General features: G+C 31.1%; 5 protein-coding genes and 2 long non-coding RNA genes across 13 annotated transcripts; 5 read left to right on the plus strand and 2 right to left on the minus strand.

Annotated features, from left to right (window-relative positions):
• Positions 1-4,025: 4,025 nt before the first annotated feature.
• LOC122723431 lies at positions 4,026-6,842 on the minus strand. The gene is made up of 2 exons (XR_006350373.1): positions 6,575-6,842; positions 4,026-4,334 (listed from the first exon to the last, which is right to left on the minus strand). It is a non-coding gene; the product is annotated as an uncharacterized LOC122723431 (long non-coding RNA).
• Positions 6,843-8,009: 1,167 nt separating this feature from the next.
• LOC110612843 (zinc-regulated protein 8) lies at positions 8,010-9,389 on the plus strand. The gene is made up of 3 exons (XM_021753663.2): positions 8,010-8,698; positions 8,795-8,850; positions 8,977-9,389. The coding sequence occupies exons 1-3, from the start codon at positions 8,206-8,208 to the stop codon at positions 9,187-9,189; spliced, it is 762 nt and encodes a 253-aa protein (XP_021609355.2). The 5' UTR covers positions 8,010-8,205; the 3' UTR covers positions 9,190-9,389.
• A 5,009-nt stretch (positions 9,390-14,398) lies between these two features.
• Positions 14,399-26,200, plus strand: LOC110613702 (uncharacterized protein At2g33490). 5 transcript variants are annotated; one of them, XM_021754941.2, is made up of 11 exons: positions 14,399-14,771; positions 15,463-15,535; positions 16,132-16,203; positions 20,193-20,254; positions 20,356-20,424; positions 21,730-21,758; positions 21,829-22,036; positions 22,137-22,373; positions 23,446-23,499; positions 24,018-25,047; positions 25,749-26,200. In XM_021754941.2, exons 1-11 carry the CDS (start codon positions 14,658-14,660, stop codon positions 25,757-25,759), a joined length of 1,959 nt encoding a protein of 652 aa, XP_021610633.1. In that variant the 5' UTR covers positions 14,399-14,657; the 3' UTR covers positions 25,760-26,200. The 5 variants fall into 5 exon arrangements, with proteins under 5 accessions (XP_021610633.1, XP_043811875.1, XP_021610634.1 ...); XM_043955940.1 differs by lacking the exon at positions 16,132-16,203; XM_021754942.2 differs by lacking the exons at positions 14,399-14,771; positions 15,463-15,535 and adding an exon at positions 16,514-16,619 and having other exon boundaries at positions 16,135-16,203.
• Positions 26,201-26,841: 641 nt separating this feature from the next.
• On the plus strand, positions 26,842-27,461 carry LOC122723526. Its single transcript, XR_006350449.1, has 2 exons — positions 26,842-27,022; positions 27,167-27,461. It is a non-coding gene; the product is annotated as an uncharacterized LOC122723526 (long non-coding RNA).
• A 999-nt stretch (positions 27,462-28,460) lies between these two features.
• Positions 28,461-42,457, plus strand: LOC110613466. 2 transcript variants are annotated; one of them, XM_021754618.2, is made up of 6 exons: positions 28,461-28,805; positions 29,616-31,335; positions 31,444-31,692; positions 32,227-32,307; positions 41,083-41,676; positions 42,273-42,457. In XM_021754618.2, exons 2-6 carry the CDS (start codon positions 30,082-30,084, stop codon positions 42,327-42,329), a joined length of 2,235 nt encoding a protein of 744 aa, XP_021610310.2. In that variant the 5' UTR covers positions 28,461-28,805; positions 29,616-30,081; the 3' UTR covers positions 42,330-42,457. The 2 variants fall into 2 exon arrangements, with proteins under 2 accessions (XP_021610310.2, XP_021610311.2); XM_021754619.2 differs by lacking the exon at positions 28,461-28,805 and adding an exon at positions 28,835-29,211.
• A 1,833-nt stretch (positions 42,458-44,290) lies between these two features.
• Positions 44,291-45,002, plus strand: LOC110613343 (zinc finger protein KNUCKLES). The gene has a single exon (XM_021754418.2). The coding sequence runs from the start codon at positions 44,471-44,473 to the stop codon at positions 44,930-44,932; it is 462 nt and encodes a 153-aa protein (XP_021610110.1). The 5' UTR covers positions 44,291-44,470; the 3' UTR covers positions 44,933-45,002.
• A 4,563-nt stretch (positions 45,003-49,565) lies between these two features.
• LOC110613703 (acyltransferase-like protein At3g26840, chloroplastic) lies at positions 49,566-59,968 on the minus strand. 2 transcript variants are annotated; one of them, XM_021754945.2, is made up of 14 exons: positions 59,487-59,967; positions 57,508-57,559; positions 57,300-57,355; positions 57,052-57,210; positions 56,545-56,649; positions 55,373-55,479; positions 54,927-55,048; positions 54,355-54,463; positions 54,100-54,230; positions 51,734-52,103; positions 51,161-51,274; positions 50,705-50,790; positions 50,488-50,597; positions 49,566-50,107 (listed from the first exon to the last, which is right to left on the minus strand). In XM_021754945.2, exons 1-14 carry the CDS (start codon positions 59,884-59,886, stop codon positions 49,917-49,919), a joined length of 2,112 nt encoding a protein of 703 aa, XP_021610637.1. In that variant the 5' UTR covers positions 59,887-59,967; the 3' UTR covers positions 49,566-49,916. The 2 variants fall into 2 exon arrangements, with proteins under 2 accessions (XP_021610637.1, XP_021610638.1); XM_021754946.2 differs by lacking the exons at positions 49,566-50,107; positions 50,488-50,597; positions 50,705-50,790 and adding an exon at positions 50,797-51,040 and having other exon boundaries at positions 59,487-59,968.
• Between the last annotated feature and the right edge of the window lie 11,771 nt (positions 59,969-71,739).

Consider the following 71,739-nt stretch of genomic DNA (forward strand, 5'->3'; position numbering starts at 1 on the left):
TAGGGTGCATTCGAACTTGGAAATACCCAGATCGCAAGTCAAGCTTTGTAAAAAATTTTACTCCCCCTAATTCTTCTAGTAATTCATCAATCACAGGAATCGGGAATTTGTCTTTGACAGTCTTGGAGTTCAATTCCCTGTAATCAACACAAAGGCGCCATGATCCATCCGCCTTGGGAACCAAAATCACCGGAGAAGAGAACGGTGATCTACTTGGACGGATTATCCCTTGCTGTAACATATTAGAACATTGCTTTTCGATCTCCTCTTTTTGAATATGAGGATATCGATATGGGCGCACCACGATTGGCTTTGTATGTGTGGTTCCAATACAATGCGATGGTCATAATGACGACTTGGGGGCATCGTTGTGGGCTCAGTAAAAAGATTTGAATATTCAGCCAGCAATCCAAGCAAGCGATCATCTGAAGTGTGCTCAGATTGGATGGAGCACAATTTTATTGAAGAGGGCTGAATTCCCTGCAATTGAATCTGCTGCTGTTGCTTAAAAAACACCATAGTCATGTGAGAAAAGTCCCATAAAATTGGTCCCAAAGTCCTGAGCCAATTTACTCCCAGAACGATATCAAATCCAGTCAAGGGAAGAATGAGTAGATCAATAGAGAATGAGTACTGACCCAATGTAAGAGGAACATTTCGACAAGTACCTGGACTAATTATTTGTTCTCCATTAGCCACTGTGACCCGCAACTTATCCCTCTGGTCTGCCTTATCTTTCAGGTGTGTTGCCGTCTCAGAGTTAACGAAACTGTGAGTACTCCCAGAGTCCACCAGAACCAGTAGTTTCTGTCCATTCAGATTGACCTCCAACTTCATAGATTGTGGGGAACCAATACCTGTGATAGCATTGAGTGAAATTTCTGGCTTTATATCCTGTGGGCAGTCATTGCTAAGGTCCATATCATCATCTTCTTCCACTAAATTAAGCCAAAATAGCCTTTTGCATTGATGACCACGAACAAATGGTTCTTCACAATTGAAGCAGAGTCCCTTTTGTCTTCGTTCTTCCATCTCAGCCCGTGTTAGCCTTTTCACCGTTCTAGCAGGTAATGAATTTGATATTGATGGTGCACTAGTTCTCTTATTTTCATGAGAACCATACTGTTTCAAAATTGCCTGCTTTCGTTCATATAATCAGGACATGCTCATTGCCGTTGCCAAATCTGTAGGATGATACAGTTCTACCTCTACAGCTATGTATTCTTGCAGCCCGCTAATATAGAGTTGAACCTTTTGCATTCGTGTGAGACTTCCTGCCCTTGCAACTAGGATTTCAAATTGATTATGGTAATCTGCCATAGAACCAGTTTGTTTCAATTTGGCTAACTCTCCCAGCTTGTTGGATCGAATCGAAGGTCCAAATCTGATGTTGCATTGTTCTTTGAACTCTGTCCATGATGGGTCAGGAACATCATCAAGAAACTGCATGTACCAAGGCTGCACCACTCCTACCAAATTATATGATGCCAGCTGGACTTTCTCTTCTTCTGGTGTTTATTGATGGCGGAAGAAGTGCTCACATCGACTAATCCACCCCATAGGATCTTTAAGGCCATTGTACTTAGGAAAATCCAATTTAGTAACTTTGGGGAAAATGGAATTTCCTGATTGAGTCTTAGAACCAGTGGAAATGGCTGGTCCATTTGCCTTTGATGTACGTTCTTGTGCGCTGCTTCCGGTCACTGTTGTGGCTTCCTTAACGCTTGCTAAATCAAGGGTAAGAGCTTCTGATTTTTTGTTTAGTTCATCTTGTCTAGCTTTATTAGCAGCCTGTTCGTCAAGGAACATTTTCATCATTCGTTCAAGCTGTTGTTGAGTTTGATCCCCCATAACAGCTGGCTCTGATACCAAATTGATACAGGCCCCTGTTTGTGATCTAGTTAGGGGTCTTTGGAAAAGTGAGTCAGGTTTGGAAGAAGAAGAAGGGTGGTTCTTTCTTCTGCCTATGTTTGCAGACTTAGAGAGGATCTGAAATCTCTTGAGTGTAAAGTACTCAAAAACTAGAGAATTAATTTCCCCATTTTATTGAAAAGAAGGAGTATATATACAATTGAGTTTTAACTGTAACTCCTAAAAATACTGAAGCAACAAATATGAAAATATTCTCAAACAACAAAAATAGAATCACAAATAAAATAAAAAGATTCCATAAAATCAGTAGCTAATAATTGACCAACAGACTTAGTCAACCAGCATTTTCTTCTCCAATCCGTGAGTGTATCTCTTGTAGACCAATCTGCTGCTAGTTGCTATCAGATTGCCAGTGGACAAAACCATGGTCTGCTTCTTGCGAGTCCAAAATGCAAAATGCACCTAATTAGATGACAACCCATCAAGTGAAAACTAGCTAGAAATCATAATATTCGTCTCAATTTTCTTTTTCTTTTTCTTTTCCTTTTCATGGGGCATAGCTGTAGCTTCTTGTTGAACTCAGTTGTGTGTGATTCTGTCTGGTTGGCCATTGATACCTTTGCTGATCTCATAGTGTTAGCGACTAGAAAAGGCGCCGCTAACTATCTTGCAACGGAAGGTGGGTTTTAAGCTTCCCTGATTTTCTCATCTAAGGTTCCTGTTACTTGGATTTTGATTTTAGTTGGTTTGTAGTTTAGTTTGTAAAAGATTTGAGTTGGGCTTCTATTCTAACTCATCTCAACCAAATGTGTTTTATTTTGATTTTATAAAAAATAAAAATAAAAATATAATTAAAAAGAAAAGGGCAAAGGAGAAAATTTGACTTTTAAGTTTTTTATTTTTCATTTTCAAAAAACTAAAAACTAATTTCTTTTTTTATTTTTTATATTCTTAAAAACGTTTTTTTTTTCCTTAGCAATTCATATCATGTTACTTTTCCTTTTCAGTTGCTATGGATAAAGAAATTTAAAAAATGAGCATCTAACCAAAAATTATTTTCAAACTCTAAAATTAAATTATGTATATTGCTTTAAAATTTAAAAATCTGACACTTAACCCAATATTATTCAACAATGAGATAATATTTTTTAAAAAAAAGACTAGAATTAGAAGAGATAATAAAGAAAAATGGGGTTTCCGTGCTGGGAGAATAAATTATGAAAAAGAAGTTTGAAAATTGGAGAAAGATGTAAATATCAACTCGAATACCAGCTTATTTTATTTTAATTTTTAATTAATAAAATTTAATTTTTTTTTCTAATTAAATTATACACTTATAAATAATAAATTTTATCTTATTAATATTTTATTTTCATATACAATTAACTTGACATAACATCCACTGTATATTCGTACAACATATATTTATATGTAAGCGATATTAAAATAAAATCAGCTGCACATAAAATACATATAGTCTCAAATCTAAAAACTATATACATTATCATCATCTAAATAAATAAATATTAATAAAAGTAAATCTCATACGTTACTCATTTAGTGCTATTAAATCGGTCTATTCATCACCGTGAGCGTCTACATTTAAAATTAAATATTTTATGATATGAGATTTATTATTCTGCTATCATCAATATTAATCATCGTTAGATAAAGATAATAATTTATTTTAAGTAAATCATTTTCAATAAGACTTTGTACAAGTATAATTTTTTTTTTTAATTTAAAATTTTTGCACAATAATAAAAAGATAATTAGATTACTTAATGTGATAAAATATCTTTTAAATTGATCGAATTACCCTTTATCTCATCAAATTACTCCAATTTCAACAATTCCCACTTTCATTAATCTACCGCTAGAAAAGTAAGATAATAAAGAAAAAGAAATAGAAAAAAAATTTCATCAAAGCTCTATTCTGCAAATAAGAAATTTGACTTCTACTCAAATAATGGTTACTGCAAAACCCTTCACGCATTGGCATTGTTATCGTTCCATTGAACTCAACAACTACACAAGAAAAGATCACAGCATGCATTGTTTCAACGACAACTGACAACTCATGGTTGTATAAAGACAAGTGATCTAGTAATCAAACGGCACAAAACCAATGACATGAACCAGATTGCACAAGCTTGAACAAGAGCCAAATAGATTTTTATTCGAGAAGAAAAGCTAAAATTTCCATCTATGTTAAAGAGAAATGTTACAAAATCTACAATCCCTTTTACACTGTAGTCACGGACAAACTAATATCAGAGCCTAAAACAAATACCTTAGAGAGACACAGGCACAAAAACTGGCTTGGCTATAAGATTCATTCTCACTCATTTTGCAAGTTAAGTTTAGGTGCTGGCACCATCTTTCTCTGCAACTCCAACAGCATCAGTTGTAGAAGTTTTTGAAGATGGTGGTTCAGCACATGCCTTCAAGACAGCTTCGTTCTGTAAGAGCATGAGTAAGAGCACAAGATATGAATAATAAATTAGAAAAACTATTAGAAGACACCCATCAAAATTTGAGGTAAACAAATCGCATAAATTCTGTGATACCGTGTTTTTTTGTGCAAAAGGAGAACAGCTTTGGAGAAGCCAGTAATCAACTATTGGTATAAAGCATCTTAAAAAAACTTTAGATCGTGAGCTTATAACTAAAGAAACAAAATTCAAATAACAAGAACCCAGATTAAGCACATGGCTAAATCCAGCAGGCACACCAAAGCCATAGATGCAAATTTAATTTTCCTTTTTATCATAGGATGCCATAATTTAGTGATGTCACCTTCTGTTAGATATATGCAGGTTTTGGTTCCTGCAATACCCATTGGTACACAACTTTCAAGCTTTTACTACTAAACATTACTAAGGTTCAAGATAGAAATAGAATAATAAAAAAATATGCAAAGCTGTGAACGTATAATACAGCTAAAGAAATTGTTGCCCCTTTCAGAACTTTAGGTCCTCCACAGATCATCTCTTTCTCTTCTTCTTTTTCTCTTTTAACTAAAGAAAAATCATTAAACGCAACCAAATATCCACAGCCCATATATGAAACAGCTACTAACACAAAGTAAGGAGTCTGCAAAATCCAAAACGGCATGAGCATCAATTTAGGAACTCCAGGTCATCCCTATCATACTCTCATTTTCTTTATAATTTTCTTTTCAGTTAAAAAAAGCATGAGGTACCAAAGGGTTAAAGCCCACAACAAACACCTAGAGGCACAAAAGGAGTCTGCAAACCAAAATCCAGAACGACATAAACATTGAAATTAAATTGTACGTAAATTGTCCCAAGGACAATAGTACTAATCCATACGACTATGAGTCAAGAATATAGAGGTGTTTTTACCCCTCAGCCCTTCAACTTCTTTCCCTCCAAAAGCTAACAAACAGAAAGGATGAAGCAAAATTTTTCCTGTTAACTTTATCAGTGTGTATACTCCAAGCCCACAACTTATTCTCCAATAAACCTGCAATAAAGTATGCAATGCATAGTCCCACAACCATCTAGCCCATTCACAATGCAAAGCACAAGCTGATGATTTAATAGTAATTCTCTGCCACTTCACCTCCCACTTGTTCTTTCTTCCCCTTTTAAGCAACTTTTTTTTTTTCATAATGTTGAGTCCTACATCTAAAGAATACATAAAATCAGAAGGATGTATAACAATTATGGCTAACTAACCAAATAGTTAGTTCTAACATTTAGCAATGGTTGGTCCAAAGTAAGTCCAATCTCACTCATGGACTCTTTCCTCAATCCCATTTATTCACCTCAACCCTTCAATTAAAAAGTTCTAAATACATGAAAAAAGAAACAGAAATGAGAATATAAAAGGAAAGCAAAAGGTGTCCCCCCAAGCAAACATGAAAACAAAAACTGAGGAACATAATCTTTATTAAGAAAATTGACCTCCTATAGCCCCCCAAGGAACATTGTTTTAGATCCAAAAAGGTTTATGATTTCACTTCAAAACAAACCATTCTAGACAGGAGAACCATATAGATTCAAACAAGAATTTATGCACTCCTAACCTTAAGAATCCCAAAATACATATTTGCAGAGGGCTGTCCAAAACAATATTCGATCCCAAAACAATGAGTCCAGTATTTCCACTTCCAACTTGAATTTATCTAGTAAAAATTACTACTTAGTCCCTGTGTTATAGGAAAACTCACTAGGTGGTTCCTCCATTTTGAAAAATATATTTTAAATATTTTAAAAATTTACTAATTAGTCTCTCCAAAAAGTCTAAAATACCTAGTAAAATTTTTTACATAATTGAGGGACTAAGTAGTAGATCTTTTAAAAAATTGAATGACTAATTAATGTGTTTTTTCAAGCCACGGGAATTATAGTAAAACGGTTAACGACTAAAATCACCAGAATTTGAAACAGATGCTTTAACCAGAAAATCTCTCTAGCTAAAAGAAATCATACTTGAGCCGAATTAAAGAATTGCTAACTGATAACTGCATAAACCTCATGGTTATAGTAAATGATCATTTTAAAATAAATTTGAGTCCTTTGAACACCAAACCAAGGCCAATTAAAAACAAAATCCCAGTTCACATTGAACCCTAGAATTAGACAACTAAAGATACAATTTTTAGTACATAAGATCAAAAACAGAACAAAAGGGGAATAACAGACAAATGATAATTTGAATTAGAGAGAGAGACCTGCCAAACCCTGAGGAGTCGTTTCTTGGCGTTGGCTTTACGAGTAGTGGTGAGCTTTATTCTTTTCCACACTAAACCTCCCGAGTCATGCTTCTTCACAATCTCCATCATTCTTGTTCCCCAAAATGCCCCTACCATCTCTCTCCTCCCTGTGTACTACTGTTGATGCTGATCTCTTCAGATATGGAGTATTGGAGCTCGTTTCAGCGACTGTCTGCTACCACCCACCATAATAGAAGGAATTGGAAATTAGAATCTGCCTTCGTGAAAACGTTGTCGTTGCCTTTGCGAGGCTTCCGTGCAATTCAAACTACGTCGTTTTAATGTTGTTCGTTTGTTTATATTCTTTATATTTCAAAATTATTAAAATAAGATGTGAAGCCACTTATGTTTTTTTTAATTTAATACTCGGTTTGTTTTAAATAAAATATTGTTTTATTTTTTAGACATTAAAAAAAATAATAATAAAAAATATTTTTTTAAATTAAATAAAAAAATTAAGTCATATATACATTATTAAAAAAAATATATTTTTTAAGAAATAATTAAGATTGTGAAGTTATCTTCTAATTTTAGGCCAGAAAGTCTCAATATTTACATATTTTTGTATTTTTATTCAAAATATTTTAATTTTAGATTTATTTTTATTATAGTATACATGATATGCATTCAAGATCTGAAATTAAAAATTTGTACACATGATATCACATTCATGGTTTGAGAAATTTAAGGTGTAAATATATATACTATCTATTTTTTAGCAAATTAATTTAAAAGAAAAATTAATTCACTAATTCATTAACCAGAATGATATTGTACTCATAATAGTTTTTAAAAATTTTTAAAAAAATTAAAGGAAAAAATTATAGTGATTAATATTTTTAATTTTAATCAGTATATTTTATAATAAAAAAATTTAAATAAATGAGAAATAAATTTCGTTTTTAAAATTAAACAGACTCAAATAATTTTATGAATAGACATGTAATTTATTTATTAAATTAAATATATATAAATAAAATTAAATAAATATATAAAATATTCATTTATAAGATTGAGTGGATATAAATAGATTAATAAATCGATGTGTAATCATTTATAAAATTAAATTGATAGAGGTAAATTTATAAAATTGGTTTGTAAAAAAAATATTTTTATAATATTCATTTGTACAGTTACAGATGAATACAAATTCGCTTGTGAATTCCGTACGTTTTCCTAGTTTGATGCAAAACAATGTATAGAAACCGAACCTAGACGTCTAAAATCTTCCTCCTCTAATGTAATAATGGAGAAAAAAAAAAACTTTGTGTAATTAAGAAATAATTTTATAACGGTTTTAACTGTAACCAAGTCATCCACTCATCCCATGAATCAAATCTGAACCTATCGCTTTGATTATTAGGAAAAAAAATTAAAAAAGAAAAAAGAAAAAAACCCGCAACCTTCGTTCGATCTCTCATTCTCTTCTCCTCAGATCATCTGTTCTTATAACCATTTCCAACGAGAGAGGAACCTTTGCTAGGGTTAATTAATAATTCTCTCCTTCAACCCATCTTCCTTAATTCCCTCAACCTATGCGTCTTCTTCCTCTCTGATCTTCTCATTTTTTTGATCCATTCCCCTTTTTCATGCCCTTCGCCTTCATGGGTTGTGGCGTTTCCAAGATAGACCTTAAAGAGGCAGGACAAATCTATCCGATTAGATCCCTTCGTCGGAGAAGTAGTCTTAATGATTCCGATTCTTCATCCAGAAAGAATCGAAAAAGTGTTTCATCGGTAAACAGCGAAGGTGGTGGTTTCATGAAAAGGGTGATCGGTTCAAATGAGAAAGAGAGAGGTGTGGAGAGAGATTTAGAAGCTGGTAACGATCTTGCCATCTCTCGTTCTAAGCAACCTCAAGGTGAGACAATGGAGCTGAAAGAATCTCCCAAGGAAAAAACAAAGTCTCAAAATAAGGATCATGATCATGATCATGATCCTAACGATGATGATGATGATCATCACCCAGAAGATATGAGGCCAAGCAATGCAGACGAAAGATCAGCAAGCATATTATACAGTCCTGGATCTCCTAGTTTCAGAGTTTATTGTGTTACTGACATGATGATTGCTTCCTACGAAGGTCTGTTTTTTTTTCCTATTAATTAAATAACATTTAATCAATAAATTAACTAATCCCATTTGATATTGTTTATTGTTTGCTGTGTGCAATTTGCAGATAATGATGATGATGAAGAACGAGAAGAAAGTAAAACAAATAAGGAGAATAACAAGGTACGTATTATAATGTAAATGAATTTGCATGAATTTGATATATATATATATTATATATTAGGTTGAACGTTGCATGGATATCCAGCGTCTGTGTTCTTATGGAATATATTGATTGGGTTGATGAAGGGACCGGAGATTCCACCGGCGAAAAGAGGGAGGAAGGGAAGAGGGTTCAGGAGTGCGATGAACATGGGCGGACCAGCTCGAGGACTCCGAGGTGTATTGCAAAGAGGTGGATCTGCAGGCAAAAATATACTCAGTGCCAACTCTTGCAGAATTCAGACTTCTTCGCCTTCTAATAATGAGAGCACTGCTAAATTGATTGCAAAAGCTGGCTGATGATATGATGACGATGATGATCTAGGCAGATTAGATCGTAATCAAATCTTTCACTCGCTGACATTATTAATTTCCCCTTCTTTTCTTAAGTTTTGTCCATGAAAGAAAGAAGAAGAAGAAGAAGGAGGTGAAGAAATTAATTTCCTTGAGTCCTTGTCCTTCTGAGCTTCCTCTCCTTTGTATTACATGATTTGATGAAAATGCAAGCGATAAAATTTTTACACTCTAATAGTTATATTTACAACCATCGATTATATTATAATTTATATGTTAAATGTCATAATAAAATTATTATATTGATTACATATACCAAGGGATAAGACTATATTCTAATGAAAAAGTCAGACTCAAAATTCACTAGACTCTTTTTGAAATGAACCAGCTCATATTGCGCGTCTCAACTTAGTCGGAGAATCAGTCCAGACAGACTTTACACGCAGACCCCTCCGAAGGAAACCTAGTTTGGTGATGGGATTAGAGGAAGAAGAGCAGACCCGGTCACTTCGTAACTCTGTCTGTATGCGCATCAGGAGAATTAAATAACTGCATGGCGTGAAGAGAGACTTTACCACATTTATACGTGCGGACTTGAATGACAGAGACATGTGACATTATAATAACCAAAAAGTTAGACGCACTAGTGGACTAAAGGAAAAATGATAAAAAGAGATAAAAAGGAGGACGTCTAGCTTTCTATCTAAACTTATGCAATCAATATATAAAACTTATTTTTTAAATCTCAAAACATCATATATCATTAATATTTATAAAAAATAAATTAAAAATAATTTAAATTATTGATTAAATTTTAAATTTTTATAAAATAATAAAATTATATTCGATTAATTTTGTTAATTTATAACTATAGTTAATAATATGTTTGAAAGTGGGATGGATATCCTAGGTTATATATACATATCTTTCTTTAATCTATCCCTTAGGCTTCAAGAAATAGCTATTTTTCAACCCAAAAAAGGTAAAAATACCTTCAAAAAGACTGTTATTTCTCTCTTTTTTTTTTGTCTGTCCCAATCACTTGTGATTCCCTCTTGCACATGGCTGGACCATAAATGCAATAATGTTCTCTTTCTATCTTCTTCTATTTCTTTTGGTCTAAGTCATAAAGCACATACAACAGAATGAATAAAGTTGAAAAATCTAGAGGAAATGATGAACAGATCATGATGGGTATTGTCTTTTCTTAAATTTTTATAGTATATATATTTTTAATCAATAATAGTATGCATTTAATTAAATTTAGATTTCTTTTATTTAATTTTATATTTGGGTCAAGGTGAAGATATTAATCCTTGTTAATCAAGTTTCATGTAATTGATTCCCTAAACAGAAGTTTGCATGTATTCAAAGTCTTAGTTTGACCTAGATTTTAATTAGTTAAAATCCCTAATAATTAGTTTCATAGGATTCATAGCCTTCTTCTTCTCCTTTGCCTAACTTTATAATTCTAATCATTTTTCCATATTAAACCATTATTGCAAAAATAGTTTTAAAAAAGCATATATATAAATTATGCTTCTTAAGTCATTATTTCAGATTGTAAAGATATTATATATTTTTATCCAAATATTTTGTTATGTTGAATTAGACGTAGTGCGAATAAGACTGCTTATCTGTTAGCAAGACAGTTTATTTATTTTGATCGTTTTAAACTCTGGATTGATATGTGAGTGTTTGTTTGAGTATTATAATTTAAAATAATAATATTTATTTTATTAACTTAAAAAAAACAGATATAAATTATTATTTTATATAATTTAATTATAATCATAAATCAATAATAATAATTCGAAAATTATTACATAGATTCATGCTTTTAAATATAAAATATTAATTTATTTATTTTTTATAATAAATAAAAATACGATTAAAAATTGGTCAATGTGAGAGGTAGGTAAAATTAATTTCAAAAATGTATTGCGTGTTGTGTTAGAGTAAAAGAGAATATATAGTCCAAAATATCAACTGCTAGCTTTAATTTAATGACCTCAATTGAAATCTCAATTCCAAACCACGCCGCATTCATTGATTGAGACATTTATTTCTTTAATTTTTTTTTTATCAAAATTATTATAAAATAATTTATTTAAATTCAAAATATGGTAAAATTAATATTCCCTTGCGGTTATCGGTATTCGATTCAAATTGAAAAAATCAATTAAATCAAATTGATTTAAAAATTTAGTTCGATTTTTTATACATTTCGATTCGATTTGATTTTTAATTTCAAAAATTTCAGTTATTTCAATTCGGTTCGATTTTAATCAGAAAAAAAACCGAAAAAATCGAACTAAACTGATTAGTGATAATAATATATTTTTTCAATAATATAAAAAAATTAAATCATATTAAGATTAAAATATTTTAATTAAATTTTAAAATAATAAAAATAAAGTGTAAAAAATTAAAAAATTATTAAAAATCGAAACCGATCAAACCGAACCGAATCAGACCGGTTCGATTCAATTCGGTTTCTAACCAAAATCAATTCGGTTCGATTTTCATAAACACTAAAATTTCAGTTTTCATTTTATTCAATTCGATTCAGTTTTAAACCGAACCGACCGAATGCTCACCCCACCTGCAACCTCCAAGTCTGGATGGCCAGCAAGGCATCCTTAAGATTTTGGAATTTCAGGATCATATCTCCTCCTTTATTATCATTTATAAAATATTTAATTCGTGTTACTTTCGTATTTAAATAAATTTAAAAAATTTCAAATTTTATTTCCATCATTTTTAATTTTTATTAAAAAAAAATAAATTATTAGTATTTTATTATAATTTTAAATATCAAAAATATCCATAAGGAAACTAAGCAAAGTCACAATGTAGTTCAAAAGGAAGCTTCTTCAAAATTCATCACTTGATTAAAGTTTGAATTCATCTGCCACCATTAGTATTTATTTATTTTTATGATGAGATGATCTATCCATTGATATTCATTAGATCTATTATAATTTAATAGAATGTATTTAAATTGTAAAATTTATTATAATTTTAATTAATTTATAATATATTTATCGATGAAAATTATATATTCACTTCGATAAATATAAGCAATAATTTATAAAATCATTAGGAAGAATAGGATAAACATATTGAAGCGAAAAAAAATTATTGAATCAAATTAAATTTATTTTTATTATTTTTAACTTGATTTGATTTTTATTTTAAAATTTTTATTATTTCAATTCGATTTGATTATAATAAAAAATTAATAAAACTGAATCGAATTAATTAATGATAGTATTTTTAATAATATAAAGATATTATACCACAATAAAAATTAAAATATTTTAATTAAATTTTAAAATGTTAAAAATAAATTATAAAATATAAAAATTTTATTAAAAGGTCTGATTAATTAAATTAAATCGAATCGAATCAATTTAATTTAAATCGATTTCTGTTCAAAATCGATTCAATTTTTATAAATATTAAAATTATAATTTTATGATTAAAATAGAAAGTCATGCCATTTTAATAAAATTAACTTTTAATTTCTAAATAAGGTATTTATTTTTTATATTTTGAAAATTTTATTAGTACCATTAGATTTTGTTATAATTATTTATTTTGAAATAAAAAATTTAAACTGATTCTATAAAATTATGTATGATTTTATATTTTTAAATAAATTTTATTTAAATTAAACATTATTTTTATTTCAAATAGAAAAATTAATAAAAAATTACTTTAATTGAATTTTATAAAATTATTAATTACAAACAGGATGTTAGACTTTTTTTTTACTTAAATTTTGTTAATATCAATATTCTTTAATATTGCAATTAAATAATATAAAATAAATTATTTTCTCAAAAATAATTGTTTAAAAAATTTTTTTGATGAAGAAGTTATTTTATTCGAAACAAACAGAATTTATATTATAATTAAATTAAAATTTTAAGCCACTTCAACTAAAAAATTAAAAAATAATTAAATTAAATATTTAAAAGAAAATTATTAGTAAGTTTTTAAATTTTAAAGAAATTAAAAATTTTGTCTTTATTTTAAAGTATATCAATTAAAATATATTTATATTTTTTAAAATTAAAATATTTTATAAAATTAAACTATTTAATCATTTTATAAAAAAATAATTAATCAATTTATTTTAGTCTGATTAAATAGACTAAATAATATAAATATTTAAAATTATAAATATCATAGAAAATTAAAGAATTAAATTTTATAAAATAAAGAGTTTTTGAAATAAAAATAAATTAAAAGTTTATTTACAAAAAATAATTTATATTTAAAAATATTTTATATAAAAAATATTTTTCATATAAAATATTTTTGAATGGAATAACTTATTTTTATAATTTAATTTTAATTTAAAAAAATTATTTTTTATCAAATAATATTTTTATTACTTAAAATTTTTAAATATTTTAAATATTAAAAAATATTTTCAGCGGAGACCAAGTAAATTTAATTTAGAAAACTAACAGTAATTCACCAACATTCAAAGTAATTGAATTGATCGATTAAAACAAAAAACAGAAAATATAAACAAATTAGAGGGCATAATTGGGATCCCACTCAAACCTCATTATCGGTCAAAGTCAAAGATCATTTCTTTTATTGGCTTCTATTTCTATTTCTGGAACTACTTCTTCCCCTTCCTCGTCACTAATCTCTGACTTTGACTGTATTGTCCCATCCTTTGCCTACGTGTCACTGTCCCTTAACTCTCTTTCCCTTCCACGTCAGACGCCCTTATTGCCATGATTACCAAATTCTGCTCCGTCCAAAATGTGTCAGCTTATAAGAGGCTGCTTGCTTTCCGCTTCTACCATATGACGCTGAGGTGTTTCTCCCCGCTCTCTCGTCTCTCTCTCTTATTTTTTTTAATAAAATAATTTATTAATTAATCACTCAATTATTAAAAAATATATTTAAATTTAAAAATTTTATTAATTAATTTTTCATTAATTATAATAATTAATTGTCAGAAAAAATATAAAATAAATCAAATATAAATAAATAAATTTATAAGTCAATGAATAATTTTTTATAATTAAATAATAAAATATTTAACTGTTAAAAATTAATTAATTAAAATTTTTAAAAAGTTTCAAAAATTATTTTCCAAAATTAATAGAAGTTTATTTTATTTATCCTAATTACTTTTATAATTTCTAGTTTATTTTTATTTTTATTTTTATTTTATTTGATCTGTTACGAGTCCGTTTTTGACCCGGACGAAAGCTTTCTTCTTTCTTTCTTCAATGTCGTTGAAACTATCGAATTGAAATTCCACTCACTGTTTTCCCAATTTCACACTTGAATTACTCTCCAAATTCACACAGAATTTGGATTCCACGACAAAGCGAGAAAAACGAAGAGCTTCGATTCTCTCTCCCTCTGCGCCTCTCTTGGTCTGCTCTCTTTGTGTGTGTGTGTGTCTGCCTGCCTCATTGCATTAGGGTTTTCGGGAAATGAAATCTCCGTTAGGTAAGCTTCGAGGATTTAAGCTTCATAAGAGCGATGCTAAGGACAAAAGAGACCTTTTACCTTCCGCACAGTTGGATGAGCTCGCTCAAGCTGCCCAGGTGCCTTTTTCTCTTCTGATCTTAATCTTCAACTTCAATTCTCTCTTTTCCTTTCAATCTTAGTTGTATATTCAACTCACAATTCTTTTATTTTTGTCATTTTGGAGCAAATAATCGTTAAGTGGATTTGTCTAGTAATTTAAGTATGTTTTTAAATCGAAGTCGGGAAATAATTTTATGGGCAACAACCCAAATTTTATAAAAAGAAAAGGGGTTTCTAGAGATTTATTATTTTTATGTGAAAATTGCAACTTCGATCGATGTTGTTAACATCAAGTTAAGTTGATCAAGTGGTGGTTTACAATTCACAGCTGAAAATTTGCTCGCTGCTGCGTGTTCCGAATTTAATTGTTGAAATCTTTTTTCATGGTTACATTTGGTCTGCTAAGAATGTTTGCACTTGTGTGTCCTTGTTCATTACTGGAACATTGAACCGCCAATAAAGAGGCTGAATTAACTCAAGGATTTAATCATCAAGCTAAATTCACAGCACTTATGGGACTCTGTGGACATAAAGTTTTGGGTTGTGATTGTAGCATTACACTCTCTAGAGTTCGGAAATTATAAGAAGGCCAAATCAGACACAGCAAAATATATATATATTTTGAGAACTTATTCTTTGAACTTTTTTTAGCGGGCCATTTGGTGTTATTATTGTTTAATACTTCCTTTGATTGTTTCCTTCTCGCAGGACATGCAAGACATGAGAAATTGCTACGATAGCTTGCTTTCTGCAGCTGCTGCAACGGCAAACAGTGCATACGGTATGTGAAATGTCCCCTTCTCTTTTGTTTTTGTTTTTCATGTTGTATATTAGATAGTATGACTTTATCATTCCCATTCTGCATTTTTCCAAATAGAATTTGGCCTGTTTTTCTTTCCAGTGTTTTTTATTCCCATTTTGTTTAGCTTTCTTATTGGTTGTTAGGATGAGAAAATTGTTGGTGGTTTTCAATCAATAAATAATATTAAATCTACAGGATGTTGTTGCTGCTTCAAAATCTTTCATTCTTACTATTAATTGAGTTCTGAAATTGAATTTGTGCTCATATATGGCCAAATGCCCAGTATTGGGGCACAACGAAGATATCAAGAAGCATTGCTCTGACCTAGGAAACAATCTCCTTACAAATGCAAGAGATGTATGTCTTGACTGTCCCCAACCCCAAGGCCTGCATTGTGTGAGGCTTCAGGCACTGGGAATACTTAAATGCTTCAGCTGGTTTAAATGCATCCCTGATGTGTCTACTGATAAATTTAATATAATGTATAACTTGCACCATTCTGCATGATACCTATCAAACTTATTCATTCATTGCAATATGAGATTCTTCCATGTGACTCCATCTCCAACTTTCAGAATTCTCAGAGTCACTGCGGGAAATGGGTTCTTGTCTACTGGAGAAAACTGCATTACATGATGAAGAAAGCGGTAAGCAAAAGTGTGAAAAAGTTTGGCAAGTTGTTTGAAATAGATATTGCCTTTGTAGCATGCTCTATCAAATTTGTCCTGAGACTTTAAAATGTTCCCTTCATTAAAAATTGGGAATTTACCTATATAATACACGCATGTGATTATTTGTGCTATATACATGGCTCAATCGAACAAAATAGTGTTCTCTTTGGTGGGAAAGAAAAAGAAAGTTCTTGAGTGCTAATTGATCAGGAGGGCCTTAAAGCGTCTCTTAAGCAATCTACAGTTGACTTTAATTTTGAATTAAAAAATTTCTGTGCCTTGCTAGTTTCTTCAAGGTTAAATTTGAGAGCTTAGTGCTGTGGAGCTCTGATTCTTGTAGCTTTTAAAGATCACTTCTGATTACTCAGGCAGGAGTGGGTTAGATTCATAAAGTACGTTCTAACATTTTATGTTTTTATTTTTGTTTCTTTCCTCCTCCTTGATATATTATCACATTTAGCATTTTCTATTTCGGAACTAAGGCGTAGTCGAGTTTATTATAATCTTTATATTTTTCTTTATTGCACAAATTCTTTGCTTATATTTCTCTTGTAGTGTTAGCTGGAGCCTGGAAGTTAATATATTCTGTTAAGTGTTAACCCATTAAGTACTAGAGATGCATGCTAATTTGTTTCTTCTGTTATTTGCCTTCGTGTATGAGAACTTGTGTTGTGAAATTTAGTGAACATGCTAGTTGAACTTCATATATATTGGAGGCACAAGATGCAAAAAGATCCTGGAGCCTATGTTAACAATTGAGAGAGGTGAGATGCAAAGGAAATAAAATAAATAAGACAACTATTCCTATATAAGACAACCACTTATGTTAATAACATAAGCATTGAGAATTCTAAAACTGATAGAAATAGAACTAAAATGTTAAAACAAATTTAAAACAATAATCCTACACTCCTACTCAATAGCAATAATCCTTAAAACAACCCCAAGAGGACTACTCTTCTTCAAGAGTAATATAGGTTATAATGACCGAAAAAATATTATTCATGACAAAAAAAAATGTTGTATGCTATTAGTTTAACCTCTTTATTTTCCCTAATCACTTGTTGCTTACTTTCAAATTAACAGTTTAACCTGCAAGCTAGATTAATGGGCAGGAAATTCTTCTATAACATGAAAGCAAAAAGCAACAAGAGCATCTGAAGAAAAAAGAACAAACAAGAGCATCCTGAATTTTGATAGGAGCCAAGAGCCCAAGAGGCATGTAGAAAGGAAGAAGAGAAAAAAGTGAGGAAAGAAAGAAAAAAGGGGTTGTGGGATGGATGATAAAATTGAATAAAATATGACACCAGATTTGAAGAATTAGTCAATCCCATTCCAAAATCTTAGCATTCTCATGTTCACAAATGTACTAGTAGCCCATTTCTTTTTATTGAGCTATAATCTTGTGTACATTCCTTAAGTATGTATTACTCTGTGCATACGTGTGTATGCTGAATTCATTCTTTGAGAAATAGGAAAGAGAGAAACAGTGGTTTCTCTTAAAAATTATGTTCTTCATTAGGGGTGTGAGGAACTGAGAGCCAGTAGAGATGGAATGAAGAAAAGGGGTCTTGGGACATCATGTTGTGGATTGAGCAAGTGAAAGTGTTAAATCTGAGGCAGACCTAACTCATTCCAAAAGCTAGCTTAGCTTAAGGGGGAGGGGTGGCTATCCCAAACCGACGTCGATTCAACACACCCCTCATGTCCAGGACTACACTGGAGCGTCATACATTTATAGAAGACCGAACATCGGTGGAGACTGATACTATGTTAAATCTGGACTAGGCCTAACTTATCCGAAAGCTAGATCAAGGGGAGCAGTGCCTATGGCCCATATAAAGGCACATTACCCTTTTCTACAACAACCGATGTGAGATTCAACACTCTCTTCACGCCCAGAATTTTTACTGGTGCGGCTCAACATCCCATCCGCAATATCGGATGGGAGGCTTTAATACTATGAAGAATTTTGGGAGGAATTTTTGATTCTATTCCAATTGAATTGATCTTTATAAGGTTTGAGTATTTATACACAAAGTATCAACCTAAATTAGGAATATTTGCAATAAGAATAAAATTCTTTAAATCAAGCCTGATTTGAATGCTCCTAATTAGGAACTATATGTTGGTCAATAGAAATAATAAGATAGATGGAAAAAAAAGGGACCAAGAGGCAGGGGCGGAGATAGAGGGTGGCAAGTGGGTGCCCGGCCCCCCAAGCCTCAACCATTTTTTTATTTTATATGTATTAAATAATTTAAATATTTTAAATTTTTATAGTACATTAATATAATACAAGTCTTAGCCCCCTCAACTTTTTCTAAAACTATTTTAGTAAGTATAATGAAGTTTGAATTTTTATTAAAACTCTCACAATTTTTATTAGTCTTCCTAAATATGTATAAAAATCTTAAATAAATGTAACATATTTTTAATTTTGTTAATTGGCTCCTCAAACTTTTTATTGGTCTCTAATATAATGTATCTATTATAATTTAAATAGAAACATTAAAAATTATTTGATTGCCTAAAAAATGTATGAAAGTATAATTAAAATTTAATTATTTAAACTTATATTTTAATAAATTACAATTTGGTTATAAATGTTATTTTAAAGTTGAATGCAAATTAATTTAATAATTTCTTATTACACTATTTAAATTTAAATGGAAATTTTCTATTGTATTTTTCTCTCCTTATTCTATGAGTTATATAATTTTCTTTTTTGTTTTACCTTCCTCGTATTTTACTTTCTCTCCTTTATTTCATTAAAATTAAAATTTATTTTATTTACATATTTTCAGGTAGATAAAATTAGCAATCACAATTCTCATACAAGTTTGATTTGATCATCTTATTAAGTATAAATTTATTTTAATATTTTATTAGTCTTTAGTTTTTTCGTTAGTTTAATTTTAATATTTTTATTTTATTTTATGCTATTATATCATATAATCTAGCTATTTGTAGTTTAATTATTTTTTTTTGAATCATATAAGGATTAGATATAATATTTTGATGTTGATATATTTTTTATTATTACATATATAGGCGAGTGTATACATTATTATAATTGGCCCCTCCAAAGAAAAAATCCTGGCTCTGCCCCTGCCTAGAGAGGTTGGGGAAAAAAAAAAAGAAATTGGAGTGAAAAGCAATAGAGAAGAAGGATAATAAGAAAGAGAGCGAGCCTGGTTGTGACCTGCAGAAAAACCATAGATGTGGTATTTCCCCCCTTGTGTAGGATTCTAAAGCAACATTGTCTTCTTTCTTTTTTTCAATTTTGTTGTTTTAATTTGATTGGTTTGCATGATTAAGACCTCTCTGCACAGTTGGATGAAAACTTTAAAAAAAAAAAAAATTCTGCAGAAAAAAGAAAGCAGAGGCATTTAGGTGTGCACCTCATTAAGGTAACCTGCTTTAAGTGATTTAGGTGTAACAGGCTTCACCCGTGACGGTTTGTGCCTCAGGACACCTTTAACAACTGTGTAAATCTCAGAATCTATGTTGGACCTATAATTGAATTTACTTAAGCAAATGGAGATGGTGGGTAAAGAAAGGTACCCCCACTATGGAATTTCCATTTAGAATATAGTTCATGGCAAGCCTTCAAAAATAAGATATGTGAATGAGAGTTGACATATGTTGATTGGTTTTCCCTTACTCAGTTCCCATATTGGTAATATGCATTCCAATTTCTTGAATATAATAGTCAAATTTATTTAGAGAAGTGCTGTAAAATATTGTGTGCTTTTTTCTATGCAGACAATTGTATTGAATTTGCTCTAACATCATGCACAAGAATGTGTATGCATGTTTTATAATATGCAGAGGGTTCAACAGTTTGATTTTTTAATGACTTCCTAGTTCCATTTGAGAATTAAGCATATTAATGCAACTATATTACAATATGATGTATGGATTACATATAAATTAAGTTGATTGTCTACAATTATATGTAGGTGGAGTTTTGTTGATGTTGGGGAAAGTGCAGTTTGAACTTCAAAAACTTGTTGATAGATATGTGAGTGCTTGCTGTTTCATTGTAATTATAGTATGCTTTTTGATAATATTTTGAAGTAAATACCTTCAACCAGTTCTAACTTACTGTTGCTCGTAATTCAGCGGTCCCACATAGTTTTGACAATCACACATCCATCAGAGTCTCTTCTCAATGAACTTCGGACAGTTGAGGTTTGTTTCTCCAAATCCCTGCATTGCTTATTATTTTATAGGAGGTTTCATGTACAACATACCATCACCTGGCTGTTGGTTAAGTGTTCTTTGTTTCTATGTTATTGATTCCACACTTGTTGCAATTATTACCCCAGCCCTCTAAAAAAGTTGTTTTACACAATATTTTTTTATTGTTGAGGATACTTGTCATTTTATATGCATAATTTTATGCCTTGGTAGAATATTAGAAATATCCTGGTTGGAATCAAGAATTCACATTGAAACTTGATAAGGAGCATTAGCTGCCGGATGAGAGATTATAAGGATATTCCTACTTTCTTTTTACCCTGATCTGTAATTTGCAAAGTTGTCTTTTTATTGAGTATGCTTTTTGATCTATTTATAATTGATTGAGTTCTCTTCTCCTTAGTTGGGCTTTTAAATTTTACATTCACCAGAACTTGTGGTAAGTCTCTGTTTGTATTGCCCAAAATGGCACCTTTGGAGGGTTAGCCATGATATGGTGGTGGGAGAATTTCTCCATATGAGTTAAAATCAGGAGTTTTAACTATAATCAAAACCTCTCCGCAATGCAAACAGAAGGTTATTTGTACTTTGACATCCTTTTTGCCATGGGGCTACCTTGCAATAATCTTGATTGAAGGTGATGTGAATAACCCTGTTTTGATAAGCTTCAAAACCTAGGTTTGTAGTTTGCACAGTCTATTTCTAATCAAGTCCTTGATGTGCATTTATTATAGCTAAACAACTAGGTTAGAACAGAAGTGTTATTTACAAGTAATGTATACTTTTCATTTTTATCATATTTCATCTCAAAAAGTATTTTGTATTAGGTTCTACATGGAACTGCTTTTGTAGCTATTGGTTGTTGAGAAAGGTACACTTAAAAGTTTTGCTTACAACAATTGGTGATTTTGGCAAGTTTTGGAAACAGCTCCAAAGCAATTTCTAACTACTGCCTGGGAAAAAAAATAATCTAAAGTGCTTTTCTAAAAACTGGTTTCAGAAGCAACGCCTTGAAGGCCCTTGTTAGCATGGCAACACTATGGTCGGTATTGAGGTGTGGTACTTGTCAATGTGTTAACCTTGAATTTTGAGTAAATTTCCTATAAAGCATGGTATTGTTTTATAAGTTTGATTATGAAAGCCTTCCCCCTTCTCTCATGGCAGAGGTGGCTGTTGCTTCCTTTCCAGAAGAGGTTTTACGTCACCTTTGTACTGTCTAGATGCATAGAATATACTGGTATAAAATAATTTTTCTATGAGTTTTGCTTAATAGGCTCCTCTTGCTTTTTGGTGCAGGATATGAAGCGACAATGTGATGAAAAAAGGTATGTCCTTTTCTACTGAATTCTGCTTTTATTTGATAATTACTTCTGAATCTTTGTATGTAATGTTCAGAAATGTCTATGAACACATTGTGGCACAACAGAAAGAAAAAGGAAAATCAAAGGGTGGGAAAGGTGAAAGCTTTACTTTGCAGCAACTGCAAACAGCTCATGATGAATATGATGAAGAGGCAACCCTGTGTGTTTTCCGGTTGAAGTCTCTGAAACAAGGACAGTCTCGAAGTCTTCTAACACAGGCAGCTCGTCATCATGCAGCTCAGGTTTTCTTTATATTCATTGAAGGTATTTAGAAGTCAAAGTTCTTTCATTCTTATTATAACTAACATGACGATACGCCCTTGTTTTCTGCTTTAAATGCAGTTGAATTTCTTCCGGAAGGGACTTAAATCACTTGAGGCTGTTGATCAACACTTAAAACTTGTCGCAGACCAACAACATATCGATTATCAGTTCTGTGGACTTGAAGATGATAGTAAGGAATATGGTGAAGGTGACGAGAATAATGGTGATCCAAATGGAGGCAGGGAACTGAGTTTCGACTACAGAGCAAATAAGCAGGGGCATGATGTTGTTTCTGCTTCAAGGAATTCAATGGAGGTAAGTTTGTTAATATAATATTAATAGGAAAAAAAATTTAAATTATAAGAAGATGTCTTATTTGTAGTTTATTTATCATATTTGATGCTTAACATTCCTAAATTACCATCCCAGCCCCTTTAGTCCTGTAATATCTTGAAATGTTGTGAATGCTTTGTCAGTAAGTTTGTAACAAACTGCCATCTCTTATTTTTATTTTTTGAGATTTTCTTCTTTCTGTAATAATGATTTAGATTGCTGCTGCAGGAAGAGTTCATTAAAGTATTATTATTAGCATTATTGTTGTTGTACTTTTTACCATTTTTGGAAAGTAACTATTCTATTCAGTTCGAGAAAGAATTTAAACATAAATAAAGTAAATAATAATGTATCATTTGGAATTGGAAGAGCTAGCTGTCTTTAACTTGCACTTGCGCTAATCAGAGGCTTTCTAATTGTTTTTTATTAATTAGTAAGGCGCCTAATGACTCTCACTTCTGAACATTTGTATTTTAGCTGGTGATTGTGCGTTGATGCTTATTTTTTCTTCTTTTGTTGACACTTGCAGACATTAAGTCCTAGTTGGATGGAGTAATATTGCTATCTTGTAAAATGTCCCATTAACTTTGTTAAATAACTTATAGTTTGGACAGCATGGTGGTTAGCTTGAAACAAAATGGGGAGTCCTATTAGCTGGGTTTTAATGTTGGAATGGCTATGGAAGTATCCTATTGTTGAATGAAATTATTAACTTATTTTATAGAAGCATATACTCTTAGAAGAGTAGGAAGGAGTGGAAATTTTGTTCGAAGGATGTAGTATTCTCATAATAGTAGTGGAAGTGCATTGGAGAAAGAATGGATGGGGTGAACTTCTGTTTGAAAGAGGGACTGTTCTCATAATAGGAATGGATGTACATTGTATAAAAGAATGGATATTTTCTTAAGAGCAAGTCTGTGAATATTGGAGGATTTAAAGTTGAAAGAGCAAAATCTTCCTAGTTAAATTAGTAATGGGGCATTTCTGGATATTTTGTTTTATATCTGATCTTTTACCAATTTTGTTTGTGCTTACATGGTTGCCTATTACCTAGGTGGATGATGTTGACTTGTCATTTCCTCAAGCTTCAATGACGGGAAGTGCAGAGGTACAATTTTGCTTTCCTTTTGGTTAGTCATTGGAACCTAGTGAATAGTGATTTTAACAGGAACAGTTATCCTTCCCACTGCACAATGACATGTTCTTCATATCATTAACTTTACTGATAGTTCCCAACTATTGTGGATGGAAACCAGTGGCGATCTAGGAAAAAAATTGGGGTCAGCATATAAATTTTTTCTACAGTAAGATTTTTTAAACAAAGAGGCTTAATTGACCTCAATTTGCAGTAACGCATCTCATTAACAAGAGGATTTAATAATTAAATTTGTGAGGTTCAATTTAGATAATTATCTATATATATGTATGCACATAAGAGTGGATCTATTTGGTACTTCAGCCAATGATAACTTGAGATTTTTGGGCTCACTGCTTGCTGTAGAATTTTAATATGATCTTGTAATTATGTTAATGATTGTTACCCTTCTAATTTGTTGGCTTTGATGATTCCATGCTGTGAGGTCTGAGGTGTAAGCTAAGCAACTAAAACTGTGCATCGTGATGCAGTTAAATCCAGACAAAAACCAAGGGGGTTTCCCGATCTCGCTTAGGGAACATCGACCAGGAAGCCATTCTGCACCAATATTTCCCGAAAGAAAACCTGATCCAGGTGAAAAAATAAGACAAATGCATTCATCTGCAAGGAAGTCCTACACATATGTGCTGCCCACACCCATTGATGCTAAGGGTGCAATCTCCTCGAGGACAAGTGGTTCAGCTGCGCAAACAAGGCCAAGTGACCGCGGTGGACGCACCCGTAATTTGTGGCATTCATCCCCATTGGAACAGAAGCAGCATGAAAAAGATCCTATTGACAGTTCTCTGGCAGAATTTACTGTCTTAAAACCAAGTTCAGCACACAAACATAGCAACTGCAATGCATCCATCCAGTTACCCCCTCCTTTAGTGGAAGGAACTTCACTTCCGCAGTTCGATACATGTAATTCATCTGATAACAAGAAAATTAAACGCCAATCTTTCTCTGGGCCAATAACTAGTAAGTCATGGTCTATGAAGCCTGCTTTATCTGCCAGTGGTCCCATCTCCTCTAACGAACTTCCCCAACAAGCTTCTGGTGTGTTTCCACGTGTAATGATTCCTCAGACTACATCTCCAAAAGTATCCCCAACTGCTTCACCACCCCTTGCATCTTCGCCCAGAATAAGTGAGCTTCATGAGCTTCCTAGGCCACCAGTTAATTTAGCCTCAAAACCAGCAAAATCATCTGCATTAGTTGGTCACTCGGCTCCATTGGTGAGGAATCCTGAGCATTCTGGAGCAAGCAAGGTGCCTTCTACAACAACAAATTATGCATCACCTCTGCCAATTCCGCCTTTGGTTGTCCCTAGGAGTTTCTCAATACCCACCAGCGGTCAGAGAGCAACGACAGTGCATGTTTCCAAGTCTATGGAGTCTCTGCATGTCCCAGAAAAGGCTGAAGAAGTTGACTCTCCACCACTGACACCTATTTCCCTGGCAAACATGAAACAAGCATCTACCCTATCTGAATTGCTTCCTCATTCTGGTCAAATTAGAGGTAACTGGATATCATATTTTTGGCTCTTGTAGAATGAAATCTACTATACATGGACAACTAAATGGTCAAGAAGGCCCCTTTGTTGATTCTTTGACTTCACTTTTCTGTTGAGAATTTCAATCGCATTGCTTTAGTTAAAAGCATTAATATGTTTAGGGATAAGAAAGTGAGTTTTTCAGCATGAATTAAGGATATTGTTTTCTACATGTTCAATTGGCTTAATGCGCAAGGTCCTCTGGGACATGTTAATCAAGTGGTATTGTTTTTGGATCAGGAAACTCTGACCTTGCCTATTTTGTGGGACATCTATTTTCTATTATATATGGCAGTCAGTCATTAATGTTGCTCGGACAAAACAAAAAAAGTCATTAACGTTGTACCTGCATTGTCATGCATGTTTAGGTTGATGCCATTTGATAATAGAAATCATTTTCAGAACTAGTCCTTTTTCCAGTGATGAAGTGGATTTTGTCTTGATAATTTAACTAGTATTTTGGAAAATTAACTGCTGAATTATTTTGTGCCTCATTTTCTCAGCAAAGGAATTGTAAGATTGACATGGAAGTAGTATGATATGTTAGACAAACAGGGCCAATCACTGTTCATAGCTGTGAATTTTATCCACTTATGCTGCTTGATTGTTTATCTGTAATAACGATCTAATTTTGGGTTTGGATTGTGATCATCTTCACTGAATGCAGGTGGGAGCTGATATCATGCACGTTAGATGAATTCCTGATTTTCTTTTCTCAAGACTGCCTTGCCTGATGCAATCTTTTTCTTCCTGGGGTCTCGTTCTTCTTCAAGCTGGGGCACTGTAAATAGTATGCTCTACGCATTGTTTAGTTTCTCATCCAAAATTTTGTGCATCGTGTGATTGATTTAGGATGAGAACTACGCTCCACCACCACATAATTGTTCATTATTACAGGACCATATGTATATCTTCGATTAAGAAATTTTGTTTTTGGTTCCACTTCATTAAAAATCTTCTACCATAAATCACTAATCGGGTAAGAATTGTGTTTCTTACGCTGCTGTAGTCACTAGAAATAAAATGTCTGTTTCATCACATCTCAACCAGTCATTGGCAGCTATGTAAAGGTTTTGCATCTCATTTTATATTTTTGTTTCATTTGCTACCTCAAATTGCATCATAGGACGTGAAATGATAATGACTTTAGACCCTCAAATACGCAAATTTTTATCAAATCATGGGATTATAAAAGCTCAATTAAATTCATAAACGATTTGCGGGGCTGAAGACAGCATCATAAGGATACATAAAGAGCTAATTGTTGAAAAAAAAAAATTCTAGGAAAACATTTTCGTGTAAACTTAAATTGTTATTTAACAAGTTTTGTATTGAAAGTTATTTACATGCTAAATAAAAGTTCAAAAATTTTTGTAATAAAAGTTAAAATTGAAGAAAGCGCAGTCACCCTCTAAATTGATTGGCTACTGCAGTACCCGTTCCGTTACCGGAACTGGGACGTCACGAGGTAACAGATAACTGACCCGTCGATGAAGATGACGGCAGCAACCGCACCACCGCCACCGACGATTTAATCATCCGCCTTTCCAAACTCCTGAGTTCCCAGTCGTTTCCTTAAAATGCCTGCTGTTATCAAATACCAATTTCTGAGGCCTTCAATTTTCACTGCTTCTCGCTCTCCATCACCAGAATCTCTCATCATTTCTTGCTCGTTTTCGGATGAAGCTACAACTTCAGGTGAGTTCCTTGCAACCCTGTCCTGCTCCCTACCATCATTGCTTTTATTTCTCGTCTTCTCTGGATTGGGTTTTACTTTTTGCTATTGAATTTGGCCCATATGTTATTGAAACACTGTTATTTAATGATTTAGATAATCAGTTACCTTATTTTGAAGTTCCATTTTGCAAGAGACAGAAGTATTGAAGAAGTTATCATCTATGGATCGGCTGGTTTTATGTGCTGGAGATGATACAGTTCAGAGTATGAACTTGAACATAGATTCACAGTATTTGTAGCTATTATGACAATTTTCCCCCAATTTGTTTTAATCCTGGCTCTCTTCTTGTCATTATTGGGCACTTTTGAGACATGGAATTTCATTATGGATTGATGTACCCTTGGCAGATGAGTGAAGAGCATAGTCAACTTCCTGCATCAGAAATAGTTTCCAGAGATGGATGATTTGAATAGAAAATAGCCCTCTTGATCATTTTCGTTTGTTCGAAATCACATGTTCATCATTATGAGCAATTTTAACCTCTATTATCACATCAGACTTGAAAACACTTACTTCAATTGGGTGTACCATTTTTTTTTTTTTATGAAAAAAAAAAAGTCATAGTGGGTTGGGTGTGATTGTACATTTGTTGGGTGAAATTCATTTAATCCAAATCTTGCTAAGGGTACTCTATTACTTCCAGCTACTTTTGTTTGTAATTTTCCTTTTTCTTCTTTTTTTTTTTTTTAATTTTATGTATAAAAATCATGATAAATGTTATCTGTATCGGCAGCAGCATAGACTTAAGTGTATGTTTAAGAATTATTCAAAAAATAACAAAAAAAAATTGAAAATTATTATTTTTAATTGTAAAATGGATAGAGATTTACAGTCAAAAGATTTATATAAAAAACGCAAAAGGATGTTTCTTGATTATGTCTTTTCCATTCCATATTCTCTTGACTGTAAAATGCAAAAGATAATAAAATTTGTGGGATGAAAATATTAAAAATTTTAATTACTCACTAGTCAATATTTTAAAATTAATATTTAATAAAATTTAATTTATTTAAAATAAATATAATTAAAAAATTTATATTCCTTGTGTGAAAAATAAAATGATAAAATTTATCTTATTTAACTTTCCTCTAAAGTTTCAGTAAAAAAGAAGTGCAATGAGGTGGATTACTATTGAAAATTTATCCATGGTTATAATGTAGAACAGTTTCTTTTATTGAAAATTAAAAAATTAAATCAAATGGAATCCATTAATTTGGATGAAAAGATAAGATTATTGTTGAAAATGATTTGGAGTCTCACTGTATCTGCACTAATGTTACTTAGCTCCATTGGATTGCAGTGGTCTGTAACACATCTTTGTGGGATTTAGACATTGTATTTGTACATTATCTTATGAAATGACAAAAAAATTCTCACAAAAATTATGCATAAATTCTCGGAGAAGAAAGAAAGTAAGGATTAAAAAAAAGAGAAAATTGATAAAATGAAGGGAAAAAATATATTAATTTTAGATTTTTTTATAATATTTAATAACTAAAAACTAATCAAATTTTAAATCATTGATACATTTTAATATATTTTTTAAAATTAAAATCAATTTTCCATAATTTAGTGCCTAATTTCCAAAAATTTAAAAAATAAAAAGGAAGAGAAACAATTTACAAATTACGGCCAAGAAAATAACACAGGTACCAAAAAGGAGGTGGGTGATGAGGCTGGTATTTTCGGATTATAAACAGAGAGGGATGGACTTGGACATGGCTTTCTTCTTTCCTCCTCATAGCAATTCACACCCACCTTCTCTTTCTTCTCCATCTTCCTTTCTAAGTAGACCCAGGAGAAAAAAACAGTTTTTTCCTTTTCTTTCTTGAAGAACCTTTTTTGTATTTTTTATTTTGATTTGTCAAAACTTTGAGCATAAAATTCTTATCTTCTAATTATACGATCTGGGAATTGATTGAAAGTCATGGCAGATCATCATTGAAATGTCTTATCTACAGGATTCATTGATCACATGCTTTAGTGGTGCGTCCATTGATCAGATAAAAATATATTATCACATGATTTGCTTGTTTATGTATTATTTGATTTTCTGATAATTTGAGTAGAAGATCAAGCTCTAATTGCTTTTTGGGTTTTGCTAAGATGATATAGATTTCGGGTTTTTAGTTTAAAAAAAAAAGTGTGTTGCTTGTGGTGGGTGGTTGATGACTCGATGAGTTTAGAGGGAGGGTTTTGGTGAATGTGTGCCGTATAAGCAAACCCTTTAGAGTCTATACGCTTTCTGTTCCTTGTTTTTGATGGTTTGAGGGAATCGGTTGTGTCCTTCTCGTTCTATTGCCTTGTTGTCTCTCCTTGCTGCTTGAAATCATTTATGGGTATTGGAAATTTTGGTTAGTAATGGTAGATTGGAATGTGCTTTTATTTTCAGGTAATTTTGCTGTGCTATTTCTGAATATTCTTTTTAAGATTCAGTATTAGATGGAGGGGTGAGAGTTTTTGAACTACTTTTTTGTCGTCTATGTCACTGTGTATTTATTAATATTTATTTTTTGAAGCCATTGATGCTTAACTTCTCGTCTTGGATGCTGTATTCATGTTAAAGTTCAGCTGCATATAGTTGCAGTTTGGATTAAATAATCTGTAGCTTTTGTTGATTCATTTTTTCACTAGGATTGAGAATTAATGTAGTCCAGTTGGGTCAAATTCTCAATTCAAAGAAATGGAAGTAATGAGAGTTTTTCAAAAAAATCCTAGTGCTCTCCAATTTGGCTTTCTCAAGCTTGCACAGCTAATTTTTGTTCTCTTTTCTTTTTGATTTTGAATATTTTTCAGGCAGTTTCATCCATTCTGTTGGGGACCATGAATTCTAGGTGCTTCGTTGTTTGTTGGTTTGGAGGTCAGAAAATCTGTGCTACACGTTATTGTTGGGTAATTAGTATGTGTTCAGCTTTCTCTATGCAATCCCATGAGGGAGTTCAAGTGGAAATGTGGACACCTGTGGTAGATACATAGTGCTGGCGTTTCTGTAGATATGAAATTGCTTTTGTGGGATTCCTCTGCATTCTGATCTTAGTTGCAAAGGTTGTTTTCACTGAAATTCCATCACATTGATAGGATTAGGAAATTCCTATTACTGCTTTTGTTAGACTGTTTAGAACAGATGATCTTCCGTTAGGAAAACTGAGCAGGAAATGGTGAAATCTGCAAAGTTTAATAGACTTATTTGGAATGAAAAGGACAGCTAAATTATTCAGATCAACAGGGTAAAAAAGAATATTTAAGACTACAAATTTGAGCCATGGGCTTGCCTCAAGTTTCCTCTGCTGATGATACTGATGAAGATCGTGCAGTATTATTGGGCTCGTTTTTGCAAAGTCCATCACAATTTTCTGGCGTGAGCACCTGTAATTCGGATGGATTGCATGGAGAAACTATTAGCCAAACGGTAGGGGAAGCTCTGAGTTCTTCACTGGGAGATTTTCAGAGGAAAGCTGCCCTGGAGTGTTCAAACTTTCCAGAGGATTCTATGAGATTTGGAGGGGCAACTGATTCTACTTTAAATGTCAATGGAACAATAACTTCTTCAGCTGATAAAATTGGCAAAATAACTCCTAAAAGTGGAAGGAGTATCCAAGATCCTGCTTCTAGGATAATTGGTTTTGAATCACGGGGTGCAAGTTCTTTAAATAATGGGATTGAGGGACTTTCTGCTGATCATCTTAATTCTTCTTCTGTGGCTGGTCTTACAGTGAATGAAGTTGATCTGGGTGGGCCACTTGTCAGGAAAAGGTTATTGTCGCCTCTAAGCAGCATGCTTTCTGCAGAACACTTTCATGGGGATAACCTGAATATTGGCTGCTGTGCTTCTCAGATGAGTTCCTCTGCTCTGATTATTAATTTAAATGTTTCTGCATCACATGACCATAAGAAAGCAAACGTTGGTAGCAAAATCAGTTTCACCTCCTCATCCAGTTGCTTGGAGAAGAGAAATATGCTATATGACAATAATACAACAGCATCTATTTTTCTCACTGATGGCCCTCTACTGGAAAACAAGGACCCACTTTCTAACAGTAGCCTTTTATACTCTCCTATACTTGATCGTTTCAGAGTATCAAGTGAAGGACGGTCCCAGAATGGGACAATATCCTTATCCCCTAAAAAGGCCATTTCACCTCATGTATCATTGTCTCCTCTGAGTCCGAAGTTTTCTGAAAGAGTAAAAACTCCAGGAGGAAGCAAGGATGTCAAGAACTGCATAGAGGATTGCTGTTCAAATTTGAAGAATATAGAACAGTCACTTGCTCCAGAAGAAGCAGATTTTAGAATCACAAGCAAATCATTTGAAGATATTGATCTCTTTCACAAAGACTTCCGTTCTTCTTCCCTTGAAAGTGCTACTGACAGCTGGTGCGTGTTTCAGGAATCAGCTCCTTCCCAGTGTGCAAGGTTTGTCAGAAGTTTGAGTGGCCTTCCTGTCCGCAGGTCCTTGGTCGGTTCATTTGAGGAATCACTACTGTCTGGACGATTCTGTTGTGGAAAATTCACTCAGGTTAGTAGCACTGTGATGTTTCATTTATTCTGCTGTTTGGTTCTTGTTTGATTTCCTGGAATCATATCTTAGTATTCTTCTGTTTTTGTTGGTGTGTTGTATTTGTAGAGAATAGATGGTTTCCTAGCTGTGTTAAGCATCACAGGAGGGAATTTTTCACCGCACTCGCAGAAGCTTCCTTTTTCAGTGACCAGTGTTGATGGAGATTGTTCTTTGCTATATTATGCATCCGTAGATCTTGCAGGAAATTCATCAAACAAGCATAGAGGCCAAAAACTGAAAAGAGGCCTCAGTAATGATGATTCACAAACTGTTGGGAGCCGCTTTCGTATTCCCATGAAAGGGCGTGTACAACTGGTAATATGCTTTTGTGTCCTTCCATTTTCACTCTTTGACTTGTAGCAGAACCTTCTTATCACCTTTGTCATGTATTTTTTAGGATATTGGTTGGCTATATTGATTAGAATGGCCAACTTTCATTCTATTCTTTTGAAGTTATACATTCTAGTGGCCTATTGCCTATATTTCATCTTTGACAGTTACAAAATAAATATAGTTTTCCTGAAATTTTGTCTTTGATACACTAGTTTGCCTATTATTACTTCCCTCCTGTTGCAGTGGCAGTTTGTGTCGGGTTGCCTGTCCATGACGTGTAGACCACTTTCTTATAAGCATCAAATGTATCAATACTGTGTTTAATAGTGGAGGACCATTTAGTCATTAACGACTACATTTATTGTCGGCGGAATTACCAGCATGTTGTAGATGATTTACTATTTTTTTAGAACTTCCCGTAGTACTAACATAGTCTGTAGATTGAAGTTATAAAATGCAGGTGACTGATGTAAGAATTGGCTTTTATTTCACATCAGATTGTTTCTCTCTGTACAGGTCCTTAGCAATCCAGAAAAGACCCCTCTCCACACCTTTCTTTGCAATTATGATTTGGGTGACATGCCGCCTGGTACCAAGGTAAGATGGAGCAATAGTTAGTTTCATTAACTTTCGTTTACTTTTTTCAACATTTGGGTGGTGATTGAACTTTATTGGACATTTTTTTTTTGCTAGAAATATATATGAGATGGGAATTGCATTGATCTCATTAAGGTTCCATTCCAATATTAGCATCCCCCTTTGATGCAGTAATATTAGAAGATAAAATTTGGATATTATTGTTCCATATAAAATTAGGAATAGAAGATTTCTATCTTTTAGGAATTATATTATTATTTAGGAATATTTAAAAAGTTCTATCAGGTTTAGTATTTTATTATTTAAGAAATTTAACTGATTCTGGATTTCTAATTATTATGTGATTAGGGTTTTCTTGTTTAAAGATTCCTAATCCTTAGTAGTTGAAGAATTTTAGAGTGTTCTTGTATTTCACTCTTGATCTTTATAATTGCTTTACATGACTGTTTATACACAAAGATTTATAACTAAACAAAAAGCAAATAATCAAATAATAACTATAGAGATGATTAATGATTCTAATCAAATCAAATCATATCCCTAAAATCAGCAAATAAGTCAACACTCTCCCCCTCAAGTTGGTACATAGATGTAACGGTCAGCTGCCTGCTTCCGGTGCGGAAGCCGTCCCACATCGGAAGATGATAGAAAATTAGAATTGTATATAATAGTTAGCACGAAACTACTAAATAACTTGGGTTAACCATTTTGGGCCAAGTGGAAAAGTGGGTTCAAAAGTTATTTGGGCCAGTTTGGGCCGGACTGTTTCAATTGGTATCAGCTCCACCCTGCTACCCGTAAGAGACGAGGTGGAGCCGCCCGACGTACTAGCGAACCACAATACTCAAGGGTTCGGTCCTGGTTAGCAATTGTAACCGATTCAGTTGCGACGATGACGTCGCAAATTTAGCGGGGCCGAGTGTAACGGTCAGCTGCCTGCTTCCGGTGCGGAAGCCGTCCCACATCGGAAGATGATAAAAAATTGGAATTGTATATAATAGTTAGCACGAAACTACTAAATAACTTGGGTTAACCATTTTGGGCCAAGTGGAAAAGTGGGTCCAAAAGTTATTTGGGCCAGTTTGGACCGGACTGTTTCAATAGATGTCGCTCATGCCCAACTTATAAATCAGATTATGATAGATCTTATTGTTAAGCCCTTTAGTAAACACATCCGCAAGTTGCCTAGTAGAAGTCACATGAATTAAGCTCAAGACACTGTCTGTTAATTTTTCTTTAATGAAGTGCCGTTCAATCTCAATGTGCTTCGTTCGATCATGTTGGACTGGATTTTGTGCCATACAGATGGCAGCTTTGTTGTCGCAATACAAAGTAAGATATCTTGTCTCTCTCGGGCAACCTCAGCTCGTCCAATAACTTCTACAACCATAAGAATTCACACACACCTTGGACCATTGCTCTGTATTTTGCTTCAGCACTTGACCGAACAACAACACTTTGTTTTTTGCTCCTCCAGGTGACAAGATTCTCTTCCACGACTGTGCAGTAGCCAGAGGTGGATCTCCTGTCATCGAGAGATCCTGCTCAATCTGCATTTGTAAAAGTTTCAATTCGGAGGTGACCATGTTTAGAGTAAAGAAGTCATTTTCCTGGCGTAAACTTTAGATATCTCGAGATGTAAAGTACAACCTGCATATGAGTATCGCATGAATTGGCTGACTAAACTAACAACATAGGCTATATTAGGTCGAGTGTGTGAGAGATAAATCAACCTTCCTACTAATATCTGGTATGTTTTTCAATATCCATAGACTCACCAATTCCTGCTTACATCTTGTGGTTACTTTCAATGGGAGATTCTGCTAGTTTACACCCCAACATATTAGTTTCTTCCAAAAGATCCAGAATATACTTTCTTTGGGAGATAAAGATTCCTTTTTCTGATCTAGTAGAAATATTGCAGTTTTCCTAGATCTTTGATTTCAAATTCTTAAGCCAACAACCTTTTTAATTGAGTCATTTCCTTTTTGTCATCATCTGTCATGACTATATCATCAACATACACAATAAGAAGGGTGATCTTACTCTTGTGATGTTTGATAAATAAAGTATGATCATCATTACTCTGTTGGTAACCAAAGGACATCATGGCTCTGCTAAACTTGTCAAACCAAGCTTTTGGAGATTGTTTTAGCCCATACAAAGCCTTTTTTAACCTGCACACTTTTTCTTGTGTCTTCTCATTAGCGAATCCAGGAGGAATCTCCATGAACACTTCTTCCTCTAAATCTCCATGGAGAAAAGCATTCTTCACATCAAACTATTGTAAGTCGCAGTTCAAGTTGACTGAGCAAGATAATAGGACTCTGATTGAGTTTATTTTTGTAACTGGAGCAAATGTCTCTTGATAATCCACTCCATAGGTTTGGGTGAATCCTTTAGCAACCAATCTGGCCTTAAACCGTTCAACTGTGCCATCAGTTTTGTGTTTCATTGTGAACACCCACTTACAGCCAACAAGTTTCTTCCCAGGTGGGAGAGAGACAAGCTCCCAGGTCTCATTTTTTACCAATGCTTTCATCTCTTTAATCATTGCTCCCTTCCATTTAGGATCTGCAAGAGCTTCCTTCCAATCCTTTGGAATAGACATAGAGGAAATATATAAGGCAAAGGCTTTATAGGAGGGAGACAATGATTCATAAGAAATAAAGTTAGAAATAGGGTGTTTAGTACAAGTTCTGACCCCTTTTCTTTGTGCAATAGGTTTATCTAAGTCATTGGAGCATTCAAGAGTTGTGGGTGGAGCATTCAAGAGTTGTGGGTAACTCACCAGAAGAAGATTCTTGACTCTTGAGTAAACTGCATAATGGCTTCTTTTGCCTTGTCTCTCCCCGAATACCTCCTTAAATCTGGCTTGTCCAAATGTCAAATTCTCTCCCTTTGATTGGACATCTCCTCCTGTCTACTGAAGCTCGAACTCTCTAGCTGAACCATTTTATTTGGGATAACAGAATTCAGGATCACCTCAGTTTGCTCATTATTCTCCTCCTGAAAAGGTGAGTAGGTGGTACTGAAGTAGGGTTCAGTTTCTCGGAAGGTAACATCTATGCTGACAAAGTATTTTCTAAATGGAGGGTGATAATACCTGTATCCCTTCTGTGTCAGAGAATACCCAATAAACACACATTTAAGAGCCTTGGAGTCTAACTTTCTTGTCGTCCTAGTATGGACAAAGCAAATACATCCAAATACTTTTGGTGGAACAATATATGAATTCTTCCCTTGTATAACCTCCAAAGGACTCATAAAGTTAAGGGCCTTGAGGAGCATTCTATTGATAAGATAAGCAGGTACAAGGATTACATCTTCCCAATATATTTTGGGTAGGTTCATGGTGAATATAAGAGATGGAGCTATCTCCAATAGATGTCTATTTTTCCTTAAAGCAACGCCATTTTGAGCACTAGTACAAGGACAACTCGTCTGGTGTACTATTCCATTATTCTCCTAATACGCAGAAAAACTACTATCCATGTATTTTCTTCCATTGTCAGTTCTCAAAATTTTCACCTTAGTATTAAATTGAGTACAAATCATCTTATAAAAGGATTGAAAACAAGAAAAGACATCACTTTTAGCTTTAATCAAATAGATCCAAGTCATTCGAGTGCAATAATCAATAAAGGTGACAAACCATCAATTACCAAATAAGGAGACAGTTTGAGTAGGCCCCAAATATCAGAATGAATAGTCACAAAAGGAATTTGGCTTTTATTATTACTCAAAGTATAGGAGGTTCTAGTGTGCTTAGCATATTCACAGACATCACAAAATAAAGAACCAAACTGAGTTCTAGCAAATAAACTAGGATAAAGTTTTTCTAAGACAAAAAATGATAGATTCCCTAACCGCCTGTGCCACTGTATTATTTCCTGAATGACATCTTATTCTCTCCAAAACAAGCTTGAGATATTGGAGAACCTGGATCACCTTCCAATATGTATAAGCCATCATGCAACCTACCATTGCCAATTCTCTTCCCTGTGCGAAAATCCTGAATAACACAATGATCAGGAAAGAATTCAATTTTACAGTTAAGAGCATTGGCGATAGCACTGACGGATAAAAAGTTGATAGAAAAGCGGAAAACATGAAAGGCAAATGATAATTTAATATTGGATGCGAAAATAACAGAACATGTTCCGAATATGGGAGTAAAAGAGCCATTAGCAATTGTGACACTACCTTTGGTAAGAGAAGGAAAATAGTTGAGAAAGCCTTTAGAAGAGCCTGTCATGTGTCTATTTGCACCAGAATCAATAATCCATGAAATATTATTAGGAGAGAAAGTATTACCTGATTTTATAAAATTAGATGTGGCATCAAAGGACGAAGAGGTGTCAATATGAGATAGGAGATGCTTAAGACTCTGAATTTCATTAGGAGAAAGGAACTCAGCCGCTATTGTCTCCTTAAAGGTCTCCTCCACAGTTTCTGCTAAATTAGCTTGAGTTTTGGGGATATCTCGTTTCCTTCCACGGCCTCTAGTGGGACGACCATGTAACTTCCAATAAATCTCCTTGGTATGCCTTGGTTTCCCACAATAGTCATAATACAAGTGATCTTTCTCAGAATTAGGGGGTTGCGGTGTGCTCAAACTAGTAGTCAACCTGGCCTTTTCAACTGGTGCAGTATAGAGTATAGTATGTCGACGACTTTCTTTTTGTTGAATATGGGCGTGGGCCTCTTCTAGAAAAGGAAAAGGATTTCTTCCCACCTGAATTGGATTATATTCGTTATTCAACCCTGCAAGAAAATCATAGACTCGCTCATTTTCAATCATTCTCTGAAATTTGACTGCATCTCCAGTGCAGTCTGCCTGGAAGTCCTGATAGTAATCAATTCCCGCTATAAACCACATAACTCAAAATAAAATTGGGAGATGGTCATTTTTCCTTGCTTAGTACCATGAATTTTATTTCAAATATCATAAATTTGAGCATCATTCCCAATATTGGAATAAGTTAAGGTCAAGGCCTTCCATATTTTTGCAGTAGTATCAATTAACAAATAGGACTTAGAGATGTGAGGTTGCATAGAGTTAAGTAACCATTTCATAATAAGACAGTTATCCGAGCCCCATTGAGGAAAATCTAGATCACTCTCATTCGATTGTTTCTTATTCCCAATGACATAGCCCTGCAGTCCTCTAGTCTTGATAAACAACAATCAAGACCTTGATCAAACAAGATAATTGGTTCCATCAAGTTTTAATGGACTAATTTGCAAGGAAGGATTATCATAGTTAGGAATCAAGACCTTTTTATCTTCTGCCATCGAGACCCTTTTACCTTCTACCATGGTAAAAACAAATGAACCGTGAAAGAATAGGAGGTACCCAAGGTTATACACACAAGATAGCCCAACCAAATCACCAAAAGATCAGGTTGCGGCACGGGAAGGCTGGAAAGACGGTCGGAATCATTGCCGAAGTGATCGGAGTGGCGAAGCGGCGTCGGGCAACGTATCACGCGTCGGAAAGAGAGAGTGCGTGAACCTAGATGGGTTAGTACCAAAAAGATAGATCTAGGATTTTGAAACCCTAAAAAGAAAAATTGAATTTAAACCCTAAAATCAGGAGAAAGCTCTGATACCATGAAAAATTTTGGAAATTTTAGAGTATTTTTATATTTACTCTTGATTTTTACAATTAGTTTATATGACTATTTATACACAAAAAATTATAGCTAAATAGAAAGCAAATGATCAAATAATAACTACAAAGATAATTAAGGATTCTAATCAGATCAAATCATATTCCTAAAATCAGCAAATTAGACAATGTTGGTAATAGTGCTAGTTATTTTACTATAAATATTTGTGTTATTAAGGATTTTAGTAGAGTTTATTATTACGGTTATTGATAATTAAATGAAGTTTTGGGAATTAGTTTCTCTAGACAATTTGTTTCTCTCCGTATGTCTCTTGATTCTCATGTTCGACCTTTTTTTTCGTCAATTTAGTATTAGAGCCCAAACATTCTACCCAAGTGTTTTTATCCTTTGAAACTCTCCTTTGAGTTTATTATTCTTGGAAAAAAAATAAATAAATAAAAGGGCTCTCAACAGAGCCCCTCGTGAACTAATACTATCTAGCCTTACCTAATATCTCACCCCAATCCCAATACCTATTGGTTCTACATCAACTTTTCCCCATTTAGTAAAGAAATCTAGTTAATTGTTTCAATTGATTATAGGGGGTAAATTACTATCCCAGTGTTTTGTGAAAATTAACTACTTAGTCTCTATTTTAATCGCTTAATTAAAATATTCCTATATTTTGTGAAATCAAGCTCATGTCACATAAAATGCAAGTAAACTTCTTTTAAACTTAACCAAAGCGACTAATTAGTATGGATAGTTAAATTTTAAGATTATAGAGACTAGACAATATAGTATTTAGGATTTAAGCAAATTGACTAACATTTTGTTTGAAAGAAAGGACTAAAGAGTTTGACTTCATATGTTCATGGTTTTTTTTAGTTGGGTAATAAGAAATTGGGACTAAGTAGTTAATTTTGAAAAATACAAGGACCTGATATGTAATTCACCAATTACTGGAAGCTTTTTTACCAATGAGCATGAAGGAAGACAATCTTTACATTCATGAGCTTGTACGTCTCATACAATCCAAAAATTAAGGCAATGCCGCAATGGTCTACTGGTTTTATCTATTTATATATTTATATATCTTTCACTCATCCCATCTCTTTCCAATTTGAGAATTCAACTTCACACAAGTTATAGAAACAAATACCTAACACAAAATAGTGGCACCTAATGGTGTTCTCCAAAAATATCATAATAATTTTCTTACTGTGTTTATCACTCTTTTAGGAGATACATGGTAATACCCAAAAAAAACTCTCTCAAGTTTTCTCTATTGCTTTGAATGTGCATGCAATATAAACCTTATGCCTCTTGCTTTCTATAGGAAAAAGCCATCGGGTTCCAGAATGTGTCCATCTAAAAGACATTGTTGACTTCTTTTTTTTAAATGCTTCACATCGTGTTCTTAGTCTAACTTTAGAATATCACATTGTTGCCGTCCTTCATAGTGATTTGGAAGATTAGATATACATGGAGCAACTAAAGGGTTTCAAAGAGAAGAAAAAGAAGAGTATGTTTCCTAGTTGAAACAAAGTTTGCACGGCTTGAAACAACAAACAAGTACCTACCAAGACAATGGTACAAGTGGTTTGAGTCTATTAGGAGGAAGGCTACAAAAGGACAAACTTCATATCACTGTCTTTTTTTGTACAAAAATCCTATGATGAAGATTTCGTTATTTTCTTGCTCTATTGGATAATATGTTGATTGTTGGCTAAAATATTTTCAAAATCAATTGCTTGAAGGAACAACCAAGTCTTTTGGCATGAAAGACTTGAGGACAACAAAAAAAGCCCTTGGCATGAAAATAATCATAGTAGAAATGCCAAGAAACTATGGGTTGTCACAATAGAAATACTTGAAATACTCCAGAATTTCAACATAGAGAAGACTAGAACAGTTAGTTTTTGCTTTGGTCATTTCGTTTGAGTTCAAAATAAAGGCCTTCCATAGATGAGGAGAAGGAAGAAATAGACAAGATCCTATATGCTTTAGCAATTGGAAGATTGATGTATGCTGTGGTGTTGATATGGCTAGATATTATTCACTTAGTAAGTATAGTGAGTTGGTTTCTTTCAAATCCTAGAAAGGAACATTGGGCTGTAGTGAAATGAATTCTTAGATTTTCTCATGTTTCTTCCAAAATATCCTTATGTTTTGGAGATACAAATGCAAATATGGGTAAAGTACTCAAGCAAGTCTACATCATGGTCTCCGGTTACATTTGCAGGAGATTTGCTTTATGGCAATCATAGTTACAAAAATGTGTTCTTTCTATTACCAAGTTACAGTTCATTGCAAGAAAGGAAGAATGTAGTAATTTGCTGCAAATGTTCTTAATTGATCTTGGTTTTTACCCGGAAACTTATCAATTGTTTTGTCAAAATCAAAGTGTTTGTCACCTTGGGAATAATTCCTCCTCCATTCAAGATCACACCTTGGGACTGCTTAGAAAAGGCCATCTATCTTAGAGAGGCTTGCAAAAATTTCTAGGACAACAGCAAAGACTCTTGTCTTATTTAGCAAAGAAAATAGAATATGTTATTAAGAATTAGTTAGATGGTTGGATATTCAAGAATCAAATCAATATCTTTTCCTTTTACATTTCTAGGACAAGTTGAAATTAGAGTAAGATTGATTTCCTTTTTGACCTTTAAATGGAAGATGTCATTTTTGCTTGTCACATGTTTAGGATCAAGAACCAGCTGGTTGATTGTTCCGCCCCTTCTCCTGGTTGAACCAACCAATTTCTGCAAACTTAAAAATTTATTTCATCATGTAGGTATTCAACTTATCTTGTTTTTTTCCTTGGTGAATTTAATGTGCAACTAGTTCTGAGTTTGTATTAGTTTGGAAGTGGACATTGGCACGGGGCTAGGAAGAAAAATTGAGGGGGACCATAACTGTTTATGTTTTAAGTGTATAACACTCCATTTTAATGCCAATTTTCACTCTTTTTTTTTTGACTTTGGACCCTCCAGGTCGTATTCTTTTTCTGCATGTGGTATGCTATCTGTTCTAGTATTTATTGTAAATATTAAATTATCTAATACAATGCGATGCAAGATATCAATGGTTTGGACTTCATAATTATGCCGTGTCTAATTAACTTTTCTTTTCCCATTTTCTGTTGAAACCAAAGTAGACATTCTTGCGTCAGAAGGTAACTTTAGCCTCTTCTGGAACAACTTCATCAGAGTTGAAACATGGGCATATAGGTCTAGACACAAAAATGAAAGACAAGGTGACTGCAGTGTCACAGAAAAACCATCCTGTAAATAGAGCTTCTTCTATCAGCCAAAATGAAGTCAAGGGGATTGAATGCCATGATATAATAGATTCAATAGATGCACAGAATTTATCAAAGCAATCCCAAAGTGTGGGAAAGACAGGTATTGATTCTTTTATACTTGGCAACGACTGCAGTAATAGTAAATGCCAGGGGAATAGTGGGAAGGAGTGCACTGGGATGGAAATCAACGGAAGATCAGCTCATGGTTGTTCAAAGATTAATGATAATGCCCAAGGTGGTGGTGGTGCTCTTCGTTATGCTCTCCATCTACGTTTTCTCTGCCCTTCACCTAAAAAGTGTTCTAGGTCAGTTCAGAGGTGTAAATCTGATCCTACATCCCTACCACAAAAGCCACATTTAGATATGGAAGGTGAGCGCAGGTTCTATTTATATAATGACATGCGAGTTGTGTTCCCTCAACGACATTCAGATGCTGATGAGGGCAAGGTATGCGATTTTTTTTTTTTTGGGTCATTGGCATTTTATCACATCTGAAGCATATTCTCTTACGTTTGTTTTCATTCTCATCTCTGGTAAAATTTTATAGTTGCCAACTTGGAATTATATTTCAGTCTAATGGAATCAAAATGAGTAATTAGGCACTTGCAGCAGTATTCTGATGCTGTTGGGTTTATACAAATTTTCTTCTTGAAGTAGTTGTGATAGACATCTGCTCTTGATTTTATTTGCTGTTTTAGTAATCTTTGTTGGCAACGAGCAACGCAATAGATTATCGCAATCCGTTTGGGATAATTTAAGGTTTTATGTGGCATTTTCTGCCAATTTCTCGTAACATCTTTTCATTTTTCGTCGACTTGGGCTCGTGGGGCTAGGCTGTTGTGCATCTTCCTTAGAGTATTAGATAACAACAGAAACTACATTCTCTGTATTGGGGCAATGTCTTTTACCTAGAAGTTAAAGCCTTGTGAACAAGTTGTCCATGGTTTCTATGCAGAAATGTTTACATTGACAAAGTTGTTGAAGAAATTATATATTCTTTTTGTACATTAGTCTAATCAAGTTCATTGCTTTCTCTTTGGCAGTTGAATGTGGAATATCATTTCCCAGAGAATCCAAGATATTTTGATATCAGCAACTGAAACCTCAGTAGATTGCTGACATTGTACATAATCACATTATGTTTTAGTCGTCTCATCTGAAAATGGCTCTAACCCCTCAACTTGTAAATGCTTCCATTTCAATAATATTCTGACGGGTAGAAGTTTTACTTGCTCTCTTGATTATTTCTTATATCTCTTGTTCTAAACCATGCTGCTTCTGAGTTGCAGAAACAAGCAGCCTGGTTTTCTCGGGTTGTTCTTTCCGCCGATCAGTTCTCATTTTGCCTGGTTTTGGGAAACTTATGCGTGGAGTGAAGGAACTATAAATATATGAAAAGTGAGCCAAGTGTGTGAAGAGGGAACTGAAAAGAACAAAGAACATCTAAAAAAACAACAGAGTTGGTGACGATAGAAAGGCAACTCGGATTAGAAACATAGACGATAAACAAAACCATAGTTGTGGCGCTGAGCAGCTTCAAGAGATTTCAGAAGATATGAAAGGAAAAAAGACCAAACAAGTAGAGAGTGACGGGCTTCACACTGTATTAGACCAAAAAAAAACAAAAACCATGCCTAGTAGGTAGGTTATCAAGGCCTAATTGCCAGATCTGAAACAGAAGGAATCTGTGGCCATCTTGGGTCTCTAGAATAAGGGCATGAATATGGAAGAGGTCCCATGCGACTCCAACTGAAGAGCTTCTCCATCTGAGATCTACCTTCAAAAACTGGAAGAGCCCAAAGCAAACCAACCAAAGAAAACCTTCTCAAATCAGCCTCGGTTGCTATAAACAACATAAGGAAACAAAATTATTGACAACCCCATTGGACTGTGGAGAGAGAAACTTATGGTCAAGTGAGGAAAGATGCCATTGGACAGGAGCATCTAAACAGCAGCAGTTGACACATGGCAGATAAAAGGATACTATATCTGAAAAAAGAGGAGAAAAAGAGAGCTTGTTAACTATTCTTGTGAAAAAAGAAATCACATTGTGTTCCTGCAAGGGCATGTGGCAGTGGAACATGAGGAGAGTTAAAGTTTGCAAATGGTAATTGATTTGTAGGCCTCCAAGAATAAGTAGCCAACCTAGAACAAACCCATTAGAGCAAAGAATCCCCGTTAAAAAGAAAAAAACTACACAATACAGAAACTCTTGAGCGAAATCATAAGTCACTTATAGGGATGAAGACGAACACTGGGTTTAAATAAAAAATATGATAATTTTAATAATATATAAATTAATATATATTCATTTACAATGGTTACATCTATCTATCTATCTATCTATCTATCAAGTTGACGTGGCCCTTCATATTATTCCCGAAGATGCAGAGAGAGGGAATCTCTGTGTGTGTGTGTAGAGATTTGGATTAATGAGTTCTCTAGTAATTATAACTCTCACATAAACGTGTCCTTTGCTTTATTATGTACTTCACAATAACAGAAAAGAGAGAGAAACACACCACTCTCTGCCCTCATCAAAGGAGGCTTATTGTCCTTTCTCCTCCCTCTCTCTCTCTCTATTTGTTTTCCGATTCTGCCCTTCCTTCTTAGCATATTTTTTTTAAATAAAAATTTATGAAGTACATACTTTTAATAATTAAATTATAAAATTATTGATCCTTTTTTTTATTCAATTTGATTTTATCTATTGTTAATTAAATTACATTTTCAAAATATTTTTATGAATATTATGATCTAAGAGAAAAAAAAAAGCTACCAAATTTCATTTCTTTAAAATTGAGCTGCTCTCTGAGTTGCAGAAGGAAGCCAATCCTGTGTGAAAAGATGTTGGTTGGAAGGCATAACCAAACCATACCCACTGCTCCAATCAACAAGGCAACTCTTTTATATATTTCAGTACTACGGATTTCTCTACTCCTTTACTCTATACTATTTGCTTTTATACTTAATTTTAAATTCATAATTACTAATAAATAAATATTTTATAAATATTTATCACAAATTAATTGCATGCCTGCATACGCCATGCCAACAAAATCAAGCAAAGGGCAATTTAGTCCATTCAACTACAACCAATCATAATCCTGCACGTCTTTACCGTCTCTCTCTTACTCATCGCGTAAAAACAAAACCTTAAACCCCATATAAACCCTTACTCATCATCATCTTCTTCCTCAGCAACCACTTTCTCTTTCACTCTGCAAATTCAAGCTCGAAAATGGCTGACCCATCCATCTACAACTTTCTCAACCACAAAGGACCCTTGCCTTCAAGACCCCCAAGAAAGAACCCTACAAACCCACCACCACCATCTTCCTCTTCTCGTCTCTTTCAGTGCCTTTACTGTCCCCGCAAGTTCTACACCTCTCAAGCTCTCGGCGGACACCAGAACGCCCACAAACGAGAGCGAGCTGCTGCTCACAGGAACATATCTGTTGAACCCACTAGCCATCACTTCCCATCAGACTCATACGTGGATCCTGGTTCACCATTTCTGGACCAGTACTGGCCGGATACAACCCAGACCCACCAGTTTGCACCTCCTGCTCAATCTTCTGTTTCCCTAACTCAGAATGGGTTTTGTGGCGGTTCAACCACTCCTACTGACAATGAGCCTGTTTCCCCAGTCGCTGATCTTAACAATGACCCCGTAAACCTTGATCTTACTCTGCGTTTATAGTTTCTCTTGGTAGCTAGCTAGATTTTGAAAATGAAAGTTTCTGGGTTACGTTGTTTGGTTTAGAGAAAATGCAGAGACGTTTTTGCAGATTCTTAGATATCAAATATATGGGTTTAAGTAGTTTACTAACTAAAATGAGTTATTGAGATTTGGAACTTTAGATGATAATGAAACTGATGAGATTTGGTTGATGAGTTGATGTGTGGCTGATTCTCTCTTTCTTTCTTTCCTCTATCTCTCATGTTTGTGAGTACGTAGAAATGTGAAGTGTTCTTTTATATAACACCCCAAACATGCCCTTGTGGTTGTTCGGAGTTCTGGTCACCGGCCGGCAATATTTTGTTCTGGTGACACTGTTTTTAAGCAGTAGAAAGAGAGAGAAGCCATTAGTGTTCTTGCTTCTGAAACCATATAGGACTATAGGCTGCCTTTGGTTCCTTTCTCAATTATCTATTAATCCAAATTTTCTGTGATTTCATGAAGTTTACATTTCATTGAATGTTTTTAAATCTGAGGAAGCCATTAGTTATGTATTTGTGTGATTGAAACCCTTTATGAATTTTGCAAAAACCCACTTCAAGGTTGATTGATATATATATATAATATGTTTTTTTTTTTTTAAAAAAAAAAAAAAATTTATAATTCTCACAAGAAGGCTAAAAACTATGATTATTGTGATTCCTTTCCCTTTTTGGCAAATGATGAAATGCTTGCTTTTTCTTATTCTCTTTATTACTAGTTGTTACGTTTTAATCTAATTATTTACTTATTTTCTAGATCACTTCAACTCATCAACCTCATAACTGTAGAGATTGATCCTGTTTTTAGTTAATTTTATGGTTAAAAGAAAAAATTACTCAAACATTTACGACTATATTTAGCAAGATTAGATTGGTAATCGAAGCATATCCAAATCAATTGCAATTAATTGTAGAATTCAAGTTTTATGATATAATATATTTGTCTATTTTTTATAAAATTAGTTTTTAAATTTATTCACTTTTATTTATTTATTTCTTATACAAAATATTATCTCAAAAAATAAATTCTGTTTAATTAAATTTATTTGTAAATATATAAAAATTGATTTTGAAAGCGGTGATGCAGTTCCCTCAAATGTAATAAGAAATCTATCAATTTGTTAGGTCAAATTTTGTAACTTACTGTGTCACCTTAATTACTTTGTTAGGGACAACAATCAAAGCATAGCAAGAGATACTAAAAAGATTATATTCCATTATTTGATTGCATTAAGAATGAACAGTCAAACGCCAGAAATGGAAGTGTGTTTTTGAGTGAGCAAATTAGCAATGTTGCAAATGTAAGCTTGTGGGCATTCTATAAAATCAAGTGAAAGGCCAAAATAAATAAATGATATTTCGACTCAATTTCGAAAAAAATTTTATAATAAAATTGTTATATATACAATTATTTTATTATAGTCATTTATAATAGTAAATTGAATTAATTTAAAAATATGGTTTTGATTTTTTATTAATTTTAGTTCGATTCGATTTTTAATTTTAAAAATTTCAATTATTTCAATTTAATTTTAATAAGAAAAAAATTTAAAAAAAAAATTAAATTAAACTGATCAGTCATAATAGTATATTATTATTAAATCATATTAAAATTAAAATATTTTAATTAAATTTTAAAATATTAAAATAAAATATAAAAAAATTAAAAAAAATTATTAAAAATTTAAACCGATAAAATTGAATCGAATCAAACTGATTCGATTTTTAATCAAAATCGATTTGATTTAATTTTTATAAAGAATAAAATTTTAATTTTCAAGTTTATTAAGTTCGATTTTATATCATTGGTCACCGTAATCGTTATACATATAGGATAATAATTTCTCCAACATCATTCACTCATCTTCACTCTATTTTTTTTTCTTAAATACTAGCCTAATCCTAATTCTAATCTATAAACATCATAATTGATTATGGCACTAGTAAAATAAAGTAAAATGAGGTTAATTATTTAAAGTGAGATTTTATAAAATAAAAGGCTTTTATTATGATTTCTAAATCTTTATAATTTTTTATTATTTAAGAGAAATAAAAATTTATTTAAGATATTTATAGATTTTTAAGTTAAAAAAACAGAGTTTTTTTGAAGGTTTTTAAATCATTCCTAAGAGTTCTAAAAATCCCCATTCCAAACAAATCCTTCTAAGTATGAGGAATTAAGAAGATGGGATGGAGATGATAATGGTAAAATAATTTGTATTATTTTTATTTTTATAAAGAAAAAACATTAATTTATGATTTTTTTTTCTTTATTATTATCCTCTTAAAAGAAATCCTCAACATTAACGTAAAGTTCATATTTTTGGATAAAGGCAATTTTTTTCTACAAGGAACTTAATGGAACAATTTTGAAGTACTAATTTGACTAAAATATATTGATGTCTGGTTTATATATATATAAATCAATACAAAATTAATTAATACAATATTAAAATAATAATAAATCCCTTTTAAAAAAATACTTGGAATGTTAAATTTTTAAAAATTTAAATGAATTGATTTTTTTTTCTTAATTTTTGTGTTTTGCAAAATTAAAAATATAAAAATTTAATTTTTTTAAATTCCTATTAAAATTGATTTTAAATTAAAAGTAAATATTATTAAAATTTAAAGATTTTGTAAGAAGTGATTTCATTTAAGGTTATTTATATTAAAATTATTTAATTAACCTTTTAAGAACTTAATTTTTTCTTTCCTTATATTCCTTTTTTTTTGTTTATTTTAACTTAATTTTTTTAATGTTTTCTTAATTAATAATTTTTTAACATTTTTATTTAATATTAACTACTAATATTTAATAAATTTATTATTGATATTAAGAAATTTATTATATTATTTTTTTAATATATAAAAAAAAGTGTCGTTCTTGATTAAATTTTTTAATGGTAAAAAATTAATTATGTAAACCTCAAATTTTAAATATAGTAAAAGTATTAATAATGGTGTTCAAAAATATTTTTAATATGATAAAAATAATTTTTATTTATAAAAAAAAAGAGAAATATTCAAGATTTATAGTAATTATTTGTTAATATTTAACAATTAAAGAAAATAATAATTCTATATAGGATTTATTTAGACTTTAAAATGCAGAGTTAAAGATTTTATTTGGTAAAAATAATTACTTTGAATTTGAATGAAAAATTAGTGATATTTAGATGTTCTCCCTTTATTTTAATCCATGAAATTCTCCATTTTCCGTACCTAAACTCCCTTTCCTTTTCTCCCTTTCTTGTACGTAGAACAAACTAGCCAATGTCACGTCACGTCACTTTTACTTAAGGAATAAATAAAATTAATTTAAAATTTTGAACTAATTAAATTCTTGAACTATTTAATATAATATTATTTTTTATATGATGAAATTTATTTTTATAATTTTAAAAATTATTTATTATATTTATATATTTTTTAAATTTTTATGATAATTAAAATATTAAATTTTTTATATTTTAAATTATAAAAAATAATATTTTATTATTAAAAAATAATATTATATTAAATTAGAATCTATATAGAAATTTAATTGACCCAAAATCTTAAATTGCGATTGTTTAACCCTTGAAAATACAGACTTAATTAACCTAATTTCTTGGGGAGTTGAAGTCCTAGGCTAAGTCTCAGGGCAGGTCCTTCTTGAGTCTACTATGGCATGGTATTCCAGCCACTAAGGTCTAGCTCTTACCTGCTCACGAAGAAGAATTCTCGATCGAGAGCTACTGCTACTACAAAGACTTCGCACCTTCTTTTAGTCGTAATGATAGAAAGAAAAGTTATCAAGTTCTAATTGGACCATTTACATTTGAAAATAACTCTAATTAAGCAAAAGGTTAAATAAATTTAATTTAATTTTTTTAATTAATGAAATCCTTGTACTAAATAGCTTATAATACAATATAACATTTTTTAATGATAAATATTATTCTTCAATAAATAAAATATTTTTTAATAATAAAATTTTATTTTTATAATTTTAATATTATTTACTATTTCTAAATTTTTTATTTTAATTAAAATACTAATTTTTTAATATTGTAAATTATAAAAAATAATATTATATTAAATTAAAATTTATTTGAATCTTACAAAAAATATAAAAATTTAATTGATAAAAAAATTAAATTAGACTTATTTGACTATTAAATAAAAATAAAAAGACTTAATTAAACTTATTTCCACCTATATTTTAAAAAAAAAAAAAAAAAAAAAACTTATACCGTTACAAATCCCTAACATTACAAATACATTTAGGGCTATACACAGAAAGGAAGAAAATGACCCCAACTCATGATGACAGTAACAATACCAATTGATGAATGAAGCGATTTCAATCCCAAAAAGCCCCCATTAGGGCTTATGTGGGGAATTTATCAAGCAATAAAATTTATTTCGTCATTTCATAATTTTAACTTATATAACATTTATTAATTCTTAACTCAGAAAAAAAAAAAAAAAAACACTTTCTATAAGCATAATATGTTTATACATCAAGCTAATAGAAAATTATTACTGTATACTTACTTATAAATGATATATGATATTATTGATTGAATAGGTGTACGTGTATATCAGATTTAGTAAAGAGGAAAAAGTGAGATAAGAGCACAAATAGTTGATATTTGGTCTGATATTGCTTCCCATGATACAATAACTGAATGATCAAATGAATCTGATAAGTGGCAATGGATATTAGTATTACAACAATCCAGCCACATGTTACAGATCAATAATTTCACACAAATGTTATTACATACATTTACAGACATATACTACATTCCTTCTACATCTTAGTATGTAATGAATCACAACCAGGCCAAAACTCTAAACATCATAGACTCTGTAGTCTATCATTATCTAATCTAGAATTTTTTTTTTTCTTTTTTTTATTCTATTGGTGGATTTGAGACAATGGAAAATAATCTTATCTTCAATTTTCAAAACAATCAAACTTCAAAAGTTGGAACTTCAGAAGTAAAGCCATGTGTAGCTTGGTAACTTAGTCGAGTGAATAAATACCTGTAAGGATCACTTTCTCTTTTCTCCTTCAAAAAAGCAAGGCATTTCTCCACCTCAGACTTTACTTCCAAGTATAATTCATGAGCTTTCTCTCTGTCTCTTAATTCCTTCTCCCTCCCTTAACAAAAACAATGAAAAATCCAAGTGAATCTTCTTGTCAAATGGCATGTAAGATTCACAGATATGTAAATAAGACCAACTTAAGAAATGCTATAATTGATATCGACAATGCAAAATCAAGAACATGATTGGTAACACAATTGATAAAAGGATTAAAACAAGACTCTTTAAAGTTTAAAATTTTGAAATTTTTTTGGTGATTTTCCATGTTACCAATGAGATTTTTCAGAGTGTGTTGTCATCATGAGGAATTATTCATTGTTTTTAGAGCACATGCTCTCCATGTATAACTACATGAATCTCAATCCTTAAAAACAATGAAAAATGAAACTTTATGTCTGTGGGAGCACTAGTATTATAACTTTCCGGTCATCATACCTTTTGTTTCGATTGGTTTTCCGAAATAATAATAGAATCTGCCCGGAAATTTTGGTAGGATTCCAGGAAGGTGCATATCTTGGTTTCCCACTTCACCCTGTTCTTCAGTCCTATCATCACAAGAGACCAGGCAAAGAAAAAATAACAAAATTGGAAACAAGGTTATATATTCCTTTGATGATTCAGTGGAAATCAACAGAAAACAAGATAAGCATACCTCACACTCTCAGACTGCTCTGAGATTTCTAATATGTAATCTCTAAGAAAAGGAACCTTCATTTGGTCATCATAGTCAAAAAATACCTGAGATTCATAAATTAGTCAATTATTTATATGAAAGTTGAGAATGCAGATTAGTTCCATACAGGTATTAAGAGTGTTAGAGAATGTGATTATTGAGGGGGAATGAAGCATAAAATGCCATCAACTAAGGTAAATATGCCACATTAGAGATCATGAGCCCATGTGTCGACACACTTGTGCAAGCACAGGCAAAGTAAGCTCGCAGTAAAGACGATGAGTAGGAAGAATGATTCAGCAAAGACAAATTCACCTGATATGATTGATTAAAATAAATAAATAAATAAAAATCCATTGCAGTTGCAGCAGTGATGCGTTGTAAAGAAATAAAATGATATAAGGTTAATAAGACAAGTGAAATCCTCTCTCTTACTTCAAAAAAGTCATCTTCACCAACAACACCAAATGGCACAATTTTGGCTCCGAACCTAGCTGCCATTCTGACAAACTCAGTCTGTTCTGGCCAGAATAACTTGTATTCTTCACCCTGAAAGGTATTACGAGTCGTCGATCATAAGCCTCATATCATAGAAGTAAATTTTCTTGAAGATATTAGTCAAAGAAGAGGAAAAAGGAAACACCAAGTCATCAGACCTCTTCAATAGAAAATTTGATTTTTTTTAAAAAAAATAAAATTTGAAAAAGAAGTTACACAACAGCATTTACTCAACCCAAGATTATCCAAAACATGATTAGATAAGAAAATAAACCACATGTCATTTTTGCTTCACCATTCTTTTAGGATCCATGTGAATGTATACATATTTGAAACAAATGCAATTTTAAAAGTGTGTTTTAAGGGGAAGTCATAAATTTTCATTTATAGTACAAAATCCAAGTGATCATTAGAAATCTAGATCTATCAAATGGAGCATTAAGCAATTTTCTCCTGATGAGGATAGTTACTTTTAGAAATTAGAATAATAAGCAAGCAATAATGAATTACCTTCCGATGACAGGCCTCACGAACACCTCCTGGGTACAAGAGCACATGAGCATTTGAAGACAGAAGATTGTAAAAAAGGGTTCCTGAAACAGGAACTGCACCCATTACCCTGAATGTGTCAAATTGTGACATTGGAGGTAACTTCCCTTCTTTCAATCTCCTAAACATGGATGGATGTGCTATTCCCCTTAGAAGAATATTTCTTTCGAAAAAAAATTGGGAGATCATTGAAGATAATTCAAATCCCAGTAACATGTGATAGCCAACGTATAAGACTGGTCCTTCTGAAGGAACACCAGCAAGACCTCTGGCTATCTTCCCATCTTCAAAAGTTGAGAGCATCACAGGGCTTGTGGCAAACCTCACCCACCTAAATCATCATAATTGGGATAAAATAGTATTCAAAATCTCAACTAATCACAATGTCAGAGATATTAAACATATTCTTGAACCTATACAAAATCTTAACTGTCACAATGTCAGAGATATTAAACCTATTCTTAAACAATTACCTATATACTTGAGTCCTTTTTGGATCCTCATCTATGAGTTTAAGGGGAATTGAGTTCCCGTACCTCTAATTAATTAACTATATGATCCAGAATTCAACCCTACCTTATAAATTAAACTTTATGAAAGGTAAAGCAAGCCTATGTTCGTCTGAAACAGTCCGGCCCAAACTGATCAAAATAACTTTTGGACCCACTTTCCACTTGATCCGAAATAGTTAATCCAAGTAGTTTCGTACTGACTATTATATACAATTCGGAATTGCCGTAAACCGCGATGTGAAATGCGGTACAAGCAAACAACTGGTTCTTACACTCTCCCTCCTAAACAAGCAAGCAGCTAATTCTTACTCCCTCCTAAATAAAGCAAGCAGCTGATTCTTCCACTCTCCCCTTCTAAATAAAGCAAGCAACTGATTCTTACACTCTTCTCTCTTAAATAAATTCGCGGAACCGATGTGGGACGCGGTACAAACAAGCAGCTCTAAGCAAGCAGCTGATTCTTACACTCTCCTCTCCTAAATTCGCGACGTCCTCGTCGCAACTGAATTGAATATAATTGCTAACCAGGACCAGATCCCTCCTAAATTTGCGACGTCCTCGTCATAACTAAATCGAATACAATTGCTAACCAGGACCGGACTCTTGGGTATTGTGGTTCGCTAGTACCTCGGACGGCTCCAACTCGTCTCATACGGGTAGCCCTTTCCTCGCAGGCCTACTAACTCGTCCTCGTCGCAACTGAATCGAATACAATTGCTAACCAGGACCGGACCCTTAGGTATTGTGGTTCGCTAGTACCTCGGACGGCTCCACCTTGTCTCACACAGGTAGCCCTTTCCTCGCAAGCCCACTAGTTCATCGCAACTGAATTGTATTTCGTCGCAACTGAATCGAATACCAGAACCGGACCCTCTTGAATTTATTGCTAACCAGGACCGAACCCTCCTAAATTCGCGACATCCTCGTCGCAACTGAATCGAATACAATTGCTAACCAAGACTGGACCCTTGAGTATTGTGGTTCGCTAGTACTTCGGGCGACTCCACCTTGTCTCACACGGGTAGTCTTTTCCTCGCAGACCCACTAACTCCGCACAATTTGTCTGACCCACGGGTAGCCCTTTTCTTACAATTGCTAACCAGGACCGGATCCTTTTCTTACAATTGCTAATCAGGACCGAACCCTTGAGTACTGTGGTTCGCTAGTACTTCGGGCGACTCCACCTCGTCTCACACGGGTAGCCCTTTCCTCGCAGGTCCACTGATACCAATTGAAACAGCCCGACCCAAACTGACCCAAATAACTTTTGGACCCACTTTCCACTTGATCCAAAATGATTAATCCAAATTATTTAATAGTTTCATACTAACTATTATATACAATTCGGAATTGCCATAAACCGCCAATGTGGGACGCGATACAAGCAACCAGCTGATTCTTAGATCATCCTTGTTCTAAAGTCGATGAATTGAGGGGCCAAGTTTGTATATTAATATCCATTCTTAGGTTTTTTAAATTTGAGCATTTAAATTGAGTGGTTTCCCAACAACAAGAACCCCTATAGTTGGTTGATTAGTTTCACGAATCATGATTACCAGGAACTCCTATAAATGTGATGGCTAAAGGTAGTCTTAAGTATGCCGTCACCATTTGTAGTATACTATATTATTTTGCAGATAGAATGAGAAAAGTTCACCTTCCACATAAAATGCTTGAGAGGAAATTGAAATAAGCACATTATTTCCCATATCAACCCAAGCCACTGTGCTGCTATAGTGGCTACGTTAACTAGAAGTATGTTCCAGTCCCAGTCACGGAAAATATTTGCATTCGTAAAATAGCATGAGAATATACCCGAATGATTCATATATTTTTTTGAACGCATAAGGAGATGGTTGGACGTAATCTGAAATATAGTCGTAGTATGCTCCTTTACGATAGAAAGTGGCACCCATGATGGTAGTCACCAAATCAACTTTATCTTCCTGTTTCAAGAGTAGAACAATTACATACATCAAATACATACTTAAAACTAACAATTGAAACATTTATTTGATGCATATGGAAGATATGGGGAGCAGGAAGGGCATAAGAGTTAGTTTATCCTACCAAGAAGAGGAAATGACCACTATCAGAAAACAAACGATTCTCACATTTCGGCAGCAAACTATGAAGTCTTTGACCTTCATCTGGACTTGGCAGCAACTGATCCTTTCCACTAAAAGAACAGGGCATGATTTCAGGCAAATTAATCTTAAAGCACCAAAAATTCTACTATCATACACTATACAAACCATTAGTTTAGTTGATCAGTAACAAGCTGGCAATTTAAGTTCAATGATCTAATCCTAGAAGAAGATGCATTTGGTTCTGTCATTATTGTAAATTCTTATGAGAAGTGCAGAGATGGGAATATTGTCGTGAATTGTACTATCTGCTTGATATCAAGGAGGGAAACATCAGTTGGTCCTATAAGAAATTGCTACTATTTCTAGATATGCTATTAAGCAAAGTTATATATAAAATAACTACACTGAAGTGTTTTCTTTCAATAAAATAGCTAAAAATAATGTTCTTAAGATGCACGGTCAAGTTTTCAACATAAATAAATATTATATACATTATCTCCCTCCCCTTAAGAGTTATATTTCAAAACGATGGATTACGCCAAAGATATAGACCTTGTAAGTATTAGTGTTTGAGCCTTTACAGCATGGAGGCGTGAATTGGCATATGCTGAGGCTGATTTAAGCATTTGTAGCTTCCAGAGAAGTGTTTCTCTAGGTAAGATATCAGCCAGAACCTGAGACAAGCCACCAAATTCTATTCAAACATGTGACGTTGTGTGAGCATCATAAAGAAAAAAGTAAGCATGCTCAATATGAACAACGAATAGATATCCAGTGATGGCTATTTTCCCTTTCTTTCCCTAAGAATAAGAGCGAGAACAAGAAATTCTGATAATAAGGCTCTTGACATTTGAATGAAATTTGTCTCCCTGGTCTTACAGATTCATCATCATTTTTCAGATATGTAAACTCATACGTATATTCAATTACTGTAACCATCCAAACTACATTTCATATTTACTTATGGCATGTGTTAAAGTGTAAATATGGAATCTTACGGAGAGGTAAGATGACATTGCAGCTACATGTTGTGACAGTTCTCCAATTGTCTGTTGAAGAGGAACTCCCTCTGCCACATCATCCATCGTCACCTTCAAAGGGTCACCTAAACGCACACAGCACCAATTGATGGTATCAGTTGGGGGAAAAAAGATCCATTTGTACTTCTAGGTGAAGCATTTTTATAGTGCTGACAATTTCCACCTTATTAAGGAACAAACTAGAAAATGGGGATAAAAGAAGAGATGAGGTTTGCTAGAATCACTTCCTAGCAGCACTTTCAATTCCAAATTCATGCTCTCCTGCTTCCAATCAAAGACTAGAAGCCTAAAAGCAATGAAGCTTTGCTTTTCAAAAAAAAAAAAGCTTATTGACTTCAAAACACCTCAAAGTTGCTATTATAGATACCACACTTACCTTTGGATCCTCAAATCCAAGCTAAATTTTACAATAACTGGTTTTTCAAACTGGTATTAGATTTTCTATGACTATACGTAAAGATCTAGAATTTGAATCCTTGGTCCCCCTTCTATCAGATAGGTCTGTGCTTTTTCTTGCTTTATGCCTGTTGAGCTTGTGCACGGTGGGGCGTTAAGGGAACAAAAAACATATTCTTTAGGGGCATAAATCAAACTGTTCAATCGGATTCCAGCCAAGCCTCTCTGATCATTGGATTCATGTTGCTAGGTCCCAATCTGAATTAGAAAGGGACCAAGTCACTTAATTCCTAATTACCATTAAACAGTACAAGGATCACCCGAGAAGCTAGAGCTCTATTGATCATTGAATAGTGCAACAAACCAAGATATGAGAAGTACCAAAAATTTAAAGAAAAAAAATAGAAATTAATAGACCTGATCTCACAGCACTGGTAGATCTAAAAATTACCTGGCTACCTTCCCAAGCTTATTATGCTATGAAAGTTAAAATATTGCCCCAAGCCTAAGTGAACTACACATTATAAACCTAAAGGAATTAAAAATAATAATTATCCATGCAATTCTCTAGGTGGATATCAGTGTTATCTATTTGCAAAAAGCAGAAGGAAAGAGATATTGCATATATGAACTCATAATAAGCTCCACGCATAATGAAATATATATTTCAAGTTCTCAACTCCCAAGCAATAGCAAAACTAAAACATGCAACTTTGATTAAAAGGAAGAAGAACCTGTCATCAAACTCAGAATATAAGGCAGGCTGAGCTGGAGCTGGTCAGACATGAGGGCGAGTAAAGGTATTAGAGGTTCCAGCTGCGATTTCTTAAATGATGTTCCTGAAAATAAAGAGTAAATAAATAATTATTGCATGAAAAGTATTAACAGTGAGCAGACTCAACTGAGAGCTTTTGTTGGATGAACACATTTTCCTTTTATTTTAACCAAAAAGGCCTCTTCAATATACGAGTATAGCTTATTGTTTTTGCAGCGTATCAACTGTTCATATGTGGTAGCGTCTTATTTCCCTCTTTTTATCAATTAATGCCATCCCTTCCTAAACTCTTGACAGACAAATCAAGCTGTACGCAATCAATGATTTCCATATAATCAATCTTTTTTCACTTCACTATTAATCAATGTGCTTATATATCTTAGAATATCCAGGCATCACACAAATCAAAGGAAAATGCTGAATGTATAAACTCGCGTTAACAGTTGAGATGATTGCTACTTTTCACCTGGATTAGCCAAAATAAGTACAAGATCAATATCCGGATTACAAGCTGCAACAGCTAGTGCAAGGCATGCTCCCAGAGATTCCCCGACAAGATATATTGGTCTATTCGGAAAACGATTATTCTCTGATCTAACTGTTCTTTCAACCAGCTTCACTAAACCTGAACCACGAATTGAAATCTTGGTGTGAAAATCATACTTAAATGCAAGACTCCAAAGACTTTTGCCAGTAAATTAGATTGCAAAGAACCTGTAAACGATGTTCTATCCTTAACTGGAATATGCAAGCACCATACGTCGAAAATCCTAGTTTCGAGAAGCAGCAGCATAACTATTAATATATAAAGGTGTATTTCCAGTCAACACAGTATTGTAAAGTGTGTAGCGTATGAATTGGCTTACAAAAATCCCCTAAATAAGGTGAACGCTAGCACACGAAGCAGGTGGGGGGTACTTACTTTCCGATACTGTAATGTTGCCTAACAAGACCTAGCCCAACACCATCAATCCCTGCAAAATAAGAAGCTTTTTTTAGTTGTATCACACTTCTAATTTACAATGAATTAAAAAAATTAATAGAATATACAGTAATTAATGCAAATTAAAATTCAAAAACTGCAAAGCTGGTTGGTTTATGCGCGAAGCGTGCTGTTTTTATTGTCTAGTCTTCCTTTTCTTTTGTAATAAAAATATATATTTTTTTTATAACAGGAAATTAGCAGCTCGAAAATTTATAGATGTTGACCAAATTAAGCTAGACTGTATGTTAATAATAAAAATTAAAAACTTTTAATATAGCTAACAATCACGCTAACCTGAAAATTAAAATAATAAACATAATAGGCAAATGCATAATTTAATACTTCTTTAAGTTCTTATCACAAGAATGAAGCTTATTTGGTGGAAGGAACATATTATCTTTGGACCATGCAACGCAAGATAAATTACTTGACATGTAAAAAGGTTAAATAAAAAATATTATTTACAATTTTTGCAAGAAAAAAAAAAACCAGTTGTACCTAATTGTAGAATAAAAAATAAAAGTTACGATTTTTACAAAAATATCTTCTAAAATAAAAAATAAGTAAAAAAATCAGGAATAAGTACAATTAAATCTCATATTAAATAAGTCCAATTTAATTTTTTTTTAAAAAAATAAACTTCTAAATTTTATATTTTTTTTTAAAATGGAGGATTGAAAATTGAAAGAGTAGAATATGAAATCTCTCATATTTATCCAGATACACTTACCATTAGGTCTGTACCCCTAAATTTTACCTTTAAAACTAAATAAATTATAATTTAATTTTTTTAATGATAAAATTTTTTATAAAGCATTTTAATATTTTTATGAATTCTTTTTAATTTTTATATTAATTAAAATATTAAAATTTTTGTATTTCAAATTAAAATAATATTTTATTATTAAAAAATAATATCTTACGTAAAATCTATTTAACCTAAAAAATAAAGTCTTTGTTATTTTCAAAAAATCAATAATATGATTGATAAAAGTTTCAAGTAAACATTTTGTTTCGATTTTCAATATTATTAAGGGATTAATATTCATTAAAATTTTTAAAATATATTCTTGTTGACTAAACAAATTTATCCAATAACTAGAAGTGTTACTGTTATTAGAATAATTAAATTTAAAAAAATTTAGAGAAAAGATAACCGGAAAAAGTAGAGAAAGGAGATAAATTAATAAATGGGGAAAAAAAATTAAAGCTTCCTTTTTTTTTTTCCTTTTCAAGAGCCATAAAGATAATAAATTATAATTTATAACAATAAAAATAAAAGTACTATATTAAATTTTAATTAAAATGTCCATTAAAAGTAAAATAAACTTCAAATAAAATATTTAATGAACCTTTAAATGCGTAAATGAAATATTTATTGAAATTATAAAGTATGACTTATTTTTAAAAGAAGTTACTACTAAATCAATAAAATTAATTAATAGATTTTTAATTTTAAAAAAAAATAATAATTTATGTAAAATAATTTTAGGTGATCATATATTTATTTATTATTATTAAATAATTTAAAAACTAATATATATGGAAAATTTGGGATGGGTAACTTGGAAAAAAAATTAAAATAGAGAATTACTGTAGTATGAAGGGAGTACTAAAATGACAGATAAGAATGAAAATTGCGACAAGGGGGATGGGAATGATCAATAACATTAACCGTTAGCAAATACTATCACGCTCTGCACAACATCAACCAAAAAACTAGGAGAAAGAATCCATCGTTATGATTAGACTTTCCGGTTACTGATAGCCTACTTTTCTCAGATTCCAATCGAAATTCGCATTCAATATCATAATATCAGATAATATTTTTAAATGAAAAAAAAGAGAGATCAGCGAATGAACTGAACAGGAAAAAGACGATGATGAATGGAAATAAATAAATAAAAATGACTTGCCGGGTAAATAGAGGAGGAGAGGAGATTCGTCCAAGCGAGACCCACACTCCAACGGAGAGAACCACCGCGGTGGACCACCGTCCGATCTGATAAAATCCTTCGACTCCTCAAAGTAATCTTTCAAGCTCTTTCTAATCTTCTTTTCAGCTTCAGCTAACTCCCAAATCACTGGATTTTGCTTCTCTTGTTTTCCATTTTCTGACCGCTTCATCTTCAACCTTTCATTCTCAGGAAAACTCGTGGTCGTCGTTTCTGCCTTTTTCGTTAATATCTGCTCAGTAGAAACTGCAAATCGCCGAGTCGGATTTGATTTCTTTTTACCAGATGACGGCGTTAAGCAAGAACGGACTACCGCCGGTGAAAAACCGGCAGCGAAAAGGCAAGCTCCGATGGCCGTCATGTTAAATTTGCGACACTCTCTCTCCCCGCTCTCTGTCTCCGCAAGTGTATGGCGGTCTTGACAGATTTTTAAAGACAAATTATTGTCCTGGGCATAAAAACGCATCTGGTAATAAATAATTTCCACCATGGCATTATGGGAATGGAGATAAAATTCTTTATTAATAAATAGTAAAATTAAGAATATCTAATTTTACTTTCCTGCTCAACTTTCTGTAAAGCGAAGGCATGTTTTAATCAATCAATCCCCAATTAAATCCTTCAAAAAATTTTGGATTCGATTCAGCTTTCCATTTTTAATTTCAGACTAATTAATTTTATGTATTATAATTCTAAATGAATTAAGCTAAAATCATTAACTTATCTATTTAATAATCACCGAATTTGAAATTCAAATTAAAATCAGACTTTAAAAAAAAATATAGACTTAAATCAACGCTCTTCAGCTCGTGACTACAGTAGGCGGTATTGATTCAAAATTTAGACACATTAAAAAGAGAATGTAACTCGTATAGTGTGACGAAAAGTAAAAGAAAAGATTCGGCTACGCTATAACTCTATCAGTATATATACAAGAAAAAACAATAAATGACCGTCTAACAAAAATTAAATGACTGCTTAATAAAAATAAATAAGTAAATATACATAAATCTACATAATAAAAATAGATGACACTATAATAAAAAGCGCTTATATATTATTAAAAAATGAAAAAAATACACATCCCTTCATATTAAATTTACACACACCTACAAATCCTTCTTTTCTATAAATTTAAATATCATGTTCAACATTTATTTTTTAAATATTTTTTAACATTTTAAAATTAAAAAATAAAGAATAATTTATTGCTCTTTTTCTTTCTCTGGTTTCTTCCTTTGCATCTGTCGTATTGTAAAGGCAAAACAAACAAGTTCTAGTATTATTGTCAACCATTTACTTCAATCATACTCATTTTTCTTTCACATAATTAAATATCATTTCACATTTTTTATCTTTTTATTTTGTAATTTCTTAACCTCTCTAAATATAAAAAAAAATAATTTTAAAATTCAAGACCTGTTGTTCTTGTTTTTTCTTTATCCATATTTTATGTATTTCTGTGTTTTTTCTCATTTTTTTTCACATAATTAAATATCACTTCTCATTTTTTATCTTTTTATTTTGTAATCTTTTAACCTCTCTAAATATAAAAAACAATTTAATTTTAAAATTCAAGACCTGTTATTCTTGTTTTTTCTTTATCTTTCTGTTTCTTTTCTCATTTTTTTCTTCAAAAAACGTTAAAATCAATTATTAGTTTGTAGTTGTAATATAATCATGGTAAAAGTAAACCCAGTTTCTTACTACTAGTGCTTGCAAATCTATAGGCAAAATTATTTCTTAGTTGCTGAGATTTAACATAATTAACACTTCTATTCCTCTATTTTGGCGACCCAACACTTAAGTCCCTCACTTTCTCTTCCGTCCAAATTCGTAATCTTTCCGTCCATGTAAACCGTTTGGTCAAAGAGTCAAAGGTGAGAGGTGATATTTTTTCTAAAAATACCCTTCTCTCAATGTAAAATTCCTTTTTTTTTTCTTTTTCATATTTTCTCCAGTTGAAGAAGAAGAAGAAAAAGTTGCAGAAAAGGTAAGAAGAAGAAAAAGAGACATTTGGGTTTGGGTTTTGTGATTTTAAAATAGCAGAATTTTTAATGAGGATTAATTTTGTCAAATCACGTGTCTCAAACGACTATTTTGGACGGAATGACTACGAATTTGGACAGAAAAGAAAGTGAGAGACTTAAGTGTTGGGTTACCAAAATAGAGTAACAGAAGTGTTAATTACGTTAAATCTTAAGGACTAAAAAGTAATTTTCCCAATCTACAGCTCTGGATGGGTATATTTCGTAATTTTGATTTTATAATTATTTTATTTTCATGAGGGGAGAGATTTTAGTAGGTTTTGTTTGAGATTGTATTTAAAGAATTTTCCTTTTTTTTCATAAATGATTTATTTGATTTTTATTTTAATTATTTAATATATAAAATTAATATTATATTTATTAAAAACTTACTTTACCAATTTATTTAACTATATTATTAAGCCAAAATTGGAAATAGAAGGATTAATTGAAACTAAAAAAAATTTAAGGGTTTAATTGATTATTAATTATCAGTTAAAGGATTAAAATTTTAATCCTTTATAAAATATAAAAATTGCACTTTGTCCTCCTAATTTTATTATATTTTATTTACCCTTTAATTTTAAATTATAAAATAATTTAATCCCTAAAATTAGTCTACTACTACATCATATAAATTAAATTATTTTATAATTTAAAGGTAGAGAGGTGATATGTATTTGTTTTCGCATGATACAAATTCAATTATTTACATTTGAAAATTGAAAAGCAAAAACAGACGAAGAAAATAATAAATGAATTTTCATAATAATTCAAAAGAGACAAATTATACATTTTAAACAACTTTTCTAGGATATAATCACTGCCCCTCCTCAAAGAGGGATAATTGTTTTAGCCCTACAAATTTGATAATAATATTTTGTTTTTTTATTATTTTTTTAATTCATAATTATAATGGATCACATCATTGAGTTATGAACTGTCACTATAAAATAGAGTCACGTGATAATGATTTGATAAATCGATATGTATTTCTATCTATAAAAAAAATATTTAAAGACCATGATACCCGTTTCTTCATCAAAACTCGCCCTATTCAATGGAGGTCGAGTCTTCACATAAACTTATTCAGGAGAGGTCGAGTCTTTACATAAAATTACTGTTAGCGGACATCATCCAGCAAATTCTCGTTACACCTATAATCGCGAGATCTCCTATCAATTAGCCGACACCAATCAAATTTTCAAGAGATATCATAATTAATTTCATTTTACAATATAAAAGTTATTGACTACATAAATAAAAGTACACGATTATTATTTTAAATAATTTTTTATATTCGTCATTTTCTTTAATTTACTTATCTAAGCGTCGTAATGGCCGTCGTAAGCGTCAACTATCTAATGTTATCTTTTTTGCAGATTGACTAATCACGTCACAACTCTGTTTCAACCACATCATCAACTTCATTTCAGTAACATCATTAGATTCCGTTATCGAAAAATCTATTGAATTCTCTCAGCTCATTTGGATTAAAATCAGTCTCTTCTCTTTTTTCTTTTAAAAAGAAATTTTTTCTTTCTTTTTTCTCAAAATGACTGGCAATTTATGAATTGCTACTAAGGTTGTTAGCACTATCATCTCTTCCACTCCTAATAGTGAACAAAATACTCTTCAATGGTCAACGAAGTAAATCTCACCAATCTGAATAATTAATAAATGTTTTAATACATTAAAATGTTGCATGTTACTTTCAAGCAATACAAAACTTAAATAAAGTATATATTATTCATGGCTCCTAAAAAACCATTGATTGAACTTATTTATTATAAGAGTTTAAATAACTTTTAAATATTTGTCAATGGAGCTACTTGTCTATATTATATGATATAAATATTTAAATATTAATTTTATGATAATTATATTTTGATGTTAACGTTACATGTAAGCGTTTTAGTTGTGTGAAAGCAACATATATAATAAATAGATATAAAGGACAAAAGAGATATCATAATTTGTAAATGTACAGTAATATCAACATTATGATATTTTTTTAAAAAATAATTATCATTATTTATTAAAGAATTTAGCCGTTAAATATGGTAAAGTTATTAAACTCAAGTTTATATGTATATATATATAATAGTTTAAAATAAAAATGATAAAAAATAAAATATTTTTAATATTCGATCGATTGAATTATATTATAATAGTTTTATGCAGTGTATATATATAATCGAATTTAAAATGATTTTGAACTTGAAAAATTATAATCTTAAAATATTCGAGTTCGAGTTATGCGTGAGCTTATGTATTTAAATATCAAATTTATCCAAATTTATTTATATAAATGATTGATATATTATAATATATATATATTTTATTATATATTTCCATTTAAACATTAAAATTTATTTTTAAAAAAAATATTAATTTTTCAAATGAAGATTTATGAAAAATATAATTTTATATAAATTATTAATTAAAATATATAAATTAAATTGGTTCATATATTATTTAGATAATAAAATTTAGATTTAGGACGATTTTGGATAATTTATAATAAATTTTAATTAAATTTGAGATGCATTTTAATAATAAAAATATTAATGTTTGACTTAATTTAGATTAATTTTCAACCATCTCTGATCCTTTAACATAAATGTTATTTCACTCTTAGGGATGAGTTCTTTATTCTCAATCCTGGTAGCATATTATATTTATACTCAATTTTCTGGTTTTTTATTTCTAATTTTTAATTTTTAATTTTTGATTTTTTATAGACACTATGAATGAAATATTTTTTTAATAAAAAAATTTTAAATAATATAAAGATAAAATATTAAAGATAAAGATTATTGAGTCGAATGAGATATAGTAATTGAAATCTTTAAAAATACTTAAAGGAGGAATCCTTAAAAAATGTTTACGGAATAGAGCGCAGATGGCGGTATAGGATTCAAAGGAGCAAGTTCAGACTCTTTTCCAAGCGAGCTACAGGCCGTCAGGGAAAAAACCTTGGGTTGGGACTAAAAGAGGAGTATGAATAGCAGGGCTGTGAAAGCTCGCCTAGTACTGGAATTGGGTTCTCCTTTCACTTTTACTTCAACTATTGCTACTTCCTCGCTAGGGATGGCAATAAATCGGATATTTCCGAATATCCCAATCAATTGAATTTTAATAAAATGGATTTAAATAGTTATAATTGGATATAAATTTGAATAATTATAATTGAATTTGAAATGGGTTCGAATTTTAAAAATAATAACCGGTGCAGGTTCGGATCAGATTCGAGTTTTATATACAGGGTACCTACGATCCGAACTCGTTTATATAAATAATTAATTTAATATAAAAAATATATTTTACAATAATATTTATAAAAATTTTTTTATATATTTTTATTTAAAAATTTAAATTTAAATATTTTTTAGAAATATTATATTTTTTAAATAAAAATTATTAATGAAAATATTTTTTATATAAATTATTAATTAAAATATATAAAATTAAATGGGTTTGAGTTTTATTCGAATAATAATAATCGGATTTTGGATAGATTTAGATAGTTTAAATTAATTTTTAATCAGGTTCGAAAAGGATTCGAATATTATTAATATAAATCGAATTCGAGTTAAAGTAAGTTTAATTTTCGCGAATACCTTATTTATTTACATCTCTATCCTCGATCCGATTCCGCCGCTACTCTTAGCTTCTCTCTTCATAATAAAAAAGCATATCTTATAATAATTTTAATATGATTGGAAATTGAATAGAGAAATCGGAACCAATCCAACTGACAAAACTTGTAACTATTGTCAAAAATCTGCTAGAAATATCATGAGGTTTATTGGGTTTTTTCCCTCTCGTCTTATTCCATCAAATTGAGATTGGAAAATAGTATTGAACGTGGTAAATCTATGCGATGCAGACAAAAAAAAAAAAAAACCACTTGCATAATATATGAACTTTGAGATTTTTGTTTTTTTCCCGAATATTAACTTTGAGATTGCAAATGGAAAAATTGCGATCTGTAGAGTGATCTGACTTTAGGTGAGCTGGGACCGGCATTGATCACCTTGGACCCACCACCACGCAGGTTTTGGTTGGTAAAAGACAGCCAGAGATTGGTCACGGAGCTCGAGCATAAGTGACGAGCTTCAGCGATTGGTCCAAGAAGGAATAGCTAACGTGAGCTTCGGCTATGGCTATGACCCGATCCCCGTAAGAGAATAATTTAAATGAAATATTATAAAATTATATAAATTTTTTATTTTTTATTTAAAATAAATATAAATTCTATTATTTTAATTAAAAAAATCAATTGAATTAAATTTTAATTCTAAATAAAAAATTATAAAATAGTTTATGAAAATAAGTCTAATTAATATTTTTAAAATATTAATTATTATTTCATGAAAAAATGCACCATTAACCTTATTTTACTAACGCATATCAAATATATTCTAAGAAGTAATATTTTATGAATAATATTAAATTATTTAATAAATTTTATAGATAATTTAAATTTTAAAAAATAAAATTTAATAAGTAATAAATTAGATAAATTTTAATTTTAACAAATAAATAATAGATAAGAATTATGATAATTTAATTATTTTTTTTATTATTTTTTTATAAAAAATTCTTCTAAATACATAATTTTTTAATGTATTTTAACTTTTAATCACTCATTTAAATCGAATTTCTGACTTCAATTTCTGCATTCTTTATTTACTAATGCTTTAGTATTAAAATGGCAAAACCAATAATTTAAATATGATTCCATATTTGGAAAACATGTGAAAACAATCTTTTAAGGAGCTGCAAATGGAATCTTCAGCCGATTTTATTTGTTTTTCTTCATGTGCAAGTTATTAATTTTCAAGCTGCTAGAATTTATATAATTTAATTAAATTATTTTCTTTTCTTTTTTTAATTTGCAAGTTTTTAACTGTTTGATTTCACTCGCCGTTAATTATAATTTGCCTCTCGATAAAAATTTTATTTGATAACTAAATATAGATTAAATAAATATGATATTTTACTTTTTAATTTTATTTAATAATTTAAATTAAAATTAAAACTTTATTATATACTTTAAAAATAAATTAAACATTTTAACTGTTTTACTATTTATTAGCTACACGTCAGTACAATAATATCATAATTTTAGCATTCGGTCGGTTTTGTTTAAAATCGAACTGAATTAAATAAATTAAAAATTAAAATTTTAATATTTATAAAATCAAACCGAATCGATTTTGATTAAAAATCAAATCGAACTGAATCGATCTGATTCGATTCGATTCGATTTGATTTGATCAGTTTTAATTTTTAATAAATTTTTTATTTTTTACACTTTATTTTTAATATTTTAAAATTTAATTAAAATATTTTAATTTTAATATAATTTAATTTCTCTATATTATTAAAAATAATATATTATCACCATCAATCATTTAATTTTTTTAATTTTTTTAATTAAAATTGAATTAAATTAAAATAATTAAAATTTTTAAAATTAAATTAAATTAAATTAAATAAAAAATTAAAATAAATTTTAAAATTAATTCAGTTCGATCAAATTTTTTCGATTTAAATTAAATAGGGCGCACTAACGTTCGAGCCTTTACAGACAATATTCATAAAGACGACAACTGCCCCGTTTCTAGAAACTTATAATCGTTTTCTAAGGGGAAAGAATATGGCGATGATTGATTGGCTTGATTTATTTACATGAAAATCTTGGTTTATTTACATTTTTGCACCGGAATGGATAAGAAGACTCTCATTAGCGTGAAATTACGAAAGTGCCACCACAGTTGTATAATATGTCACTGAAAAACTGGATATTATATGAGTTGTAGGATCGAGATAGTTTAGGGTTTTTTCGTCGGTTAATAGTTTATCAGCTCCTAATATACTAAATTTTTATATTTAATAATTTTTAAAAAATACGATTGATAATTAATAAATATCTTATTAATTATTTTTTCAATTAACTTTAATTTCAAAATTTTTTTATCGGTTCATAGTTTATGAAATTTTATATTTTATTTAGAACATATATTTTTTATTATTTATTAATTATTAAATTTTTATATTAAAATAAATTTTAATATATATTATTAAAACTTTTTTTAATTGTAATAATATATTTATAAATTATATAAGTTACATGCTAATTATAATTATATGAAATTATATTAATTATCTTGCATGAAACTAGTTTTAATAAACGATTTTTCTTTATTGGGAAAATGGTTATTGATAAATTTTTTTTACCCTGGAAAATTAATTTCCAGAAAACAAATTATTATCGGATTAATAAATTAGGGAAACTGATAAAATAAAAGAATAGATAACTAATTATATAATTTGAATAATTAATAGCTGATTAATATTAAAATGGAGTTTGAAATTTAATTAAACCTAAATAAAAAAAACGTGGACAAAAATATTCGTTAAAAAAAATCGAGACGTTTTTAAAAAAATTAAATATAATTTATCAAATGAAAAATGAAGCTTTTGACAAATCATATTGTAAATGGCAGAAACCAAACACCATTAAGAAAAAAGGAAAAAATTTCCATAATTGCATCAAGTCACAACAGCTAGAGCCAAGTAAAGTAACCTCCAAATTGATCGACACCAATAAGAGGAGAAACACTCTTCGAGAATCCTTTAGCATTTTTAGAGATACTGCTCCACAAGTAGGTTGAGCATTCGGTTGGTTCGATTCAAAATTGAATCGAACTAAATAAATCGAAAATTGAAATTTTAGTTTTTAATGAAAATTGAATCGAATTGATTTTGATTAGAAACCGAATCGAATCGAATCGGTTGATTCGGTTCGATTCGATTCGGTTTGATCAGTTTCGATTTTTAATAATTTTTTTTATTTTTTATACTTTATTTTTAATATTTTAAAATTTAATTAAAATATTTTAATTTTAATATGATTTAATTTCTCTATATTATTAAAAAATATATTATTATCACTAATCGGTTTGATTAGATTTTTTCAGTTTTTTCTGATTAAAATCGAACCGAATCGAAATAACTAAAATTTTTAAAATTAAAAACTGAACCAAACTGAAATGTATAAAAAATCGAATTAAAATTTTAAATCAATTCAATTCGATCAATTTTTTCGATTTAAACCGAATACTGCTCACTCCTATCCACGAGCTACATCGCTTTCCTTTCGCTGGTATTTAGCCTTGGTTAGCACATATATGGGCCTCCACCTGTAAAGTCGCAATTGAACACAGCCAACAAGGCATGGAAAAAACACCATCTCCTTCACAAAAAGCTTAGTTTCCAAAAAAACAAAAATATACACGAAAATATGTATAATTCAATCTAAAGGAGAGGAAGTGGAACCTACATCTAAATCAGATGGAAGCAGCCACCTTTAATGAAAAGACAGTTCAAAACCTCTTGTTTCAAAGAAAAAACAAAATGGATAATGAAAAAAAATCTCACTCTAAAATTTAGAGAAACAAAAATGCTCAATTCTTCAGAGCTAATTTTAATTTGTAAATTTTGTTGCGTTATGTAAGGTATAATTATATAAATTAAAAAAATTAATTATATAAAATAGTTATTTTTATATAAAAAAATTAATTTTTAGATTTTATTTATCCATTATATTTATATATTTATTTAATTTTTATTAATTTATTGTATAGTCACTTCAACAGTTGTACTGAACATTTCTCCTTAGAATGGGGAGGTGGAAGTCGATAGTTTCCAGAAATGAGGACCCCACTCCCGTGGGGTTGGCTTGGTTACACGTTGTGTTGTTTTATTTGTCCGTTTGGAGCTGCGTCATTCAATATTTAAAAAATATAAGAAAGTGTAATATATTGTATGATTTTATTAATTTTTTACCGTAAAATTTATAATTTAATTTATTTTAAAATAATATTATAATAATAATAAATAATAATAATTTTTAAATCTTATTAAAAATATTAAAATAAAAAATTATAATATATTATTTTATTTTTTAATTAATAATTATATTTTGTTTATCACATTAATATTTTTAATAATATTTAAAAATTATTATTATTTATTAATGATATAACATTATTTATATTATTTTAATATAAATTTAATCATAGATTTTAAAGTAAGATTGGAAGAAATTATATATTATTTTTTATATTTTTTAAAATAATAATAAATTAAAAATGTTTTTTAATAAAAATATTTAAAATTGAATTAACTTATAAAAACAAAGGTATTTTAATTAAATTTAAAAAATAAAAAATTAATTAATTAGTTTTGATAAATTGGAGAAATCTATAATATAATAATTAACTTTTTACACAACTTTCTAGATTGATGGATTGCAATTTCTTGTCGCTTTCTCTGGTTTTGTGAATTTTATTGAACTTTTTATAAAAAAAGGCTGGACTACTTTGAAACTTGGATCTCATGTGCTAACGTGCATTTTTCTATTTGGTAGGCCCCAGAAACACCGATTGTGAAATGAGGAAAATTTTTTTTATCATATTTTCATGCATAATCATTAATTAAAAAAAAAATTCATATAAAAAAGTATATTTCTTATCCATTTGTGTATAGCAGTGATGGCAATGGAGAAGGCCTTTTTTAGAGCTAAAATGGAAGAGTGTGGGAAACTTATTTTAAAATAAATATTTTTTTAAAGTAAATATTTTAATATATTTTTTAAAATAAAAAAATTAATAAATTTATTTATATTATAAAATTTAAATAGTATTTTTTCTATAGAAATCGAATAAGGAGGAGAGTCTGGGAAACTTATTTATGAAATATGAGTGATTCGATGAAAAGTGACGTACCACATGTCGTTGGATAAAAGGATGACATGCCGCATGCATGATATGTGGTAGGTCAAGCTGCGCTTCCCAAGCGGGCATCTTTTTTCTTTAATTATTTTTAAAAAAATGGCGCCTACGGCGCTGCATTAGCGCGGTAGGCACCTGTTAAGACTGGCAGACGAAAAAATTTTCTTTTTATTTTTTATTAAAATTAAACAAAGGGCCTTTTTTATTTTAAATTAATTAATTAATATTATATAATAATATATTTATATTATATTATATTAATTTGATAATATTATTTATAATATAATTTTTATATTAAATAATATTTTATTATTATTATTTTTTAAATAAAAATTAATTAATAAAAATTAATATCTATTAAATTTATTTAAATATATTTATAATCGATTAAATTTATGAGTATATTTTATTATTTTTTATATATTAATTTTGAATATTAAAATTAAATAATATTGGTGTTCTATTCGGTGATAAAAAAATTAAATAATTTTTTCTAGTAGTCTTTATTAATTGAAATATTTTTCACCTTCTATTATCAACTCTCTTGTGATACCAAAACTGTGTAAGCAATCTAAAATCTGAATTAAATAGTATATTTATTATAAATTTTTTATAATTATTATTATAAAATAAAAAAATATTTGTAAGTTTTTCTCAATACTTTTTTTGACTCAATTGTCTTATCTTTTTCTCTTTTTTAAATCTAACTTTTTTTTCTCTTTCTCATAAAAAATGATTTGCGTCAATTGATTATAGATAAAGAAGAAATATGGTTGTTCCTATTGAGAGTTTCAGAGATATTCCGATCGTTATTTATGATTTTTGTACGGTGTGGATATTTTTTACATACAATCCAATCAATTTTCAGAATATGTAGACCTCTTTACCATATTTATGGCGGTAATTCTCGGATAGTTATTATATCGAAGGATTTAGTTTCTAATTACAAGTTGGACATTTTATTTTTTATGGAAATAAAAGTTCTGAGTTCTCATATGAAATTTTTTTGTAGACTTTTATATTTTAATAGTTGCTTCCTAACCAATAGATAAGTATTGGGAGGGGACCTTTCGTTAATGTGAAAAAATTATGGGTCTATTTATGTGGAAGAATTATGGGTCTGTTTATGTGGTTGGCTTTTCTTCAAATTTTATTGATTCGGTTGTTTCGGAAGGTAATGTTGAATGGAGGTTTACTAGTTATTATGAGTTTCCGGAATCGTAACGACAACGTCAGTCTTGAAATCTTATTCGAGTTTTATCTCGTAAAAACTCTCTTCCGTGACTTTGTTCGGGAGACTTTAATAATTTATACTCGAGAGATGAGAAAAAAAGAGGAGTATCTTTACCAAATTATCTTATGCAGGGTTTGATTTTGAAT

Source organism: Manihot esculenta, chromosome 4 (genome assembly GCF_001659605.2).
Source record: "Manihot esculenta cultivar AM560-2 chromosome 4, M.esculenta_v8, whole genome shotgun sequence".
Lineage (NCBI taxonomy): Eukaryota > Viridiplantae > Streptophyta > Magnoliopsida > Malpighiales > Euphorbiaceae > Manihot > Manihot esculenta.

Excerpts from the sequence above, each read along its gene's own strand:
- LOC110612843 (XM_021753663.2), top strand. The coding sequence starts at position 8,206 with ATGCCCTTCGCCTTCATGGGTTGTGGCGTTTCCAAGATAGACCTTAAA. Across the intron at positions 8,699-8,794 it reads GATGATTGCTTCCTACGAAG|ATAATGATGATGATGAAGAA; the intron begins GTCTGTTTTTTT and ends TGCAATTTGCAG. Across the intron at positions 8,851-8,976 it reads CAAATAAGGAGAATAACAAG|GGACCGGAGATTCCACCGGC; the intron begins GTACGTATTATA and ends GGGTTGATGAAG.
- LOC110613702 (XM_021754941.2), top strand. The coding sequence starts at position 14,658 with ATGAAATCTCCGTTAGGTAAGCTTCGAGGATTTAAGCTTCATAAGAGC. Across the intron at positions 14,772-15,462 it reads AGCTCGCTCAAGCTGCCCAG|GACATGCAAGACATGAGAAA; the intron begins GTGCCTTTTTCT and ends TCCTTCTCGCAG. Across the intron at positions 20,255-20,355 it reads AAAAACTTGTTGATAGATAT|CGGTCCCACATAGTTTTGAC; the intron begins GTGAGTGCTTGC and ends CTCGTAATTCAG.
- LOC110613466 (XM_021754618.2), top strand. The coding sequence starts at position 30,082 with ATGGGCTTGCCTCAAGTTTCCTCTGCTGATGATACTGATGAAGATCGT. Across the intron at positions 31,336-31,443 it reads GTTGTGGAAAATTCACTCAG|AGAATAGATGGTTTCCTAGC; the intron begins GTTAGTAGCACT and ends TTGTATTTGTAG. Across the intron at positions 31,693-32,226 it reads TGAAAGGGCGTGTACAACTG|GTCCTTAGCAATCCAGAAAA; the intron begins GTAATATGCTTT and ends CTCTCTGTACAG.
- LOC110613343 (XM_021754418.2), top strand. The coding sequence starts at position 44,471 with ATGGCTGACCCATCCATCTACAACTTTCTCAACCACAAAGGACCCTTG.
- LOC110613703 (XM_021754945.2), bottom strand. The coding sequence starts at position 59,886 with ATGACGGCCATCGGAGCTTGCCTTTTCGCTGCCGGTTTTTCACCGGCG. Across the intron at positions 57,356-57,507 it reads CAACATTACAGTATCGGAAA|GATTTTCGACGTATGGTGCT; the intron begins GTAAGTACCCCC and ends TCTCGAAACTAG. Across the intron at positions 54,464-54,926 it reads CAAACACTAATACTTACAAG|TGGAAAGGATCAGTTGCTGC; the intron begins GTCTATATCTTT and ends CTGTTCTTTTAG.